This window comes from Daktulosphaira vitifoliae, unplaced genomic scaffold (assembly GCF_025091365.1).
Source record: "Daktulosphaira vitifoliae isolate Bord-2020 unplaced genomic scaffold, ASM2509136v1 Scaffold_4, whole genome shotgun sequence".
Lineage (NCBI taxonomy): Eukaryota > Metazoa > Arthropoda > Insecta > Hemiptera > Phylloxeridae > Daktulosphaira > Daktulosphaira vitifoliae.
Window position 1 is genome coordinate 1,073,823 of NW_026099575.1, and position 62,237 is coordinate 1,136,059.

The 62,237-nt window shown below is 27.5% G+C and overlaps 3 protein-coding genes and 1 long non-coding RNA gene across 6 annotated transcripts in view; 2 read left to right on the plus strand and 2 right to left on the minus strand.

The window, feature by feature from the left end:
• Window positions 1-2,943: 2,943 nt before the first annotated feature.
• On the plus strand, window positions 2,944-37,568 carry LOC126904021 (putative leucine-rich repeat-containing protein DDB_G0290503). 3 transcript variants are annotated; one of them, XM_050682651.1, is made up of 19 exons: window positions 2,944-3,106; window positions 3,526-3,665; window positions 8,148-8,238; window positions 8,775-8,912; window positions 8,982-9,086; window positions 11,002-11,104; window positions 11,161-11,252; window positions 11,412-11,500; window positions 13,245-13,445; window positions 13,576-13,815; window positions 14,061-14,312; window positions 14,367-14,638; window positions 21,022-21,194; window positions 23,002-23,081; window positions 24,277-24,480; window positions 24,552-24,780; window positions 25,046-25,236; window positions 25,506-25,685; window positions 37,137-37,568. In XM_050682651.1, the coding sequence occupies exons 2-19, from the start codon at window positions 3,528-3,530 to the stop codon at window positions 37,440-37,442; spliced, it is 3,084 nt and encodes a 1,027-aa protein (XP_050538608.1). In that variant the 5' UTR covers window positions 2,944-3,106; window positions 3,526-3,527; the 3' UTR covers window positions 37,443-37,568. The 3 variants fall into 3 exon arrangements, with proteins under 3 accessions (XP_050538608.1, XP_050538609.1, XP_050538610.1); XM_050682652.1 differs by lacking the exon at window positions 2,944-3,106 and adding an exon at window positions 3,162-3,292; XM_050682653.1 differs by lacking the exons at window positions 2,944-3,106; window positions 3,526-3,665; window positions 8,148-8,238; window positions 8,775-8,912 and having other exon boundaries at window positions 8,982-9,061.
• LOC126904028 (tigger transposable element-derived protein 4-like) lies at window positions 3,850-6,324 on the minus strand. Its single transcript, XM_050682662.1, has one exon. The coding sequence runs from the start codon at window positions 5,404-5,406 to the stop codon at window positions 3,913-3,915; it is 1,494 nt and encodes a 497-aa protein (XP_050538619.1). The 5' UTR covers window positions 5,407-6,324; the 3' UTR covers window positions 3,850-3,912.
• A 5,413-nt stretch (window positions 37,569-42,981) lies between the features above and the next one.
• Window positions 42,982-62,237, plus strand: part of LOC126904038 (uncharacterized) — a 50,266-nt gene continuing 31,010 nt past the window's right edge. Inside the window, exons 1-3 of the mRNA XM_050682676.1 lie at window positions 42,982-43,096; window positions 56,467-56,606; window positions 58,384-58,471. Coding sequence (XP_050538633.1) covers window positions 56,469-56,606; window positions 58,384-58,471 — 226 coding nt within the window. The 5' untranslated portion in view covers window positions 42,982-43,096; window positions 56,467-56,468. The remainder of the gene's footprint in view (window positions 43,097-56,466; window positions 56,607-58,383; window positions 58,472-62,237) is intronic.
• Window positions 43,884-46,119, minus strand: LOC126904040 (uncharacterized). The gene is made up of 2 exons (XR_007703651.1): window positions 45,073-46,119; window positions 43,884-45,035 (listed from the first exon to the last, which is right to left on the minus strand). It is a non-coding gene; the product is annotated as an uncharacterized LOC126904040 (long non-coding RNA).

Sequence of the window (62,237 nt, forward strand, 5' to 3'; positions counted from 1 at the left end):
TTGGAATTCAACATATGAGATGTTTCAGCGTATTCTAGATCTTAAAGTTCCTCTATCATCAGTATTAGTTGATTGCCATTAGGATGTTTACNTTCCTCTATCATCAGTATTAGTTGATTGCCATTAGGATGTTTACTTGTCCAATAATGACTGGCTAATTATTTCAAAAACATGTGAGATATTAAAATATTTTAAGGAAATAACAGTAGAAATAAGTAGTGAGAAATGTGTTTCTATTTCAAAATCTATTGTATTTAGTCGAGCACTACTTAAGTATTGTACTCATTTGGAAAATCAGTCATATGATTCACCGCAATTAACAAATATGGTTTCCAAATTAAATCAACAAGTACAACAAAGATTTGGATCACTTGAAAAAATACAAATTTTGGCAGAAGCCATGATTCTTGATCCAAGATTTAAAAAATTTGGATTTTTTAGTGAAAGAGCATTTTTAGAAGGAAAAAAAAACATTAATTGATAAAGCTACATCAATACGGATTGAAAATAATATACCAATTGTGACAAAAAATCAACCTTCTGTTACTGGAGGAGATTCTATTTGGAACGATTTTGATGAAGAAGTAAGTAGTCAACTGATATCTACAAATCCAACTTCTGCAGCTATCATTGAAATTGATAAATACCTTCAAGAAGGGTTAATTCCAAGAAATAAAAACATTTTAAAATGGTGAAAAGACAACCAAAATGTATATCCACGTTTGTTTGAACTGATGAAAAAACACCACTGCGTATTAGCTACATCAGTGCCCTGCGAACGAATATTTTCTAAAGCAGGGCAAATTATAACTGAAAAAAGAAGTAGGTTAATAAGTAAAAACTTTGAAAAAATGATATTTCTTAATTTTAATTCTACATAATGTTTTTTTTAAATATTTAATTAAATGACTGTAGTTCTAAATATTTTGAATACCTATTTTAAAACTTTTATGATATCTTTATTTTTTCTGAATTAATTTTATTTCCTAGGTTTGGAAACATTGTTTTTGTATATAGAAACTTTATTGTAGGTTTACTTACTTCAAGTTATTGAGTATTTTTTTTATGTTTGTTGTTGATATAACAGGTTCTAGAACATGAGTAAATTAATATTATTTATGATTATATAAATACATTTTTCATTATTAGTAAATATAAAAATTTTAAATTAATATATAATATTAATATGAAGCACATTTGGTAATATTATCACCTATATATAATAATTATTACCATAATGTTCGTTTCAATATCAATTAAGAATTCCAATTTAGAATACAAACATTAGTCGGTATAGATATTTTCAAAATATTTTTATTTATGGAAATAATTTATTTTTCTTGTTACTTAACAACTGTAATTTCATTTCAGGTAATACTTTTTTGAATATTGTAGAATTATAATTTAAAATGATAATTTAAAAAATCAATCATTAATCTCAATTTAAATGTTATAACTTTTAAGTAATAATAACACTCACCCTTGATGAGTTGACATAGACTTAAAATGTTGAAATTAAATTTAAATTGAATTATATTTAAGTTACAATTTGCACAAATTCACATAACACTAATGGTAATAAGTAATATCAGTAATCGCTGGATCATGAAGAGTTATTATTAACCTTGATAAAGAATCACAATTCACATGATTCAGAATTAATTGGAAAGACGTTCTAAACTAAATTCAATTCTTAGTAGTTCACAGTGAGTCATTGAGTCACAGTACTATGGCACACTGATTCAACTCACTCAGTTCACCTAAAAGAGTCAACTCTTTCATTTGACTCACTCACGAACTACCCATCTCTAATAAAAAGGGAAAATTAAATCAAGTTGTGAGTCGGCTTAGACGTGTTTTTGTGTGCATTTTTATTCATATGTGTGTGTTTTGTTTCATATATGTTATTTTTGTTTGTTAATATTTATCAGGGCTTCTGTGTGTAAATAAATATATATGTATTAAATAATAGTATTGCGTCTTTGCTCTGCTCCTGTGGTTGCTTGTTGTAATTCCCATGTATATACACATAAGAATATGTTTTAAAAATCTGAGATTTTGACATAATTCATAATGTTTATGCATCTATTTGTTGTAATAGCATAACATTTAGTCATAGAACCAGAAATTTAACAATTTTTGCTAAAGTAACCGTAGTTACCCCAGTCTCCTCAAAGATTTGAATGTTAATTATAAATATTTTCAGAGAAAATATTTGTAACTTTCAAATTCAATCTTAAAAGTTTATTAAAATGTCCTTTTCAAAAATAATATTCTAGCTATCAATGGTTTAAGATAAAGTACAATAATTGAAATTATTTCAATTTGCATAGAAGCATTTTTATGATAACGATTTTAATAATTGTCAGATATTATCTATACTTGTGACAACTATATTCTCTGTGCTATAATTTTTTTAATTTGAAAATAATTTCAAACAACTGTTTGTTAAAAGTTTTTTATCCATAGATCGTTCATCCGTTATAGAATTTAATACATAGAGACCTGGCGTGCAGGATCGCTCGTATATTAGTGCAAGCTATAGATTTAAAGATCATTACTTATTCAAATTTATGTTAATACTTTCATGATATTTATTGCAAAATCTTTAAATAAATTAATTGGTGATTTTTTTTTTCAAAAAGCTTCCTTATATTGCTATTAAAATTACTTTTTCTTGGTATCTATGTCTGATTTTAACTGAATATTTAAAGTTTTTCAGGACATAAATTATAAATGTTTCAAATATAAATCTGGATTGACTCATAATTATTTATATAATAATAATAAAATACATTATTAATTATGTTGCGGATCTACCTTGGCTCTTATCATGAAGTAATATATTATCTTATCAGTTGTGATCTTATTTAATTTCATCTTTTCCCGCTATTTATTATATTTATAATGATAAGAATTGTAATCGTTGCTATCGTAATTATAAGTTCAACGTCTTTTATTTAAGATTAATAATTTCTGTTGGTAATTTTATTAATTTGTAACTCTCCTGTGTACTTTTTATAACGAATAATATTTTTAATAATAATAACAGTTCTAATCAAATTTAATAATTTTAGTGTATGTTATGAAGTAATCACAAATTAAGGTATCTTTAGTCGTTTACACAATATAACAAATTTGAAATATNGTAATCATAAATTAAGGTATCTTTAATCGTTTACACAATATAACAAATTTGAAATATAATTGAGTTTGAAGAATGAATTTACATGTTTATAATCCTATTTTAAAATATAAGTTATTAAGGTTTATTACCGTTATATATAAAAAGGTTTGGACAAAATGGTTTATTCTATTCCCTACTTGAGTACAATTGAACTACCATATTAATCTGATAATTATTGTTGTTAGAATTTTATTGACTATACTCTAAATAAAAATTAGACAAAGTAAATGTAAATTAGTATAAAATCAATTAAGTAAAAGATTCTTTAATGTCTAGTAGAACATTTTTCCTATATAGTCTTATAGCTATATTTTTTTATCTTATTATATATTATATAGAAATGGCTATCAATACCTTTGGGCATGACAATCCTGGACAAAGCCTATTTCAAGGGACTGATCTGACCAGCATTCAAGTTAATAATGATTTTCAAGATGATGAAGAAGATCATTTAGAAAAGCAGAGACTTCAAGAAGAGGTATTAATAATGTTAGATAGATTTTTTAGTTTTAGTTGTTAAAGGTTTCCCAATAAATACAGTGAAATTCGCTTATAGCGATCTTCTAGGGACCTAGGGAATCTGATCGTTATAACCGAACTTCGTTATATCCGGATCATAAAAAAAAAATAATTTTTTTGAAAAATTGATTTATTAAACACATTTTAACATTCAAGGTACTAAATTTTAATAAATGTACAGATTATAATACATATATAGTATACGTTTACGATTTGTTTGAAAAATAATCTTTAATAGTAGTTTGTTTATAATTTGAATAAGATTTTTTAACAAAATTAGAAATATTATTTAATGCCATTGATACTTCTGGCGTATTTATGTCACTGTTTACCGAAACAAAAGTACGCACCTGATCAATATAAAAATACATTTCCGAAATAGATGGTAATTTGAATACGATTTCTTCGCTCTCTTCGTCAGCTTGTTCACTTTCATCATTATTTGCATTCAAAATAGACTTGACAATTTCTTCTTCATTGGGTTCTTCATTGGTCAAAAGAGCATCGTCAACCTCCGCAAAACTTTGTATGTTTTCTTCAGAAAAACACTCTGTGTCCAAATGATTTTCACTTACTACTTCTGTTTCGTCGTTTACCAAAGCCTTGAATCCAGCGTGGTGGAAACAGTTTCTTATTGTTGTGGTAGAAACATCATTCCATGCATCGGAGATCATTAAAATTGCATCTAATACTGAAATTTTAATATCTTTTCCCTGTTCCTCTTGGTTAATAATTTTGAGTACTAGTTTTTCCCGAAATTTCACTTTTAATGCTTTTATAATACCTTGATCCATAGGTTGTAACACAGAGGTCGTGTTTGGAGGGAGAAAAACCAACTTTATAAAATCAGTTTGAACAGGAGGATGAGCCGGACAATTATCTACAGTCAATAAGATATGTCGTTTTTCCTTTGCTAGTTGTTTATCCCATTCTTTTAACCAGTCGGAAAATATTTCACCGGTCATCCATGCTTTTTTATTGCTTTTGTAGTCAACTGTCAAGTTTTTGACATTTTTAAAACATCTCGGAGTCTGAGATTTTCCAATTACTAACAATTTTTTTTTGTAAGAACCAGTCATATTAGAGGCTACAAGAAGCGTGAGTCGCTCTTTAGATAATTTACCACCACTGCATGTTTCCCCTTTAAAACGTAATGTTTGAGACGGTGTTAGACGGTAAAACAATCCAGTTTCATCAGCGTTATAAATGTCACAATCTGCATAATTTTTACGCAAATTAGGCCAAACGTGTTCCAGCCAATTTTCCGAAACACCAACAGGAACGCTTGACGATTCTCCGCTTATTTTTCCAAAAACAATATTGTGTCTTTGACGAAAACGGGTAATCCAAGAGGAAGAACATTGAAAATCGATTTTATTAAAACACTTCCCGAATTCGGTCGCTTTTTCTCGAAGTATCGGACCACTTATTGGAATATTTTTAGATCGTTGTATTTTGAACCATTCCAAAAGAGCCTGTTCGACGTCTTGATGTTGGCTACATTTTAATCTTTTGTTAGATGTCACGTCTTTTTGAAAAACGCTTTTTATTTGGTCTTTTGATTTCCATATGGTAGATAGTGTTGATTGACTAATTCCTAGCTCTTGGCAAAGATCTTTATTAGAAACACCACATTCTAAGCGTTCAATTATTTTCACTTTTTCAGCAATAGTGAAACAGCGTCTTCTTTTATTTGACATTTTTATCTACGGAGTTCGGAACGTGTCTAAACGGATAGCAATCAAAACGGCGACTAAACGAGTAAGAAACGTATGCTGTATACAGTACGGGCGTACAAGACACATTATCTGTTACAGATAAGATTAAGAATTATCGATTTGGACGAAATCAAATTTACTACTACAATACTGTATTATTAATCGCTATAGGTGATCAATAAAAACCAATTTTCGTTTTAAAATAACATCGCTATATCCGGATTATCGTTATAACCGATATCGTTATATACGAATAAAAATACTACACATAACATATAAAACCAACCAAATACATCGCTTGGAATCGTTTTACCCGGATTATCGTTGTATACGGCATCGTTATAAGCGAATTTCACTGTATATTGATGTAATAGAGAATACGTATAATGGGACTTTTACCAGGATAAAACATATAGACGGAGTAAAAAAAAAATTTATGGTAAGAGTAGGAATGCACCAAAGTTTTGCTTTAAGCCCTTTTTTATTTTCTATAGTGATGGTTAAAATTACTAGAGAAATAAGGAGAGGGACCATGGTGCATGTTGTTTGTTGACAATGTAGTGTTAATAAGAGAAAATAGGGAAGAAATAAATGAAAGGCTAGAGGTGTAGAGATTGGGTTTAACAATTAGTAGAAATATGGTGAGAAATGATGGCAATAAAATGAGGAGAGTAATGATAATAAATGAGGATGTGATAGATGAAGTAGAAAATTCTAAATATTAAAAATCATTTGTAATAGTAGCCAGAATTTGCTAATATTTAAGTAAAGAAACTTTTGATATTTTTAAAGAAGATATCAAACATCTAAAACCCAAAAAGATAATTTGCCAGACATGAATCTTTGAACATATAGATAGCTTAGTAAGACGTTTGACTTATGTGTATATATATATATATATACATAGGTGTCAGGTAATTAATAATGGCAACANTATATATATATACACATAGGTGTCAGGTAATTAATAATGGCAACAATATTTTGGTGAAAACACTAACTTAAAGAATCATAATTAATATAATTTGGTAGGAAGTGTGCACAATGGACCTAAAAGTCTGAGTTCATGGTTAGTTGTTGCTTACCTCTCTAACAAATAAAACTAGGAACATTTGTACAAAAAAACAGTGTTGTTGACGAGATTTTGAGACTTAGAATTAAGTGTGAATGGATCAAGAGAAGTGTGTTGTTTTGTGCAATAAGAAAATCCAAATCTCTAAAGAAAGTTCTATACGACTGTAGCGAGATACAAGTTTCATTTACAGTTCCTGTACCACACAACTCCCTATGGGTGATTCCCTGCTCCCAGGTGTTGATCATTCCCTAGATGTACATTCCACATTTCCTATCAGGTCAATAGAGGGGCTTCCTTTAGTTCTGACTGTTAATGAAAATGACGATTTTCCGAGTATCTTATCTTTACGTGAGTCACATCCTCTTTTCCCTTTCAAGTAGGGAATTTAGTGAGTCGGTTAATTTCTTATTTGTGCTTTGCCACCTTTTCCTAATGTCACAAAAGATTCTTCAGCCTTCCTCTTCTCAGATTTCTGGGAAACTAATTTCTTCCCTTCCTTCTGGGTTGTCAGTGGCTTAGTAACATAGTTTGTGAAACAAACTCTTCCTATTCTAAAATATAGACTGCATTTGAGTTCCTCCAGTGTGATCATGTTCTTCTTATCCACACTTAGGAATAGAGTTTGTTCTTTAGGGCCAACCTCTGTCTCATAGTAGATTATTTTGATGGTTATGTTCAGTCCCGGGTTCTGTTTTTCCAAGATTTTCTTACAATCCTTGAGCAGTCCCGGTATGTGACTGACCATCTTTTTGTATCTGGTCGTGCTGTAAGCCTCCATTTGAAGCTTAGCACCAAGGTTTTATTTTATTGACATTTTCAGTGAGACATCTCTTAAGCTGCACTGACCACAAGTGCTTCTACAATGAGCCTAGTGTTTTCAAACCTTGGTACATTGTTTCCATCAGTACCCGATAGTATCGAGTCTCCAATACAAATTTCAATGAGTTGCTTTTGTTCAGTAGTTACTAGTGGGATAGCCCGTGGGATCATTGCTACTTTTTTTTGTTGGTTACCACATACTTACAAATTGGTACTCAACGGGTTTTCTTTACTGGAAGTTTAGGTCCCTTAGTTTCTAATACAAGATTTTTGGTAACCTCCGACTTTACCAAGTCATCAGTTTCCTTATATTTTTTCTTCAGTTGGTTCTTTTGTCCTTTTGTGTTTTCGTGGTTCTCTGCAGCTTGAGCTTTTAAATGCTATTAAATATCTTAGATTTAAGTTTAAGACCTTCAATCCTTTCAGCAACTTCACCCAGTTTGTTTTGTGACTTCTGGTTTGCCTCTACTGGCATCATCTCTGTGCTAGTAGACGGTTCACTTAATGTCTTGTTGTTCTCATTGAGATTTTCAATTATAACAATTCTTCTACAAAGATCTATTAGTTCTTGTTTTGATAAGTTGTCTGTAAGATCCCAAGTTCGTTGTTTTGTGTTTTTTTTTATGTTTTTATCCATATAGTTTCCACGAATAGTAGAGATATGATGATCCATCACAGCAGAGCTCAATACTATGATAAGGCTTGAGTTGTTAAATCTGTGATCCTTACAGATCTCCCTATAGATAACAATTACTGTTACTAATTGTTGTGTTACTAAAATAATTGAAAACTAAAATTTTATAATAAAGAATTAATTAATTTTTTTCAGCTTAATAAAGAAATGGCAGAATTATTTAATGAAAGTGAGGCCAATATGAGTGTTATAAGTTCTAGTCATTGTAGTGACAATTCTGATGATGGTAAATTTGTTTAATTGAAATTTTTTAACTTTATATTTTATACTTGTATGGATTAAATTAAATTATTTTCCTTATTAAGAGGAAGTAAAAATAATATATTAATACCATCCACTCGAAATATATTTTTCCATCCAATATATTTTTAGAAAAATTGGTTTATATTTTGATTTTATATTTATATTTAATGTCCTCTTTGTAAAACTGCTTCTGGTAAAGAGAATGGAAAAACCCTAATAGCTCAACACAATGAAATTGAATCTCAGTACATAAAAACTGAGTCTGAATGTGTTCCTCCAACTGAACTATGTACTTTATTTTTTTTTAATTTTCAATTTTATATTTAATAAATTATTTAATTATGTATTTAATTATTTTAATATGTTCAGCTAAAGTACCTTATTCTTATCTGTATTATGTATTTTATTAAGTTTTTACATGTGAAACATTGTTGTTAATATTTATAACTATATTTAAAAAATTTTATTTACTTAACATTATTGATTTCCAATATAGAATTCTGTTTATTTTTTTTCCAGATTTAGAAAGTAACACGAGTCATAAAAAATCTATTCCTAAAGTAAAAAAAAAAAAAGACTGCATTATATCTAACAAAGTTTTTGAACATTTTCATCATAATGTTAACCAAAATTTTCATCCGGATTTTCATAAAGATGGTATAAAATATTTTTTAACGACTTTTGTAAAGCTTCTAAGTAATATAATTAATCATTTTTTTTATTTAGGATCATTTCCTTCCCCAATTCCTCAATACAATTCTCCAAATCAAGAAAAACCAACTAATTTAACTGAAGTTGCTCATAATGTAAGCAAGAATTATGTATATGAAGGTATAATTATGAAATAATTAATTTAAAATTTTTATATTACAGAATATAAATGCACTTATGATGCTTATGTATATTTGGTAATTTTCGAAGAAATAGTAACCCAAAGACATATTATATAAACAATTTTTCTTAATTTTTATATATGTCTTGTAAAACCTTTAATATAATATATTAAGCCAAAGATATACAAGGAAATTGACTAATTATAATACCTTTCACAAATGCTTATAAGTATAAAATATTATATATATATATATACAGGTTCATCAGTTTATCATAAACCACTCGATTACTCTCAAAATAAATACAATATTGAAAAAAAATTTTGCCTTTTTACATTTATTTCTTAATGTATATGCTAATAATTACTATTTAGGATCATTCTTTATTACTCAAATAGATTTCAAATTTATTTTTTTTATGCAATATACATATTGAACTAGTTTATCAAATAGAAAATAATCTAATTAAGAAAATGACTGGTCAATAGCAACTTTTGAGCTAGTATTTCAGAAGTTCTTAACAATATAAGTAATGATTGGAGGTGAGAAATAGGTACTGCTATTTTCCTGGGTTTACTTTTCTTCTCGCCTATGTATAAAAATGGTAATAACTTCCAAAGTACTGGTTCAAAAGTTGTTATCAGCCAGTAATTTTCTTAATTAGATTAATAAGTTTTATACTTTTAAACATTTGTGTGAAGTATAATTAATCAATTACCTTATTTATCATTGACTTAATATATTTTATTTATTTATTGATTTTCAAAATAATCTTTGGTCCTTTTTTTTTTTTTTCCACATTCCGGCATGTTGTGGACCGCCCTGGAACTACCGCGAGGTATTGCTTCAGGGCCACGCCGCCTAAAATTCACACCACCACGTTATGAATCAGCCCGAAATTAATCAAGAGCTGATTCACAACGTGGTGTGGCCTCCCCCGTCAACCGCATCCCAATAGTCGGGATCCGTTGCCCGGGTTGCACTTTGGTCCTATACCCCTCTAACCTTCAAAATAGTATCAATTTTTTTTATAAAAACATCTTTTTCTAGCTTAAAATAAGAAAATTACAGATGTTAATAACTTTTTAACTAGTATTTTAAAAGACATTAAAGACATTATTCTAGGGCTGTAGAAGTAGTGTGGTTCATAGATGCATTCAGATTAAAAAACACTTCATTTTCAGTCATTATAGTAAAATGTTAATAACTAAAAAAAATGTTGGTTTAAAATTTGTTAACGTCCAATCATTTTCTTGTTTTTAATGTACTTAAACATATATGTTTCCATTTAAACATAAATAGATAATATTTTAAAGGAAAGATAATTTTCTTCTTTTCAGAAGTTTATAGTGTCCTATTTTGTGTTCTATAATTTTCAAAAAAAAAAAAAATTCCTTCCGTTTTATAATTTTAAAAATATTGCGCGAGGCATAGTTAATCAATTTTCCTGTATTACATCTGTAATATGTACAAAAGCCATACAAATGGGTTTTTGAGATTTTTAAAAATTTGTTTAAAAAATTATGTTTTGTTATATGTGTTAAAAAATTACTATTAAATTTTAATAGGAATGTTTATAAATTTTAAATATATTTTTATATTCCTGTAAGTGACTAAAATTTACTTTAGTTTTTAAAAATAGCTACAGATTGGTATTTTTGGTGAAATACTGAAGTGGTTATTGAATTAGGCTATTATTCTATGCATTAGTCCTTATAAATGAATTCCCTGAAAGGATGAACCAAAAAAATATTTAATTGTTTATAAATCAAGAAATTAATAATACTAAACAAAATAAAAATAAACTTTTTTTCAAAATTATTATCACTTTAGAAGAAATGTTATGATGAAAGATTAATCAATCTTCCAATAACATTATTTTCTTTTAAAATTAATTTATTTTTATTTTTAAGAAATGCAAGGCGATACAAACCAAGAAATAACAAAAACCATTAATGAAATAAGACGTAGAGAAATATCAAGATTAGAAACTGAATTGGCAGAATATAAAATGAANTAAGACGTAAAGAAATATCAAGATTAGAAATTGAGTTGACAGAAAATAAAATGATAGCAAATATAGAAATTGAAAGTTTAAAAAAAAAATTATTATTAACAGAATCTGAAAATCAACGAGTTATAGTACAATATCAACATCAATGTGGTAAATATTTTATATTTATAAAATATAATATTTCAATATTTTAGTATTTAATTTATTAAATAATAGTTTAAAATATTTGAATTAAAAAAAAGTAAAATATAGTTAAATAATTAATATATATTTAAATAATTAAGTAAAAAAATATATGTATATTTTTAGAGAATTTAAAAAAACAAGCTCAACAGTTAGAGGAAGAAAATGAATGTTTGAAACATAAAGTCGAATTATCTGAAAAATCAAATGTCAAAGTGAGTTAATTTTAGTTTTTAAATAGTCTAATATATATTTTAGCTTCTATGTGTAGCTAAGAAGCTATTGGTTTTACTTTTCCATGTTTTTTTGTAGATAAGTTTAATCCACTTCTTTGTACCTATTATGCTCAATAATATGTCAGAAAATTACTAAATGTATCTAAATAAAACTATTATGTGTACTACGAATTATTACAAAATTTTTATTGATAATACTTTAGACAAAAATCCTGCAGACTATACTTTTTTTTAAAATCCAATCATTTAATATACTGTTGGGACTTAAAAATCATATCAACATTTTTTTCTTTATAATTTTTGATAATTTTCTAAAAACCTTACCATTTTTAATTTTACAACAAGTTAAAAATAATAAAATGTATATTGTGATAAAAAAAATAAAGTATCCAAAATATAAATTTCTAGAAGTTATATTAGGTATTAAAGTTGTATGAACGCAGCGCCCGGTGGTATTCACGCGGGTTCTTCAACGTTGGTGGTTTTGTTTTGTCTTACGTTTTAGCTATGTCGAGGATAAAGAATAAGATGAGTGGACTGTATGTTTGAATGTTGAATGAATTTCACAAGATATAATTATAAAAATTAAATGTATTATATAATAAATATAAAATCTTATATACACCAATGTGGATAGGGGGGACACTTAATACTAATGCCACAAAGGCAATGATATAAACAAATAATAAATTATACAAGTGAGTCTTAGAAAGATAAATGAACAAGCATTATACTTATCTGCTAAATGAAAACGGCTGATGATAATGCTGAATATTGAAAGGATCAAGTGTCGAATGCAAGTTGCTGACCAAAGTGTACAATATGCTGTCAAAAGTATTGTGATGTGTCTCAGAAAATATATAGACCCAACGGCGATAAAACTGAGCGCACAGGGTACGAAAAGGTGATATTTTCTTTTTACAGTAAAACGAATACAAAACTACTAGCTCGCAAAAACGCCATAGAGCTTATAACAGAAGAAGCGTTAAGATGGCTGCAACAACGGTGACATAGAGAGAAAAACCGACAACAACTCTATGTAACACAACGATAACATGAATAATCAAAAAACACATTTTCTTGACAGCATATTCGATCGATGTGTATCCAACAAAAGTCAAAGAAAAATCACACCATTTCCAGTAAAAATAGCTGATTTTAACATGTATATAGCAACATCTACATAGTTAAATAAAAATTATAAATTTAATGTACCATACAATTAAAAAAAATATATGTTTCGATGTCTTGTCTTCTCTGAGTTATTGGCCTCAAATCATGCCAATCATGTAATTTAAAAATCTAAATACAATGCCATTATTTAATATAAAAAAGAAAAGCTTAATATCATTGAATTATCACACAACTAATACAAAAACCATATAATTTTTGGTTAAAATAGTTGATTTTAAAAAAGGTTTTGTGTAACAATGGAACATCCACATCATTCAAAACTAATCAAGTTATAGTTTATTTAATGCATTTTATGATTATAAAAAGAAAGATGTTCCAGTGTCTTGTTTTCTATTAGTAATCGACTTTTAAAATTGTAAATCATGTAATTTTTGGTGGATATGTTAAGCTTTTCAAAAATACATTGAAGCATTTAGGACAGTGATTTTAATTATTGTTAGATATCAATTAATACTAACCTAAAAAAATGTCTTAACTCCAACCTTTTCTGGATCCCTACTGTACTTTATTTTTGATTGTTTGTTAATAGTTAACTAAAGATATGGATAAAATGCGTTTAAATATGGTCAATCTTGAAGAACAACTCACTATTTTAAATCGAAATAATGGAACAAAGCATTATGATACAAATTTTGATGTTATTATTAATGACTTAAAGAAAAATCATGCTCAGGAAGTTGCTTATTTACAAGATCAGTATAAAAATCTAATGGATCAAATGAAAGCAAAAGTATATTATTTTGTTTAAAAAAATATTTAGTCTATTATTTTATTGCTATTTAAAAATAATATCTAATTTAACAACTCAAATTTTTTATTAAGTTATTTATATAATCAAATGTTTTATTTTTATTTTTTAGGATAATCATTGTTTGATATTATCAAATGAATTTAAACAATTGCAACAAGCTCACTACAAAACTATTTCAGAAAACAGTCATCTAATAAATGATTTATCTAAAGAATTGAATAAAACACATAAAATGAATCATACATTTCAGCCATCTAATAGTTTCGAAAATATTATTCAACTAAATAATCAACTTACCCAGTGTGCAAAACAAAATCAACAATTAAATAATACAATAGAAAAATTAACAGCAAGTTTTTTTTTACTTAAATAAATCATTTAATTTTTCTTTCATGTTTAATAACCTCTCTATAAGTTATGTTTGTGCCATAGAGATTAGGAAAACCTACATAGCCCAGTGCGACAGAATCAATCCTGGTATTTACATACTGAGACACGACATTTTACTGACTGAGCTATGAAGGCCACTAAATTTAAATAAATATGTAAATATATGACATATATTGTGTAGTAAATGTGTAACATTTTACATAGGTTGAAAATGAAAAATTACGATCAGATTTAAATACAAAAGTTGTCAACCTTAGTCTCATCAAAGTTGATAAACCTACAGAAGATTCTGATATGAATAAATTAAAAGATAATTATCAAGAAACTTTACAACAACTTCAAAAACAAAGAGACGATGTTAGTAAGCTCACAGAAATATTAAAAATTAAAGACAAAAGTATTGCAGAAAAGGAAAAAAAAGAAATAGCATATCATGATTGCCTAAATAAAATACAGGTATTTTAAATTTTTAGTATTTGCATTTTATTTTAAAAGTATCTTGTGTTTCAGTTTGAGTTGAATAAACACATCCAAGAAAAAAATCAATCAAGTGTGCACTCAAATCATGATTGTGAAACTTTAAGAAACACTTTAGAAATGCAATTAGAAGATACTTTTTGTAAATTGATTCGGGTTGAAGAAGATGGTGTTGCTATAATGAAACAAATAAAAAATGATGAAAAACTATTGAGTGCTAATATTGTTGATGAGTATATGTACTATCATCAAGTTTCTATGGAGAAATTTACAAAAGAAAAAGATGAAGAGATGAAACAATTACAGTATGTAACAATCCATCTACTAAATATACTTGTGTATATTTATTTATTATGTTTATTCTATTCATATTGTTTTGTATTAAAATTCTTGTAACTTAAAAAGTACTTATATAAAAATTGTTATTGCTACACTAACATTTTTTGTAAGAAAAGCACTAAACTATTTTTTAATTTTGAAAAATATTTTTAATTATAGACCAATAGTTAAAGGAGTTATCAGTATATTTGAGAGACAATATAGGGTGCTTCTATTATCATAATCCTCTTAATTAATCTTCTTCTTCTTCTTGGGTTTATTGGGCCTTTAAGACCATCTCGTCTCACAACCAAGCTTCCAGCCTTCTCTGTCCACTGCCAAATCCCTCCAATTGGACACACCTCCAATCTCAAGGATGCTCAACATCCTTTTTTACAACATCTTCCCAGCGCATTCTTGGTCTTCCGAAAGGTCTTTTACCTACAGGATTTTGTTCAATCACTGCATGTAGAAGTGGATTTTGGTTCCTCCAAGCATGGCCGGTCCATCGTAGTCTTCTTCCTCTGATAATCTTCAATATATTCGGACCACTATATAGTGTTTCTAGTTCTATATTCTTTCTTCGTCTCCACTCCCCAGTTATTTCGTCCTTGACTGGGCCATATATTTTCCGTAATACTTTTCTTTCAAAGGTAATAAATCTCTGTTCGTCCATTTTTCTAAGTGGCCATGTTTCTGATCCATATAATATAACCGGTCGTATCAGGGACGTATATAATTGTTAATTAATTCTTCGCGATATTACTCTTGAATGTAGTATCTTAGTGAGTCCAAAGTAACATTTATTCCCAGCTTGAATTCTCGCTGCTACCTCGTTTGCTATATTATTTTTTTCAGTCAAAATAGTACCGAGGTATTTGAACTATTGTACTCTTTTAAATTCGTAATGATCTATTTTTATGGACTGACAAAAGGGTAGCTCTCGTCTACTCAAGATCATATACTCCGTTTTTTGTTCGTTTACGTATAGTCCTACTTTTGATGCTGCTTTATACAATCTACTAAATAATATCTTCAATCTATCTTCAGATTCTTCCATCAACACTATATCATCCGCATAAGCAAGTATACCTATCGCCGTGTCTTGTAGTCTAATACCTTCATGAGGTTCAATTTTCATTTCCCTAATTACCCTCTCTAAAACCACGTTGAACAGAATCGGCGATAACGAATCACCTTGTCTTAGTCCTGAATTCACTCTAACCGGGCCAGTTATTGAATTTCCCACTTGAACCCTTACCAAGGTCTCCATTACACTGATCGATATTAGATTGACCAGTTTTTGTGGGAAATAAAATTCTTTCATAATATTCAGTAGACTGTCTCTATAAATACTATCATATGCTTTTTTAAAGTCCACGAAAAGTGTATGTATTTCTTTATCAAACTCCCATTTTTTTTTTGAAACAATTGCCTAATTATGAACTTCTGGTCCGTCGTAGATCTACCAGCTCTAAACTCTCCTTGATAGTTTCCTATTATTTGTTCTGCTTTTTCTTTAATTCTGTCTAAGACACAATTCGAGAATATTTTATATGCTACATTAAGCAAGGATATTCCCCGATAATTGTTGCAATCCTGTCTATCACCTTTTTTGTGAATTGGCACACCACCGCCACCTTCCAATCCTCTGCAAGTTTTTCTGTTGTCCACACCCTGCTAATGACTTGCCAGATCCATCGTATTGCATCTTTTCCTCCATATTTTAAGAGTTCCGCTTGAACACAATCCTCTCCTGGGGATTTGTGACTTTTTAATCTTTGTACTTGTACTTCAATTTCCTCAAGTGAGGGGTGTGGGCATTCTTGTGTATTTATGTTCCTAATATTAAAGAGACATTTTTCGGTTGGTTCCTCACAGTTTAGTAGATGGTCAAAATACTTTCTCCATTTTTCAGCTATTTCTTTCTCTGTAGTTATTAACATTCCATCATCATCCTTAAGAAACCGTTCCTTCTTTTTAAAATCTTCTTTTAAATCTTTCACTCTCTTACACATATCGCGGGTCCTATTTAACCTAAAGTCCTGTTCTGCATCTTGCATAATATTTTGAATATACTTTCTTTTTTCAAATCTTATTGTATTGTGAGCCTCTTTCCTCCGTCTGCTAAATTCTGTAGCACTTTCTTTATTATTAGTATCTTTCAACCATTCTTCCCGGGCTATCTTTCTCCTTTGTACTGCATCTTCACAAATTTTGTTGAACCATGGTTTCTTTCTCTTTTTTCTTATCCCTAAGGTTATTTTTGCGGTTTGTTGTACAACACCTCTAATTTTGCCCCAAACATCATTCACATCGTCTGTGTTTATTATTTGTTGTTCTTTAAGATTTTCGCTGATTTTTTTGTTGTAATTTTTATATATGTCACCGTCTTCTAACTTCTCAATATCATACCTCTCTATTGTATTTAATTTGTGCATGCTTTGCTTCTTGAATTTTACTCTTATCCAAATACCTAACAGAAGATGGTTGGAGTTTGCGTCGGCGCCTCGTAATGTTCTCACATTGATTATACCATTTTTAAACCTTTTGTTAACCAGTACATGGTCAATCTGGTTCTTGTGTCTCCCATCCGGTGACACCCAAGTATATTTGTATATATCTTTGCGTGGGAACATAGTGCTTTTAATTATTAAACCTTTTCCTAATGCAAAATTTGCTAGTCTTGAACCATTATCATTCGAGTGTATTGGAGGCTGTGTATTCCTGCCACTTCATAGTATATCCTTTCCTTTCCTATTTTAGCATTTAGGTCACCTAGTATAATTTTTATATTTCCCAACGTTGTATCAAATATCTCCTCAAGTGTATCGTAAAACTCTTCCTTTTCTTCCTCATCTTTATCCTTCGTTGGCGCATGTACATTGATTAACACTATATGAAGGTCTTTATCCTTTAGGGTTAATGTCGAGATTCTCGGATTTACATATTTGAACTCTTTAATCATATGTAGAATCGATTCATGTACAGCAAAACCAGTCCCTAGTTTGTACCCTCGTTCGCTTCTTCCATTTATGATTGTTGTTTGTGACATTTTTGTTGTTCCCGCATCCTCCAATCTCATCTCTTGTAACCCCACACTCTTCATTTTGTATCTCTTCACTTCACCTACTAATTCCGCTGCTACTCCAGGTTTGTATAGTGTTTGTATATTCCAAGTACTACATTTTAAATCCGATATCCAATTTCCAGTCGTTTTTCCCAATCTAGTCCGAAGCTTGTTGTTGTTCGAATCCTGAACATGAAGTTTTTACAGTACAGTTTGTCGGCCTGTAGCTAACCTATCTAAAGATAGGTGTCAGAGTTATCTTTCGATAACCCTAACAAATAGGGTACGCGGGGTCGTCACACCTGTAGACTTAATAAAGTCTCCCTTGCGGGACCTCTTAATTAATAGAAAAATAAAATTAATATTGAGAATTTTTTTTTTTCATTTAATTACATCTCCTCCTCCTTTTTCTTTCTCTTTCTTTCTTAATTCCTACTACTTGGGATTGGCCACCCTTATCCTAAACTTCCACTTGACACGATCTCCCATATCATCTATCACATCAGCTGTCCACAAATCGCATTCAATAGCATCCCTCCATCTCTATAACTGTTCTTGCAGCTTCCGATTCTTCTCTCCGCATAACATGACCAAACCATCTAAGTCTATTTTCTCTCATCTTATCCATGATTGACGCTACACCTATAATCCCTCTTATGTGCTCGTTCATTATCCTATCTTTTCTAATCACTCCACTCATCCATCTAAGCATTCTTATCTCTGCTACACTCATTCTCTGCTCTATTTTCTTATCAACCGCCCAACACTCTGAACCATTCATCATAGCTGGCCTTATTACAGTTTTGTAGAATTTACCTTTCAGCATCATTGGAATTCTTTTATTGCATAAGACACCAGACGCTTCTTTCCACTTCAACCACCCGCACTTAATTCTGTGTCTTACATCCTCGTCAATACCGCCACTCTTTGGCACAACTGACCCTAAATACTTAAAATTCTCCACCTCTCCAATTACGTCCTTGCCTATTGTCACTGACCTCATTTCATCTACCTCGTGTTCTCCTTTGTCAAACTCGTACTCTATATACTCTGTCTTACTACTACTTATTCTTAAACCCTTTTCTTCAAGAGCTGTTCTCCACACCTCTAGCCTTTGATTAATTTCCTTCTTATTTTCTCCTATTAACACTACATCTTCAGCAAACAACATGCACCACGGCGCCTCTCCTTGTATTTCTCTAGTAATTTCATCTATCACTATAAAGAATAAGTAAGGGATTAAAGCAGAACCTTGGTGCACACCTACTCTTACCCGAAAACCTTCTGATACTCCTCCTACGCTTTTTACCCTAATACAAGTTCTATGATACATATCCTCTATTATATTAATGTACCATTCCGGAACTCCTTTTCTCATTAATGCCTACTTTAAAACCTCACTCGGTTCTCTATCATATGCTTTATCCAAATCTATAAATACCATACAAAGCTTTTTATTTTTTACTCTAAACTTTTCTATTAGTTGCCTCACACAAAATAATGGCTCCATTATTGACTTACCAGGCATAAATCCAAACTGGTTTTTAGATACCGATATCTCATTTCTTATTCTCTTATCTATTACCTTTCCCAAAATTTTCATACTCATAAGCTTTATGCCTCAATAATTTCCACACTCCTGTATGTCACCTTTACCTTTAAATATCGGCACCACAATACTATTCCTCCATTCATTTAGAATTTTCCCTTTTAATAAGATTTTATTTAAAAGTTCCTTCAACCACCTTATGCCAACACCGTCTAATATTTTCCATACTTATACTGGAACTTCATCTGGTCCCATTGCTTTATTCTTTTTCATTGATGTCACAGCCTCCCACACTTCTTTTTCACTAAATAAGTCTACCAGTCCCTCATTCCACAAGATATCCTCTAATGTCTTTTTGGGTACTCCTCATTCAATAATTTTTCAAAATACTTTTTCTATCTTTTTCTTGACATCATCATCACTCGAGAGTACCTTATTATCAATACTTTATACACCTTATATAATGACAATCTTTAGACCTTTTCTCTCTTCTCTTTGCAAGTCTATAGATTTTTTTCTCGCCTTCCTTTGTTCCTAGCCTATCATACAACTCATCATACCTCTTAAACTTCGCCTTACTTACTGCACACTTTTCATTTAATTACATATTTTTCTCAATTTATCAACCATATGGTATTTTTTATATTCATCCATTATTTCTATAAGAGTAGTAACTTATTTTTTTAAAGTAGTACTATATATAATTAACTAGTTTATTTATTATATATTGATTTAATTTAGAAAATGACTGTCAATCAACTTTTGGACATAAATATTTTGGAAGAATTTAACAATTTTATATATAGGCAGGATTGTGGCTGAAATATTTCTAGCATTAAAGAATAAAAGCTCATACGCATTACCTCTAGTTATTTTTTTATTATTTTAAATCAACTATAACTTGGTAGTAATAACAATTAAAAAGAGTTTATTGTTTGTAATAATTTGCCTATTTATTTATATTTTGAATATCTTATATATTTATATATATTACAAATATAATTTAAAAAAAATAACTTTTAAGCTTATAAAGTTTCATAAATTAAGTAATATTAATTTCTATTGGAGAGTATTAAAAAAATATGGTAGTACTTTAATTAGTATAAACTGAAAATTACAAATACTATTTTTAGATTTACTTAAATATTTTTTTAATTTGGTTAGATAAAATTGTTTGAATATTTTTATGTACATTACATGAGTATATCAACAGTAATTTTTTTATTTAGATATAACTGTGTCTTCAGTTTTATCCTGATATCTCGACTTTATTGCGTAATTCACTTTGAATAGTTAGCTATTTTGGGTTATACTATATTTTTTTTATTGTTGAAGTTATGATCTATATTCTTCTTCTCCATACATAATTCGACCCTTAGGATTATACTGACAAGTTCCCCTATTTGATGAATTCCTAATCTCTAGTATATAACTCTTACTAAAGCTTCAACATCTTTTTTATTTGGTCCTCTCATCTTAGACAGTCTTCCCATTAGTCTTTTTTATTTCTAATTTGTCATTTATATATTTTTGACAAAAATATTTAACTCACTATAGATCTATTAACTTTTTTATAAATATGTATATAACTCCAAAGGTTTTCTTTGAACATTTTCTAAATGAAAAATAAATATAAGATGAGAAGAAGTATTGATTGTGGTGATTTAGAATTTTTTTTTTTTTGTTAATATTTATAATTTGTGGATCTTACAAAATTGAATTAATTATGTTAAACTATTTTTATTTTGTAGAAATAGAATTGAAGAATATATAAAAGAAATTGATGAATTAAAACAAATGTATGTGAAATTGTGTTCAGAAAAAGAAAATAGCTTAAATGAAAAAGAGAAAATGAAAAAGAATTTTGATGTTTTAAATTCTCAGTTTCAAACATTAGATAAACAGTATGCATTAGTTATAAAAGGTATTCTCATTTTTTAATTTATCTTATAAAATAACATTTATATTAAATTGAGTAAAAGAAGTCATTGTAAATGGATTTTTTTTTAATCAATACACAAGTTTTTATTTCAAATTTACATTTAATATGATCGCAAAACATCAGAATCAGAAATTTTCTGATTCTATTTTATTTAAATTTTCTAAATTTTCTAACTAAGAATAGTTAGAAAATTAGAATAGCAAAAAAAAGAATTTTCTTAAAGAATTCAGAAAATACATTTTTAATTTATAATAAAATCTGTGGAATATTCTAAGAGAAAAGATAAATTTACAATTACTCCATTCCACCTTACATCCTTTAACAATTTTAGGATGTACATTATTTATATATTAATGTATTTTTTTTTTTCAAATTTTAAAATTAGGAGTATTTTCCTATGAGATTTAAAATAATATCTACAAAATTTGTATATGACATGATTAACATGACACATTTTAGGCTCAAAGCTTAGATAAAATCTAAAAATTTGTAGTTTTTTGGATATTTCTATAGAAGTTTTGATTTTTTAAAAATGTTATTAGGAAAATTTTTGTAGAATTTGTAATTTATGTACAAGTGTTCTTATAAATTTTTAGCTTCGATGCGAAGCTGAGAAGGTATTAATTTTACCATGATGTGATTTTGCCACAAAAGATGTCTTGCCACTTTTTCTCAGCTCTCACTGGACCGATTTCTTTCAACAATACGTCAAAAGATCACAAATTGTATCTAGTTGAAGACATTACCCTTAAAAATTGAAAAATTTCCTCTAGTTCCACGCAAATGGGGGAAATATCCAAAAAAATTACAAATTTAAAATTCGGTAAATTTTGTCATTTTTTTCACCTTTTTTTTTTTAAAACTTCCATAACTTTTTCAAATATTAACAAATCAAAATAATATTTTTTTATATTGAAACCTTAGGTAATTTCCTTTTGTTTGATATAATTTTTTTTTGAAAATCTAACACTATTCTGCTCACAAGCTTATTTTATGTATCGGGTCAATCCATGCCAAATCATCCAGAAGTGGTTGCACGACCACCTCATATTTTTCTGAAAATTTCAGGGTTTATACATAATGTATATTTAGATTAAAACGATTTTTTTTTTATGATCTTCCCATTGTTATGGCTATTTCAGTGTAAAAAAAGTTAAAAATAGCTAGATTGTTAAAAAACACACAGATTATTTAATTTCAACTCAATCGAATTAAAATTTTAGATTTGACCCTATTATTACTTAAAGTTTACAAAAAAAAAAAAATTAATGTGAAATTCTAAACTTTAATGACTTTCAAAAAATGGTGCTTTTTTTGTGAAAATTGGCGTTATTGAGCTCACTTAAAACCATTAAGAAGTTATTATTTTATTGTGATTTTTACATGTGGTATTGTATAGTGTATAATCTATGTTTCAACTAAATTTCCAATTAATTGGAAATTAAGTTCCCCAACAGAGATATTGCACTTAGAATACACGTATTTTTATAAAATTTCTAACTTTGTAGGCCTCTAAATCCCAAGATAATTGTTTTAAATATTTGAATTTACATAATCATAAGCTAGTTTAATATGTATGTTGCCATTTAAAAAAAATAAGTTGACACTCCTACTACATCAAGGATAAATATAAAATATAGTCCTTAAATAAAAATATATATATATATATTACATTGTAACCAACAAAAGTAAAAATAAATTTCACTAAAAATTATTATTTAAAAAAAATTGAGTGGCTAGTGGTAAAAAAATCACTCTGTATAAATCACAAATTAATTATTTATTTTAGAAAAAGAAGAATTGGCTATTGAATTAATTAGTGTCAAAAAAGAGTTAAATTTTTTGCAAGATTCATCTCATAAACAAATGGTATTATTTTAATTTATTAATATTTTATTTTATTCTTAATTTATTGTGACTGAATAATTTTTTTTATGTATAAAAAGATTGTTTTTTCTTCTATATGATTTTTCATTCAATCATTTTAATAATTTGTAGCACAAATTCAAATATTTCGCCCACAATTAAAAATTAACATTAATAAATAAATCTAACTTTTTTAATGGTAGTTTCAATATTTATAATCTATTATATAGTATCAATTATTTTGTTTTTTTCATTCTCTCTATTCAATCCCATCTCTTAACTAAAATTCTTCAAACTGAAACTCAAATATATTATCATTTTAAATAAAATAATTTTTATGTAAAATGTATAATCAAAAGTGACTTTTGTGTTAAATATCTATAAAAATAAACAAATATCTAGTAATTTTGGACAATACAATTATGAGGCTTATAGAGAATGTGCCATGATAGAAATGTAAAAATTATGTTTTGTATCACAATTTAAACAGGGTGCAATGTATTGAAAGAAAATATTAAAATGATATTATAATAATTAAATATTTTTTGAATCTGTAATTAGTTTAATATTTATATAAAATCTACTTTTGGCAAAAAAAAAAAAAAAAATATTTTCAAGAAATTTATTTATATTTAAGTAAGTAACTTATATTATAGAAAATCTAAAAAATTCTAAAATATTATTACATTTAATACATTATTTACAAAAATATAACTACATTGTTCTGTCCAATAACAAATAAGATTCAAAATCTATGAGATTGTTCAGGTGAAGTATTAATAATTTAGTTTATTCAAAACTGTCATAGACTGTTGTCTAAGATTAATAAAAATATATAAATTTTTCATATTATTCCTCATATTTATCAAAANTTATATTAAAAAAAAGGGCATCATTATATAATTTAATGTACAATAGGAATATGGTGTTAATATAATGAAAATATTAAAATCATCTGATTTTAATGATTTAACTTTATTTTTTGGGATACTTTCATAAAAAAAATTCAAGGTGATTTTTTTTTTAAATTTTGGAAGCATCATCTAAAGTTAAATATAATTCCAGCTGTTTTGACGTATTATTTTATAAAAAGATACAATAGGAGACATTGTTAAATAAATATCTTTTCCAAATTGCAATGAAGCTTATATTTTAGATAGGTTATACTAAATTTATTTTTAAAAATAATTTATGTTAGTTGGAAAAAAAAATTGAAGACCTAAAAAATGAACTAAAAATTCAATCACGCCAAAAAGAAATGATAGACCAGTTTAAAATTGATTTAGCTCAATCTAAAGAACGAGTATTAGCAACAGAGCAACGATTATTGGCAGAATATAATTTAAAAGTAGAAACTTATAAAGAACAATTAGAAAAGTTAAAAAAGTTATACAATGACAAAGTTTGTTAATTTATTTTAAATTAAATTTACTTAATTTTGTCCAAATTTTAATATATAATTATAAAATCTAGGTTGAAGAGTTAAGACAATCCAAAGAAACCATTTCTAAGTTAACCAAATCTGATATACTAACTTCAGAAAAATGCAGTGATAGTGAAAATATAATTAAATCAAAATTAACTGATTATGAAAATTCATTTGTAAATATGGAAAGAAAATATAAACTTACTATTAATGAAATAACTTATAAGTATAAAAACGAAATACATGAATTAGAATTACATTACAATAAAATTATTAGTAAGTAACAGTTAAAATTATATTACCCATTTGAAAATGTTAGTTTTGTCTGTTGAAATATTAAAACATAAAATTTATGTTTTAATGGTAAGATATTTAAAATTATACTATTACGATAAAATAAAGAAGATTAAGATAAAATCTAGTTAAAAAAATATATTAAATACATTTCTAGTAAAAATCGTTCAATGGTTTTAGTTTTGTTATAATATTTTTTGCTTCAATTGTACCAAACAATATTTCTTAGTTAAATAAATTTGAATAGGTGCTGAAAAAATTTTGTGGACAAAGAAAATTGAAGAATTGAAAAATGACCACAAGTCTGAAATAGATTCATTAAGATCTATGATAAAAACAAATCCTATTGATGATAACGAAGATTTAAACAATATTAATAATCAACACCAAAAACAATTAGAAAAAGCTAAAGAAATGTTATCGTTTAAAACTAATGAAGTAAGTTTTATATAGGTATAATCACTAAGTATCATGTAAATATTTCATATAATTTACTGTAAATTATAATTTATAAAATCAGATAAAAATCTTTTATTTGACTATACAAACTGCATAATAAAGTAATGCAAAATAAAATATTCTAAAAATTTTTACTGGTTACTTCCTCTTTATCTAGTAGCTCATACAAAACTTATTTAAAGACTATAACTATTTTACTATGTTTTAGTATTATTAATATTCAGTTATGTTTGGCTATATGTTTTTAGATAAATGAATTAAAAATTAAATTAGAAGAAGCTAAATCAAATATCACAAAAAAAACAATTGATATTGAAAATTATAATGGAATTCTTCTTTCTAATTCTAAAGATCTTGACTGTATGAGAAAGCAAATTGAAGAAGAAAGATCAAAATTTGCACAAATTATGACTAATTGGGCACACGAAGTAATCAAAGAAATAATTATTATCATTAGACAACTATTTATCTCCAAAAACGTACTATATAAAAAAAGCATCAAACATTTTTTAAATATGAGGTGTGTTCAGAAAATAATGGGAATTTTTAAATTTAGGAGATTTGGAAAGTTTCATTATCAAATTTCTTTTCTTAATTTTGGTACACATGTCCCTAAAGTATGATAAAATTTTCAGTTAGATTCAATTTTCATGTTGTCAGGGACAGCCGCAAAAGTTGGACGTGTTTTTATGACATCGGCGATTTTTGTTAGTTAAAAAAAACTAGATCAAATGATTTGTATAAAATTTTGCGTAAAAAAAAATAAAATGTAACAAAATGTGAGAATTGTTAACAAGGGTTATGGTGAGTTTACTATGAGTAAAACAAGGGTTTACGAGTGGTACGAGCGTTTCCAAGACGGCCGTGAAGACGTTGAAGATGACAAACGCCCCAGCCCATCAACAACCGATGTAAAAAGTGAAAGAAATGGTTGTTATCAATCGCCGAATTTCGAGTTTTGAACAAAAACGGCGGTGAATGGAAGTTGCTTAGGAATCACTTAATGAAGTCAACGACGATTCAGAATTACTGAAATTTGATGAAACATAGGTTTATGGATATAACGTCGAAACTAAGGCTCAATCAAAAGTTTTTCTGGAATTGTCAAAACCGAAAGTGCGATCAAACATGAAGGTTATGCTTACTGTATTCTTTGATTTTAATGTCATAGTGCATCATGAATTCTTGTTACGAGATCAATCGGTCAATAAGGAGTACTTCCTACAAGTCAACACCTTTTGCGTGAAGCAATCCGAAAAAAACGCCTGGATTTGTGGCAAAACAATTCATGGCTTTTGCACAACGATAATGTACCTGCTCACACTTCATTGCTTGTTCGTGAATTTTGGCCAAAAACAATACTGTAACAATGTCCCAACCCCCATAGCCAGACATAGCATAGCCCTGTGTGACTTTTCTATTTCCAAAAACAGAAATAATTTTAAAGGGAAACTTTAAACATACAAATGACATTAAAAGCGCATTGCTGAATGAGCTGAAGGCTACCCCAAAGAGCGAGTTTGTTTCAATTATTGGAAGAAGCATTGGCACAAGTGCATTATATCTAATGGGGACTTTTTTGAGTGCAAAAATATTAATGTAGACGAAAAAAATAAATATTTTTTTCAAGAGACGAAAACTACCGTTATTTTATGAACACACCTCGTATTTGTTCCTATTTGAAAAAACAAAATTAACATCTTTACAAGGCATAAGGAATAAACTAAAAAAGTATTACATAGCTTAAAGAACAAGATGTAATAGAAAAGAATTCAAAATGTATTTACTCTGCAAATATTGAGTGGGTTTTGTTAAATAATTATAGTTTAAAAAAACTGAAAAATACGCTTTTAAAGCATACCGAACTAAAAAGTTAAAATAATTTTAAAAATAAGCTTAAAACAATAATGAACGAAAAATACTAGTATTATTGCGAAAAAAAGCGTGAGGGCTTTGTGCCATATTTTTCGTATATTGAGCGCCCGACGTTTTATTTCAANAAAATATGGCACAAAGCCCTCACGCTTTTTTTCGCAATAATACTAGTATTTTTCGTTCATTATTGTTTTAAGCTTATTTTTAAAATTATTTTAACTTTTTAGTTCGGTATGCTTTAAAAGCGTATTTTTCAGTTTTTTTAAACTATAATTATTTTATACTTTTAAGTTTTTTATGACATCGTTGTCACAGTCACGAAGTGTTTATTGTAAATTATGACTATCAATAGATATAATTTCTGTATTGCCAGTTAGTGTGTTTAAAAACTCACAACAATGTGTCTTATGACCATTGATAATAAAGGCTATATACATAAAAATCTAATAAATTATAATAATAAAATTAGCTACCTGTATTTGTAATCCCTTGTGTATTATACCTATATATTAACCTATATATTTATATCTAATAAACAAATTAAGTTTTATTAAAAATTTAAATGCCATTTACTATTAAATTAAAAACTCAAACATTTTATTAAATTAAATATGTGTTACCATTTAAAAAAACAAAGTTGACACCCTTACCAGGCATAAGGGATGAACTTAAAAAGTATTACATAGTTAATAATTCAAGAATAATGTAAAACTAAAGATAATAATAAAAAAATTTTTTTAATTATTATTATTCTGTAAGTAATTGAGTGGGTTATGATAAAAAAATCACCCTGTATATATTGATAATACGCACTCATGTACGGATACGAAAACCAAAAATAAAATTATACAGTAATAGTGTTATCGTCGTGGGGTGAGCAGGGTGGGGTGAATGCGTAACGACAGTCTTGTCTTAAGGCCATAGACGACGAGATACGCGCAAATAATAACACGTGCCGCATGGAGAGTTACAAACATATATGAATACAGGTGAAACTAATATAAGCGTGTTTTTTTTAATAGCTTTATTAAAATATTATTTAGCTCAACAATTATAAGCGAACGTAAAAAGTATAACAGTCATAGTACTATGTTACAACGGTACAACAATTGCGGCGATATTTGTTAGTATAGTATTAGTACATTCTTTAAAATTATTGTTAACAGAGACTTTTATGACAAACTGAAAATTATTAAGTTAAAACTTTTAATTGAAAAAAAGGAAGAGAGAAAAAAAACAGATAAATAAATAACTACAATATAGTAATAATAATAATAAAATAATTAGAGATTAAATGACAAAGCCGGAACTCCTCAAGAAGAATATGATGGAAATAATTATAATGGAAGTATGAGAATTAAGAGTATTAGCTACGGAAAGGGGATTAATATTGTGGGAGGCTAAGAGGCTAAATAATTTATCTGCTGTTAATTAAGACAGGACAATTAAAGAGAAGATGAGGAAAGTGAGAAAAATGAGAAATAATGAAGAGGGATGAGAGCCCCAGGATGTACCAGTAAAAAAGTGTAAGAAATTTGCCCAGCGAGCAGCGGACGAAAGAATGAAACAGAAATGAGAAAGCCATCTCAGCTTAGGATCCAGTTTGAAGCCTAAATAAGTGACGCAATCTGAGGGGGAGTGGTTATCTCATCAAGAATAATTATGGGGTAAACGGACGGTAAGCGTTTTCTAGTGAAAATAATTAACTGGCTTTTCAATGGAGCAGCCTCAAAATAATGAATTTGAAGTGCGTTGGAGAGGATGGCAAGTGAATTATTAAGGGAGTTGAGGGTATTATGAATAAGAAAAGAGATAAAATACATTAATATACCCACCTCAGAAGTACAACAAAACATCTAATATGGGATTTAAATTGTGTAAAAGTATTCCCGGGAATAGGGAAAATCACAGATTTTTATCAATTAATAACAATACCATAAGAAGTCTTAAGATATCATTAACTGACTTTTATGAAGACACAATATTCTAACTACTAGAAAAACCATGATTATTTATTAAAATATTTTACAATATTATCATAATAATTTAATTTATTTATTTTTTATTTTCCAACTAAAATAATGAATTGAATATTTATAAAGTGTCTAATAATTATATTGAATTATAATACATTACATTTACAATGATATACAAAAGAAATTACAAATATGTGGTTTGAAAACAACAAAAAACTATCATTAAATTATTTGATTTTCTAATGCTAAATTTTACATGTTACACATTTTTCTAAAACTTCAAATTTTTATGGTGTATAAAACATATATATATCTACAAAACTAAAAAAAAAATTTTGGAAATTAGGTTCCCCAACAGAGATATTGCACTTAGAATACACGTATTTTTATAAAATTTCTAACTTTGTAGGCCTCTAAATCCCAAGATAATTGTTTTAAATATTTGAAATTTAGTTGAAACATAGATTATACACTATACAATACCACATGTAAAAATCACAATAAAATAATAACTTCTTAATGGTTTTAAGTGAGCTCAATAACGCCAATTTTCACAAAAAAAAGCACCATTTGTTGAAAGTCATTAAAGTTTAGAATTTCTCATTAATTTTTTTTTTGTAAACTTTAAGTAATAATAGGGTCAAATCTAAAATTTTAATTCGATTGAGTTGAAATTGAATAATCTGTGTTTTTTAACGATCTAGCTATTTTTAACTTTTTTTACATTAAAATAACCATAAAAATGGGAAGATCATAAAAAAAAAAAATTGAATTGAACAAGAATTGAATTCTTGTTTTTGTATTTCGAGGTCAATTTATTAAGCTTGGCTACAATATCTTTTTTTACTTCTATTGGAAGTCGTTTATCAAACACAGAAAAAGATATGCATTCGTCACTTAAACACCACAAAGATTTAAAAATTTTGAGAAGCATGCATTTGCAATTTAATTATCGTCATTCCTGTATGATACAAAGTACGTATTAAGTTTATGTCATTTGGGGGAGCTTCACTTGTATTTTTAGATATAAACCAAGATTTTATATATACTTTTATTATAATTGTACACATTTTTTCGAGAGCTTGCTCTTCTGTTTTTGTCAATTTCAATTCTAATCGAAATAAAAATATCTTTATGCAATAATTCCTTTGGCCATCCATCTAGCTTGATGGTAAGCACCAGGTTGACTTATATTTAATCCATCAGGTAGAGTTCCATCAAGCATAATGATCACTATCTCAATCAACTCTTTATAGTCTTCTCTTGGCTGTGTTATTGTAACCGTTTTTAAACAAAATAATAATAATTCTTCACGAACTGGAGATAAAATTTGTTTCATGTAACTACTTGAATTCCACAAACTTATATTATTTTTGTTTATTCCTTTCCATGTATTTTTAAATCATTTAAAAATTGCAATGTCTGGTCCTGATAAAACGTGTAGTTTGGCTCCATTGATTGCAGACTGGAGTATCAATTCAAAAATATGATGGCGGCATGTAAAGTACAATATTTCTCTGCTTAATTTCTGTTTCAATAAAGTACAAGCTTCATGAAATCTTCCAGTATTAGATGCCGTTGTATCAGATACAAATCCTTGTACTTTATTAGTAAGCTCCCACTTGTTTAGAGTATCAAATATTGCCGATGAAATTTCTACTCCTGTACCAGCTGGAATTTTTGGCATACCAAGTAATTGCTCAACATTAGAAGCTGAAACAATTATAGGAAGGCGATCAACTTTTCCTTGGCCAGTCAATTCAGGGAGTAATTTTCCGTCCCAATGCACATTAACAAAATCTACATGTAAATCTAAAAAATCTGACTGCACTTTTTTTGCACATTTCTAACGAAAACTTTGTCGTGTTCGTCTTATTGACATTCGATTTATAATATAATTAGCTGGATTCAATCCAATACTTTCAACGAATGCTATAAGTAAATGCACCGCGTCCCGATCACTGACCTTAAACAAATGTATAACAAACAAATTATACTATCTAATAATATTATCTACATCGTATGTCAAATGATCATATCATCAAAATATATATTTTTAACAATAATCGTGCACTGGTTCAGTGGTTTATTGTTGTATACAATTGCGACTTATCGTGATTAAATAAAACAGTTGAAACGTAGCTGCTAAGACATTAGTGTGTTACATTATTTAGTTTAGTTCTCATATTCATTACAGTTTACAGATTATATTGTTCCGTTAGGGTCATTCCATGTGAAATCACCTAATGTGTGTGCTGGTATAGTTCAGAAATTTATGAAATTTATATCATAGATTTCTTAAAGATCATTGACAACAAAAATAATATATTTTTTTTTTTATTATTGTTTTTTTTACCAGATAGTGCATTTTTTATAATTAAAAACATGAAAAAACAGCCTATGTTCTAGAGCCTATAACTTCACATCCAAATAAGCTATCACTGTGGAACTAGCACTGTTTTACTCATATTAAATAGTACTTCAATTTCATTCTTAAGTTTATAAATTTTGAATTTTTTTGAACATCAAAATTTTGATTTAAATTTTTTAAATTTTGCAGTATTTTAATAGAAAAATTTGAAGGTCAAAAAATTTTTTAATTAAATTTTTTTTTTCTTTTCAGGAACTTTTAGTAATGTTCTTTTATGTTATCTTTTATCTTTTATCATGTTTGAATCGATTTATAATTTTTTTTGTATCATTTTACGGTCTTGAACACATACAAGGTTTGCTGAAAATAGCCAACTTTATCATCTCATTACACAAAAGTGACTGGACGAATTTTTTTCAAATTTACATAGTACTTTCCTTTAGGCAATTAAAACGTCTGGTGAAAATTTTATGATGGAGAAATAATTTTAACGCTACTTATAGGATTTACAAAATTTACAATTTGCGTATTATGGAAAATCCATAAACAACATAATTTTCAACACTCAATTTTAATTTCTTGTATTTATTCTGCGTTCTGTAGTATATTAAGTTATTGGGACTCATAAAAAAATAAAAAATGAAATAGGTGATTTCACATCGAATGACCCGTAAATAAAATAAGTTTAAGCTTACTTTACACTTATACAATGCAGCACAAAGTCGAGGTGACATAACAGAGTTCAATGGTTTTTTTTCAAGTATCTTTTTAACTATTGATGGACCTGGTTGAGAACTTTTTATTACATCAGTGTTCTAATTTTCTGATTCTTCTGAACTCAAATATTCTAAACTATTAGTTAAAATATATTTTACATTAAGGTATGTTGAAATAATAATATAAATACGCACTATATGTATAAAAATTAAGTTATCTATTTGGATCTATTTCTTTAGAAGCAGTATTAAACTTAAGCCTTTTTGTTTCTTCCCATTCAATTCTGTCGGCTTTTCTTTTTTCTGTATCTGATAAATTTTTATCAATTCCCAGCATACATCCAGGACAACCTGGCTGTCGTTGTAAAATCAAAAACTTTTTGTCTTTTTCAATTTTTATAATGTCTAGAACGTTTATGTGTCAAATAGATTATCTAATTCTTTTTGAAATTATTTCAATTTATTTGTTGTTTTTCATTAACTCTACTTTTTGATTTTTCAATATCATCTCGCCATGTTTCATAATATTTTTTTAACTTTTTTACACAATCAGCTATATGTTTTGTTGGAACTATATTATTTTTTCCAGTATATAAGACACTCGTCTATCACCAAGTTCGAACTCTTCGACAAAATAAATTGTTTGGCATGGCATTTTTAATGAAAATTTAAAACAAAGTTATTTAATATATACTAATAAACTTACAAAAATAAATCACTATAAAAATATTTTAAGTGCCATAACTGTAATAAAATTCAATAAAATGTTATGAAATTTATTAAAATTGAAATGATTTGTTAACGGTGATAACGTTTCTTACCTTGTTTCATTTCTGCAAAATTAGCTTCTTTGTTACATAAATTGATATAAAAAATGCAAGTAAATAATTTATAATCACGAATTTTCTATAATTTTAATTTAATTTGTTTTTTAATATATTTTTTTAAATTAATGGTTCTAATAATATAAATATAAAAAAATTCAATTTTATTTGTATTTCTTGTAATTACTGCCAATTTATGAAACGAAATTCGCAATAAAAAAAAAAGACGAATCAATTCAAAATTTTAAAAAGATATCTTTTTATTTAAAATTTTATTGTAAATATATATTTTTTTGACACTTTTTGTAGTAAAATCGATAATACGTAAGATACGAAAAAAACAATTTAAAAAAATCGATTTTGTTGAATAATTAAATTATTCTATATTTTTAAATTTTACACTAAATAACGAACTTACGAGGAAATATGTGAATACGTACTTTATAAAACAAGTTTAGATATACAAATTAATATCTGAAAATTTTTTTGTGTATTTTCTTGTTTTTGAAATACAAGCAAAAAATGACAAAAACAACCCATTTGTCCAATTTTAACCCTTTTGCGGTACGGGAAGGGGTTAATTAATTGCGACCAAACTTTATCAAAAATGTTTGCTCATAGTAATAACAAAATTTAAAGGGTCTTGTATACAAAATTTTTAACTTCAAATTTGAGGACCTGCCTAATAGACAGTTTTTAAATTTTTTGGCAATAACCCAGGTATTGTACATGCTAGATGAAGGGTTCAGTGAGGAATAGAAGGAGCACCAGGACATAATTTTTGCTTGTTTAAGTGTTACTTGAACAGAGGCGCGTACCCTTTGGTACTCAAAAAAGTCGTAAAATATACCCGAGAATCTATATTTTCTAAAAGCTTTAGTACGCTCATTGATTGAGTAGGTGTAAGAGAAAGACCACCATATTGGAGAGGAGGAAAAAGACTTTTTGGTTTTTTTAATTAAAGGAACAGATAAATTAACGGCTCGAGTAATTGTAAACACCAACCAGTTGTGAAATTAGAAGTGAAAATGGTCATGTAATTTCGAAAAGATGGATAAAAGAATAATTAAATCTGTTAACAGCGGTGTGCGTGGAGGGTGGAAAGGGAGTGGAAAAATTTGTGTGGGAAATAATAATGGGAAAATGATCAACGACAACGAGAAAGAGGGAGAGGGAGATGAAGTGGTTAGGTCAACCGCGGAATCCATTTAGGAAAGGCCTGTAAGGAGGGTAGGGAGACCTGTATTGAGAATACAAAGATTGTAGGCAGAAATAGCAGACGAAATAATGTTACCACGATGATTGGAGATTAGTGCACCCCAGGAGGGATTTTGACCATTAAGGTCGCCGCTTATAATATAATTACAAGAAACTAAAGAAAAAATATTATCAATTAGTATAGAAAGAGGGTTGGAAGAGGGGAGAATGTAAATAGACCAAATGGCAATGGGATTGAGTAAATTGGTAAACGCCTCGATACCGACAAAGATTTATGGAATGATTAAGAAGCGAGCAAAAGAACATTTATTGTTAGAGAAAAGAAAAGAAAGATCGTGCATTCTAGGGGATAAACTTCTTACGTTCCGTTGAAGAATGTTGAAAAAAGGATAGTTAGGATTACTATTAAAACGTGTCATCATTGTCAGATAAAGGATAGTGGATGTTAATTAATGAAGATTCGATAGTTAATTGAAGTATTGAAGAAGAGGAAATTAATTTAGGATCGCTCGCAAGTAGCTGAGCGATATGTTGTGAAAAGCAGGAAATCCAGTTGCGGTCATCAGCATTTATATTGCGATTTTGGGACATATATTTAAAAAATCTGCCATTGGGCGAAATTGGCCTAGAACAGTCATTTGGTAATGGAGGAAAGTGGGGGGAAGGGACTCGAGATTTATAACTTTTTTCTTATTATGTTTTTTTGTATTTGTATTGGTAAAATGGCTAAAGGAAGGAAAGGAAGGAAAAGCTACGACTTTGACACTAGATATATTTGTATTTTTTGCAACATCAGAAAAGCTTTATTAACTAAACTGGAACATTTGATCGAGGAGGCTTCAGAATACGAGATATTGTTTGTGCCCATTATTTTTTAATGTCCTTTTGCATAGACCATTCGCTGCAAGATCTATCCGTCGCAGGGTGGTTATGTTTACAAAAAATACACGAAGGAGTTGTAGTTAACTAGTTGTAGTTACAATTAGCTTCAATGTGGTCAAAGAGACTGCAGTGACTACAGTGCTCCTTACTGCGACAGAACTTGAGGATGTGACCAAAACGTAAACACTTGCGGCATTGGAAAGGAGAATGAATACTCGGAGAAACATCGAAAATAACTTTGTATATTGATAATTTTTGAAGAAGAGTTGCGTGTTAAAAAAACATTCCAATGATGTGTTTCTATGAGTTATCAGCTTCTAAAGTCTATTATCATGTAATTTTTGTTAGACATGACAGTTTTTTAGCTTCGATTCAAGGCTGAGGAGGTATTAATTTTACTATGATGTGTATTTTTTTTGGGTCTGTTACCACTTTTTCTCACCGAACCAATCATGTGGCGAGTGGAGAGTAAAAAAATTTATGGTGGATAGTATATAAATTTAAATTCCCTCAAATTTATCATTCTATTTGCTCATAAACATATTGATACAATTATGTTTTAAGACGTTAACTTTTTATGTAAAAGTCGCTATTTTAAATTACCCCTGTGGACAGGTAAAGGGTCAAATTTTCAAAATATATGTGTCAAATAAATGGGAAATTCATAAGGTATTTCTTTCAAAAAAAAAAATGTTTTGGTTCGTTAATTTTTCAAAAAGTTTTGTCAGTTTAAGAAAAAAAGACTAAATATTTCAAAATTTACCAATTAAAAAATTATTATCATTTGGTTGATTTCCATTATTTACGGGGAATGAAGGAAAATTTTTTAATTTTTTTAGAGTAATGTCTGTAACTAGAGACGATTTGTGATCATTTGATGTATTGTTGAAAAAATTGGTCCAATGAGAGAATGTAGTAACACACATAAAAAAAAATTCATAGTAATATTAACTCTCCCAGCTTTGTATAAAAGCTAGAATTTATTTAACTACTTTGGTTAATGAATTTTCAGAAAAAGCATGTCTACAGCAAGAAAAATATTTGAAGTATTTTCAATAAATATTTTCTAATAATCCATAAATAAGTTTTTTTTAAAAATAAACTTTTTTATAGTTTTTAAGGAGTTATTTCAATACAAAGTAATAACTAAAAATATCAACACTGACTGTTTTATGACAATATTAATTTTTTGGGACATTGCTCTTTATTGCCAAGACTGAGATGAATTTTTTAAAATTATGCCTCTGATAGCTTCATTTTGACATATTATGTTACACATTGTTGATCAAATTTAATTCAGTAGTTTCGGAAGTATTGACGTGTATTGGTTAAAAAAAATGGAAAAACTTGCAATGTAAAACTACTAACTTTTCAGCTACAAATCGAAGTTAAAACAATTTTTTCTTTAAATTTTGTACATAGAATTTTTTTTTAACTTTTAGTAAATTACCTAAGCTATAATTTAATTAAAGCAATATGTTTTTAATATTTTAATGTTTAATGGTTGCAAGATTTTCACAAAATAGTTGAAAAAGATCTATTTTTGTTGGTGTGTTTCAAGGTTTAAACTCCCTTCATAAGGAGAAATAGTCAAATTATCAAAAAAAGTTTTGTCGAACAAAAGGAGCAATCCTTAGTAGCTTACAAAAAAAAATTGTATTGATCCATTCTTTTTTCAAGAAATTGAAGCAATGTAGTTGAACATTTAAAATTAGGAAGCCCTGCGACCATGTAAATTTTTTTTAAGGAAGTTATGACATTATTAATATACTTTATTTATTTATTAGGAGTTATTGGTAGAATATTTGTTTTATAAAATAAAATAATAACATTTTTCGTATACTTCTTTATAGGAACGCCAAGTTAGTTTACCGAGATATTACTATAGTAGTGTATTTAAATTATTCTTATTACTTCAAATAGTTAACTTTTTTTAATTATATAAATTAATGAATAAAAATTGTTTTTAAAAAATTAAGAAATTTATGATGATCTTTAATTGATACAAATTTTTTAGATGCATGAAATGAAAGAAAAGTTGGCGACTACTGTATCAGAATCTGAGAAATGGCGTCAAAAGTATTCAAAAGTAAAGCATATTGCATTGAAATATAAGCATGCTAATTTAAAGCAACAACATATTTACAATGAATTGTTAGAAGATATCCGTCAATTTGTAGATCAATTAAAAATTAAAACTGACGAACTCTTAATGCATAGAGAAAACGAAATTAAAATATCACTTAAAGACTTTGAAAATGAGTGTAAACAAAAACGTTTAGCTTTTAATAATACTAATTCTCCTGATTTAAACACAAAATGATATTTTGATTATTAAGATATTATTTTTAAGGTTTTAATATTTTTACTTAAAATAATATTTGTATGCATTTATCTATTATTATATATTTTTTAAATGATTAAATAAAACTAAATTGTAAATATTTTATTATTCCTAAAATATTTATTTATTTTATACCTAATTCCTTAAAAAAACAAAGTATGTAAATTTTTTGAACTTCTTAATCTATAAATTCTTAATTTAGGTAACCTCGAAAAATTTTAATTTAAATTTTACAGTTAATGTATTTAAATACACAGTTATGAAGTTTTAATTTTCATAAATATATTTCTAAGATTTTGAATTAATAAAAAAAATTACTACTTTCTTAGCTTAATGGATTAAATTTAAAATTTAAAATTCTATGTATTCTGTTTATTTTATTCTTCTTTATTAATGTTTATATGTTTTAAATAATTTATTTTCGCTGTGTATTTAAATAATCTGGAAAAGATATGATTTGCTTACCTTCTTATTCATTACGTAGTAGTAATTTACAATAGCTTCATCTTGATAATATAAATAAATTCAAATAATATTGTCATTGCAAATTCGTAAATATTAAAACGAATCAAAATATGTCTATTTCTCGGTTCTATACTTTAGTTAAAATTACTTATAGTTATATAAAATCAAATGAAAACACATAACATAAGCATAATAAATATTATTTTTTAAACCCTGCGATATACAATATCGTTAAGATATAATTTAAGTACAATCATAAAGCTACAAATTATTAATAATATCTACAGTTATAAAATTTGGTAAAATCGACTATAATTTATTTGAAAACTATTTTAATAAAGATATATTAATTATATTAATACTAAGAACAATATGATTATTTATTTAAAAAAACAAAGATTCTTTTATGCATACAGATTATTATCAATGAATAATGTTTTCTTTAAATAAGAAAACATATTTCCTGATAGAGATAAATAAGTTTACTACTGGATAGCTATTTAAATATATCTAAATAAGAATATCTAACTATTACAACTACTATAACACTGCGTGATATAATTACATTCTCATTATAGCAACGCTTCATAAAGGTTATTAACAATAATGATAGTAATACAATTAAAAACTTAAATATGGGGAATGATTGGCCCCTCAAAATTTTATAAAAATTATACTTATATGTGTAGAAAACAAAATCTTAATGGCTGTGAGGTCTATTAATTTATATATAGGTGTTCAGTAAGTAAGGAAACAAATTTCTATTGTTCTCATTTTTTGTAATAATTGACTTGTTTCTTTACTTTTAGGGACTATCATAATTAACTTTTAATGGTTTAGCATAGTATATGTTAAAACAGATTAAGTTCATATAATAAATTTATTGTTTTGAAATTTTTATATACAGAGGTTTCTGACCCAACTGATAATGCTTATAACTTTAGAAATAAATATCATTTTAAATTATTTTTTAAAAATAATTTCTACAGTCTTACAGTATGTCTAAAGATTATTTTTTTATTATTTATCAATAATAAGAAAAAATTAAAATTTTATTTTTTTCAAAATTTCAAAATAGAATTGTTTAGCATTTTTTTACAACAAATTTTGATTTATTTTAATACATCTAGTGGTTGTATAGTGTAAGTGGGTGCAGCACGTACTGATTTACATGTACTCCGCGTCGTCCCACAACCACTTTGTATATTAAAATGCTTGTAAATCAATGGGTCTTGTCCCAAAATTGTTATCGATATCAAAATATTTTCTAAAAGAGTGCAAAAAAACGGTTTTTTTTTGTTTTAAAGATTAAAAAAATTCTATTTTTTATTTATTTTTAATATATTAGTAATAAAGAATACAACATATGCTTTGATCGTAGTCTAAAAATGTAAAAAATATGAATGAAATGATAATTGTATCAAAAGTTACAAACATTGTCAATTTAGTTAGAAACTCTCTTTTTAGAAACTTAGAAAATTTATGAAAATTACATAAATTCAAATAGTTTTGATTATATTAACTCACGCAATCGTTTTAATACATAAATAATTTTAATATATAAATTATAACTTATAATTAATCTAATAAGACCATAAAAAATATATATGCATAGAAAATTACAATTTATGTTTGATCAATTAACACATCAATAATGATTACCCTTTTTGCTCTAAAGTTAGCTTGTAACACATTTTCACACATTTTTCTAACATAAAACGTATTTTATAATAAATTTATCTATTTTTTACAATGTCAATAGTTAAAAAAAGTATTTTGACTTTAAATTTACTAAAGAAATCTACTTGAACTGTTATATTTGAGAAAATTGTTACGTTGAAGGTTTTGACAATTTACTCACAGTGAAATATTTTATTGATAATTATAATATTCCTGCAGCTGGAATATAAATTTTTTTTGGTACATCGATTTTTCAAGAATTATAAGTAAAAACGCTTTTTTTGTTCTCTAAAAATGTTTGTCTCATTCAATCTCTTGCAAAATTTGCAATTTTGTATTTCGTTTTATAATAAAATCATTTTGAAATAAATTTTTACAATGACTTTAAAATAAAATATCATTTGATTGTCTATAATATTATTTTTATAAAGGAATTTTAACTAATTATAACATTAATTTTACTTTTATATGACTTTTATAATACATAAATTAAACGATTGCTTATTTTTTTTTTTTTCATAAAAATCATTATTGTGTAATATATTTATTGTATATGAATATAATTACTAAAATAAATAATTTTTATTTTATAAAAGGGTTTATGTCTGTAATTTAGTTAAAAATTCTTGTATAATATTTTTAAAATATTCTTCCTGGGATGAACGATGAATATGTAACATAATGTCTAATCAAATTTATCAAATAATTTTGTTAGCCCCTAAATTAGTTTTAGGTTACTATTGGTGTTTATTCATTTTTTAAGTGAAATAAAACTATCATACAAAATTATTAAAGATATGAAATATCATAACTTATTTCAATTAAATAAATTGTTCAACTGAAATAGAAAAAATAATTTAAAGTTAAGGATTATCGATTAATTTAAATAAGTTTTTTTATTATTTGAATAATTTAATAGTGAAAGTGGCAACATTTTATATCAAAGTGTATTTAGAAATTCAAATTTGCTGTGATTATATTAGGTTTTTTTTGATATCTTTTATTAACAATCATCTTTTATTTTAAAAGAAAATTTCTAAACATTTAAAAATGTCGTATTAAACAATTCGTTTTGCTTGTGCATTAATAATGTCTGATGCTGTTATATAATTTTTTAAAAATATATATTGTTACAAAAACTTATAAAATGTTAATAAATGAAATATTGAATATTTATGATCTTATTATTTATAATATACATATTAATTTTTGTCATACGGAACAATGTTTAATCATAGAAAGGTTAGCCGGAGCAAAATTTTGTATTTCATAGAGGTTATATGGAGGTACATCTCAAGAGAGAAAAACGAGACGAAATCCAATCAATCCAATCAATGAATGCTGTCCAGGAAAGTAGTACAATAGTAATTACCACAAAAAAGAAAATCAAATAAGAAAAAAACAATCAAATAGTAGCAATAATAACTTTAATATCATTATTTAAATTTGTTAAAGTAATATTGAATATGCTTCACTTACTAACACAATTCATTATTGTTCAATAAAATTACTTATATGATGTTATTTTATAATCAACAAAAATTATAGGAATAAAATATTGTATTACCAAATTCTATCATATTTGTTATAAACAAGAATATATATAACGCATTTAAGATTGCAATCTTTAATTTACAATATGTCAACAATTATATAATTATATCAATGTAAACCTTGTATAATTTTGATTTACTTAATCTTATTGCTATTATTATTAATAATTATATTTCATAGGGTAAATTTTTTGTGAAAAAGTTGTCATTTTAAATCCCCCCCTGTGGTCAGAAAAAAGGTCAAATTTACAAAAAAATATACCAAATGATAGGTAAAGACATCAAGCATCTATATAAAAAAAAATTATATTCACACGTTCATTTTTGAAAAAGTTACGGCAGTTTTTAGTAAGAAAAATTGAAAAAATTTCGAAAATTAGCGATTTTTAAATTTGCAATTTTTTTGGAGGTTTCTCCCATTNATCATGATTAGTAGTTCTTTGATTTTAAAATATAATATTTGAATATATACTAATTATAATTATTAAATTTAGTATGAAATTGATATTTAATATTGTAATTTAAACGGAGAAATTATAAAAATAATAAAGAAGTTATATTTTGCTTTACTTTAACGTGTATAAAAATTTAAAGGGCTTGATACTATAATTTTCAATAAAAACTGTTTGTTACTATAAATAAATGCACTGGACTACAAGGAACTTTCATCAGAAGCAAAAATATACTTTCTAAATCAACTTTTCGCGTTGTTTTCAAATCTGCAATTAGACTTTTTCGATCACTTCTAATTTTTTATATTATTACTAATTATATATAATAATAAGTAAAAGAAAAAAAAAATTTGTTTTCAAATTATTACTGATTTGATTTTTAATATGTTAAAAATAATCAGTCCAAATTTTCAATTTTAACCTATTTTTTTGGTTCTTTAAAGTTGATGAAACATTTTTGATAAAGATTTATGAAAGTTTAAAGTAAAAAAAATTGAATATATTTGTTATGTATATTAATAATACTTATTTTAAATAAGAACAAGTTATGTTTAACAGCAAATACTATATTTTATAAAATCATAAGAGTGTGCTCTTTTTACATTATTTTAACATCTTAAAGAAAGGGATTACTATCTAGAAGCTGCTTAACAGTGCAGCCACTAATATATAACAATATTACTATAACTTTTAACTCAATTACAAGTTTAAAATTGACATCTAGGCCAGTCAACAAAGGAAAAATTGCGAAAAAATTCCCAACCAAATTTTGTTTTTTTAAAAGTTGAATTAAAATATGTATAATGACATACTAATAGTCCTCATTGATTGGAATTGAGCTTTTTTTTTACAGCTTCGCAAAAGTTCAAAACTATGAGCTTTTTTTATTTTCTCAGAAAATATTTAACTTACAAAAAACAGTTTCGTACAAAAGTTGTTTAAAAGACAATTATAAACAAAAAAATTATCGTATATTTTTTCATTTAAACGAATATTTTTCGAGTTACATTTCATTTCATATGAGTACTAAAATTTATATTCCATTTTTTTTCATTTTACGGTTACTTTTTATCAATACACTTTACACTTACTGTATGGTACAGAACGCCTTTAGAAGGATCTAGTTGACCAGTTGTTATAAAGATCATTGATTATATTATTTGGTGGGACAGCTGATCACCAGCATCTTGCTTTACTCGCCTCCTTGCCCACCCATAACAGCATATCGATGACCTCCGTGTCGTTTTTCATCCATGGGCAGTACATTGTCATAAGTCAGTTAGTCGATTGTTTTACGTGTCACCTTTTTTTTTCTGTTGCAAGCGCCTTCGCTTGAATAGTAAATTATTCGGCCATTGTACGGCATAGTTTTTTATTTCTTGTTTATTGCACCATTGTGCTCAAAGTTTACGTGCCCTTGCACGACACCATTACCACAAGATCTCATACACTCATCATCATCATCAACAGCGTCATCTATACAGTTGAGTTTTATATTATTTTTAATGTTAATTATTGTTTGTTCTAATTGAGATTAACTATATGTTTTATGCCGCTTCGACGGCTACTAGTATTTAAGGGCCCCCCCGTTACCCTTTAAATTTAAGATACTCTCTGAGTAATTTCTAATATATGTGATTATTTGTTATTTAATTATTGTCTACTCTCGTTTACTTATTGGATTTATAGTTAGCCGTCATCTCCTAGGTGACCCACTCCCGCATCAATATTAACGTTTTATTAAACAGACTTAAGGTAAAACGGCATTCTAGTGCGGTGCACAACTAGCCGTCCTACGGTCTAGCTGCCTCGTACGCAACACTTACATTAGACACAATGTTATAAATGCATATGTGTGTTGTAACGTCACAAATTCGAAGGTGGACCGTTTATGATTTTTTGTTTTGTCTACTTATTTATTTTATCGCGCGAAAGAACCTTTTTCTGACACAGCGGTGTCAACCACTCATTATTTTGCCTCTGACCGCTAGATAAGGCGATAAAAGAGAAATATAATTAAAATCGAATTGTTTATCAGTATTGATCCCTTCCAAAAAGACTGGCCGTTATCGATTTGAAATTGCCGTTAGATCGGTGTTGACTCTTCTCTATTCTTTCTTCTGTCATTGATCGTGCTAGGGTGCACACGTTTATTTTTTGATTGACACTTTTTGTACAATGATGGAGTAGAGCCGCCAACGGCGAACGGCCAGGTCTTTTCGACGAAGCATTCAGACCATCGGATGGGTCTCTTCGGAGACCGGGTATCGTTTTCTTTTTTATATTATATTTATGTAATGAGCTATATTTTATTAATTATTTTATTTCATTTTATTTTATTGTAAATTAACTTAATTTTGTTTATGTGTGGAGAGCACGTGTTTCCCTTTTCTTCTAGCCAACGCTAAGGAGCGAGTGTCCAGACCGCTCCTGGTGTTCTTCATTAATTTCCTGTTAACATTAACGGATGTGTTCCAATACCGTCCGTGATGTTTGTAATATTATTTGTTTAAATATTTTATTTTATTTGTATTGCCTTTATTTGTAGACATGGTTTTTGATGCATTCGCATTTTTGTCCATGTTTAACTTAATTTTCTTTTTTTAACAATTAAATTAAATTTCCTTATTAATTTCAACTGTAATATTTATTTTATTGCGCGAGTAACTTAATTACTCGCGTGTATTTATCCCTATTCCTTAATCTAGACACGGGCTACGGTATGTTTTACATATCAACCACATACAACTTTGATTGTCATAATTGTGTTCTATAAACCACGAGGCATTATAGTAATTTATACATATAACGACATATTAACTTAGATTATACTTTTAATTAACTTAAAATTAAATTCCACCTATGGTCCGGTAATCATATCTGATAGGTGTGACACCTCACCTAGGTGGTGGCGCCCTTGCTACTCTAGCTAGTCGTTATGCAAGTAGCAAACCACGTTGTTGTTACAGGCCGAATTACTATTAATAAAAGCCCGCTTGCAGAATGGCGACCCTGGCCAGGATAAGACATAAATGTCTTTACTTACTTTTTCTCACAATAAACCTTTTCATTTAACGTAAAAATAGTTTAATCAGTACGTTATTTGACTTATGGTTTGGGGGGTATAAACATGACGCCAGGACATTGGTCACATGCCTTGGGAAATGTTTTATTCTCTTATCGTAGTTACAATACTTATACTAATTTTATTTATTATATTCAATTTTTATTTTTACGTCGTTATATTATAAATATATATTGTCTCATTAAATTTTCATTACGAGCTCATAACATAAGTGTACTATTTTGGTCCTTAGGACATGTTATTTGCCTCACCTTTGTTTTTAGATTGAAGTTTGTAGCCGTACGGTCCTTTTTGTGTATTTGTATGTATTATTTTTTGTGGTGGTTGTTCGAGTGACCTTGTAGCTGTCGNTTTGTGGTGGTGGTTCGAGTGACCTTGTAGCTGTCAGCGAGTTTTTTCCGAGTCACATGGTTATGCGTTACGCCGCTGGATTTAATCATTACTACAATACATGGAAGACGCCTGTATTATGTGTCCACATCGAAGACCTCATTGAAGTCTTAGATTTTAAGAATTAGATTAAGATATTTATTTAAGATATATATATATTTAAATCTATATTATTCTCTCATAGGGCATGTTCCTTTTGCAGGATTTTTTTTATATTTTCCCCAAAATCTCTCCTAGGTCAGTCACATTTTACTATGATAAGTCATATGAATTATTTTCATATGCAAATTTTTAAAAAAAAAAAACAAAGTTGTGCTTTTCTTAACTTCACTTGAACTCTTACTTTATTTCATGTTATTATACGGTTTAGTACGAAGTCCATTCCAGCTTGCTGTTATAATTTAACTTAACTTGATTATTTTGTTTTACTTTTTGTTAGTGTGCGGTTTAGTGCGATGTCTATTCCGGCTTACCGTTATCACTTAACCTATATTTTAGTTATGACTGCTTGGTATAGTGCGACGTCTATTCCGGCTTACCACAGTTTTTTTAACTTAAATCAATAGTTATCGATTTATTATATATTGTAATATTAATTGTTAACTTAATCTGTACAGCAAATATGAGTTTGTTTTATATTTCACTGTTCGGACAGTTTAACTTATATTTTATTTAAGTACATTAGCATTTAAATTTTAAGCACAATCTTTATTCTTGACCAACAAATTAAAGTCATCTATGTAAAATTACGCTGAGTAATTATCCGACTGTCTGTCGACTTATTTCAGTTTAATTTTGTTTTTTTTTTTAATCGTCATTTGATTTGACATGACTAGTCTTGATTTAATTTCTTAGTCACTTTTGAACAAGTAATGAACTGACCTATTTTTAATTTTATTATTTTATTTTGCTCATTTAACTTAATGTTAAATTTTATAAAATCAATATTCTTGCATTATGTATAAGCTCATACATAAACTGATTTTAATATTATAACGATACCCCTATGCTTCAGTCGTTGGACTGGCCAAGCTAATATAATTTTGTTGTTTTAAATTATATACTTTTTTGTATTTTTCTTTGGTGAAAAAATTGAACATTTGAATTTTATCACGGGTTCAGCTCACATTTTTTAAAAAAAAAAAAAATATTTACAAGCTTAAATTTCCAGCTTGAAAGCTGATGAACATTTTGCCTGATAAATCCGAAGACTTTATTTAATCACATTGTTGTGATCACATTATTATTACCGACAGTATTATTTTGCCAGTACTCATACTGACATTTTATTTTATGTTATACTCATAGTGCGGTATATGAGGTAAAATTAACTTAAATTTCAAGTTCAATCAGATTATCTGATATTAATTAACTTACCAATATTAACGTCGGGATTTCACTTTATATTAATTTTATTTTTAAGTTTATTGAAAATAGTAATCATATTGAAGCTTACATAATTTTATTATTCAGCTGAATTTTATTGTTTTTGTTATTGACATAATATGTTTTATTAATATTTAAACCGTCCGTAGTATTTTTCTATTTGCTACTAGTGCGATTAGTAGTTTAACTTACCTTAATTATTTTATTGTTTAACAGTACAATTAATTATTTTAATATCTAATCCGTTTGTGCGACAAACATTAACATACACGTCTGCCGAAAACCGGATTTCATTTTTATTGTTGTCTTGTTATTATAATTGATATTTGACAAAATTTCACGTCTTAGTGTTAAATTTTGTTATAAATTTCATTTTTTTACTTAAGCAGTCAAGCTATTGTGTTTGATTTTTTTTGTAATTCTGTTTAGAGTGTTTATACTCAAATTCTGTTTGTTTTTCGGTCCCATAGTGAGGATTAATCAAATTATTCATAACTTGAACCAACTAAACGCATCTGTTGTTTGTTTTTATTTTTTTCTTTAGAAAATTTTCTTATTTTATTTTTGACGGTACGTTAAGTCTTACTGTTGATAATCGCTTATCTGTCATTCTACATTTTTCTTTTAATCTATGGCTGAAGGCGCTGGAAAAAGAAAAACCAAGTCACCTGTTCGTTTTGGATTTGAAAGATCTAGTATTAATATCGAGAAAATTTTATCTACAACAGGATTTTTCATCAAGTTGTATCATGGCTGAAACAAAAGTACCATCTAATTCTGAACTTTATACATTCATTTTAGACATACGAAAAGATATTAATAATCTTAATAATTCTCAAAGTAAAACTGTCAGAGCAAATAGATATTTTATTGAAAGGCATTAGTGAACTAAAATCCAAATGTGAAGAGAATAACTGTCTTATAAGTCTTACTGTTTTACTAAGATGTGTTTTTTTTTTTTTGTGTGTGTGTCTGTTACTACTTTTTCTCAGCTCTCACCGAACCGATTGCTTTCAATGATACGTCAAAAGATCACAAATTGTATCTAGTCGAAGACATTACCCTCAAAAATTGAAAAAAATGCCCTCATTCCCCGTAAATGAGGGAAACCTCCAAAAAAATTACAAATTTAAAAATCGCTAATTTTTGAAATTTTTTCAATTTTTTTTACTAAAAACTGCCGCAACTTTTTCAAAAATGAACATATCAATATAATTTTTTTTTATATTGATGCATAATATCATTATCAATAATATTACAAGGGGGGATTTAAAATGACCAATTTTTCACAAAAAATTAAATTTTTTAACTTAAATTTTGAAAGTGTTCCGGAAAGTCTGACACTTTTATATATATCTTAAATTAAAGCTAATGTAATTTACTTTATTATGCGAAAAAAAAATTTCGGACTTTATTTTATCTTCACGGTGAAAATGGCTACTGAATGCTATTTTTGTGTGAAAATTTTCGATTTTGTATTTTACATTTTTAACTTTATTATGCTATAACTTTTTGAAAAATGTATGGATCAGTACGATTTTTTCATGAGGAGTAGTATTCATATACATCTTTCATTTGACATACTGTTTTTTTAAATGCGACCATTTCCCTATATATGGGGGGGCTTAAAATATACAAACGGGGTTCAAATCTAAAAAATGCATGTAGAAAGTAGAACTTTTTCAACTTAACTTTTGAAAGTGTTCCGGAAAGTCTGACACTTTTATATATATCTTAAATTAAAGCTAGTGTAATATACTTTCTTATGCAGAAAAAAAATTTCTGACTTTATTTTATCTTCATGGTAAAAACAGACATCAAAGTTTATAAAAAAAAATACGATTTTTGTAAAAAAATTCTTTTTATATTTTTAACTTTATAATGCTATAACTTTTTGAAAGATGTATGGATCAATATAATTTTTTTTTATAGATGCATGATGTCTTTACCTATCATTTGGTATAAATTTTTTTTATATCTGACCTTTTACCTGGCGCAGGAAGGAATTTAAAATGACAACTTTTTCACACAAAATTTACTTTTTTAACTTAAATTTTGTAAGTGTTCTGGAAAGTCTGACTCTTTTATATATATCTTAAATTAAAGCTAATGTGATGTACTTTATTATGGAAAAAAGAAATTTCGGACTTAATTTTATCTTCATGGTGAAAATGGCTACCGAATGCTATTATTGTGTGAAAATTCTCAATTTTATTTTTTTCATTTTTAACTTTATAAGTATTATATATAGTGTTATAGTATATAACATATTGAAAAGTGTATGGATCAACATAATTTTTTGTTTGAGAAATAATATTTATATCCCTATTTTATTCGACATACTTTATCTTAATCAGGATATTAATAAGGAACTAGCAGATCATGTAGCTTTTGGAATAATCCACCAATTTTTTTAAAATTAAACAGTATCTAAAGATTTTCATCGAAGCGTTTTTTAGGATAGTGACTTTAATCACTGTCAGATATCATTATACTTGATCCATCTATACACGTCACCACTGTGCCGCGACCCCCCTGTACTGGGTTTTTTTTTATTTTAATCAATTATCAGCGAGCTATGATTCATTAAAGTTTAGGGGACGTAAGTATTACTCACGTTGATTTAAAAAAGATGCGTAAATTTCAAGTCACTGTACAATGCATCGATAGTTCTTATCTGAACATTAAATATTAATGTTACTGTATTTACCCCACTACGGTTTTATTTGTTAAATCCACTAAACTTTAAATAGTGATATCTCATTTAAAATGTACTAAAATTGATTTTTTTTTTTTTTAAATTTATCAACTTTATCAACTATTCACATGAATGGTTTTCTTGCCGCTACTCATCGGTAATTTCATTGATTACATAGCAGGTTCGACCACCAAATCGTTCTTAATGAGCATATGACATGCCATTGGCATGCATTTTGTTTGATTAGTTATAAAGCCCATATTTCGACTGGATGCAATTAATTTTTCCATAGTGTGTACACGTTTTCTAGGAACTATTTCCTAATATGAAAACGTCTTCCGCATACGCCAACATCGTCATATTTTCATTAAGCTCCATTACTCAGTCTTCCTCTACATCTCTAAAGACTTTTTCAAGAGTGAGATGAAATAATATGGGAGAGTGGGCGTCTTCCTGCTTTAACTCCGATTTTACTTCGAAATTACGAGATGCTCCCTCTGTCATCGGACTTTGCAGAGTGTGTTGGAGTGCATATCTTAATCATTCTTATTAATTTATTCGGAATAACTAGATTCGCCAAAGAAATCCATAATTGATCATTATTTATGCTATCGTAAGCTTGATAGAAATCAACGAAAATCATGTGGAGCTCATTATTGCATTCATAGTATTTTCCCATAATTTGTCGAATAGTAAATATATGGTTTGCAGTTAATTGTCCTCTTATAAATCCGCTTTGGTATTCTCCGATAATATCAGTTGCATATTTCTCTAGTCTACTGAGGATAGTCAAAGACAAAACCTTGTGCTTGCGACCAAGAGGGAGATTCTTCGGTAGTTTTCGACTTTCGTCGGGTCTTCCTTCTTGATTATCGGAGAGACCATTACCATACTCCAGTCCACCGGCATTTTTTCTTTAGTCCATACGTTATTAATTAGTTTATGTATTTCAGTTGTTAATTGTTATGTATTGTTATTGTAATTTAATTGTTGTAAAATGGTATTTGTTTACATTATTATTTTTGAAGACAACTTTTAGTTTGAACTATATTTCAGAGATTATTTTAAAATAATGCTTCTGTGTGTAAATAAATATATATGTATTAAATAATAGTATTGCGTCTTTGCTCTGCTCCTGTGGTTGCTTGTTGTAATTCCCATGTATATACACATAAGAATATGTTTTAAAAATCTGAGATTTTGACATAATTCATAATGTTTATGCATCTATTTGTTGTAATAGCATAACATTTAGTCATAGAACCAGAAATTTAACAATTTTTGCTAAAGTAACCGTAGTTACCCCAGTCTCCTCAAAGATTTGAATGTTAATTATAAATATTTTCAGAAAAAATATTTGTAACTTTCAAATTCAATCTAAAAAGTTTATTAAAATGTCCTTTTCAAAAATAATATTCTAGCTATCAATGGTTTAAGATAAAGTACAATAATTGAAATTATTTCAATTTGCATAGAAGCATTTTTATGATAACGATTTTAATAATTGTCAGATATTATCTATACTTGTAAAAACTATGTTCTCTGTGCTATAATTTTTTTTATTTGAAAATAATTTCAAACAACTGTTTGTTAAAAGTTTTTTATCTACAGATCGTTCATCCGTTATAGAATTTAATACATAGAGACCTAGCGTGCAGGATCGCTCATATATTAGTGCAAGCTATAGATTTAAAGATCATTACTTATTCAAATTTATGTTAATACTTTCATGATATTTATTGCAAAATCTTTAAATAAATTAATTGGAGATTTTTTTTTTCAAAAAGCTTCCTTATGTTGCTATTAAAATTACTTTTTCTTGGTATCTATGTCTGATTTTAACTGAATATTAAAAGTTTTTCAGGACATAAATTATAAATGTTTCAAATATAAATCTGGATTGACTCATAATTATTTATATAATAATAATAAAATACATTATTAATTATGTTGCGGATCTACCTTGGCTCTTATCATGAAGTAATATATTATCTTATCAGTTGTGATCTTATTTAATTTCATCTTTTCCCGCTATTTATTATATTTATAATGATAAGAATTGTAATCGTTGCTATCATAATTATAAGTTCAACCATAGATTAAATACATATGTGTATTTAATCGGGAAAGCACCTTTGCCACGAACTGATAATGCTCCGACATTTACATACTTCGACATTTGACAAAGTAGTAATTGTTACGAACATCTGGTACTCCGACCATCTGATACTATAGGTTACCAAAATTACGACGGATTTTACTCCGACATTATATTAAAAAAATGAAACAGTAAAAACTCCGACATTATCGATAGTTTGATTATGCATCGAAAGTTATATTACATTTCGATTGTATTATTAGTAATAGGGCGCATCGATCGTATATGTTGCAATGTCAGGGTCACGTGGCTACAGAAACACTATATTATTAAATTAATTATATTATTATTAATAATATTGTAAAATTTAAATTAAAATGTTCTATTCAATTAGCAATTATTTGCTACTATAGTTATTACACAATAATATACATTTTGCTTATTATTTTCTGGTACAATTTCTCACATATGACAAATGTTATTAATACTCGAATGATAATAGTCATTCATTAAGTAACATAAAATTAATAGTGTTTAATACAAATGTACATTTTTGAAAAAGTTTTCTCTATTGTTAGAATATATATTTATCTTTGAGAATTTTATTTTTTAATTATCCAATAATTACAAAATATTTTCATCAAATCAAAAAACTGCTAGTTAACTGTTTTTTCAGTTGATCCACAAAATTTTATCTAACCGTAACTTATTTTTTAACATCTAAGAGATCCATTTGAAAACTAATTTTTCTATAACAAATATGTGCTGTATAAATTGTCATGTGCAATTTTACTAATGATTAATTCCTAAGTGTGCAATATTAAAAAATAATGACTAATATAAACATAAAATTGTTAATATTTATACAATATAAAATTGGGTGTTCTATGTCCAATTTGATAATATGGATAAGTGTCTTCGGGAAGAGTTAAAATAATATCTTATTATCCAATCATTTTGGATATAGTGCAATAGGACCTCAAGATTAAAAAAGAAATGTCTCCCATGTGTTCCACATCATTCTTGAGGATGACTGGATTTTTTCCTGTACTGCATTAGGATATCTAAGTATAAAATAACACAGTATATCCAACTTCAATGCAGTAACTGTTTAACACATTTTTTTTAGTCTTATTACTTTCTGGAAGTTTCTTCCAATAGGTTTGTGTTGACTCAGTGGATTATGATTAATTTTTCTTTCAGCAATTTTAATTGAAAATTAATTACTAAAATTATTTTTAACTTATATTAAAAAAAATTAAAATAATATTAAACTGTGTAAGTTTTGCTACAAGGTCTAATATGAGTTATGCTAAGAATTAGTAAGTTTTGGTTATTTATAAGTAGAATTAATTTTTTCTTATTTAAAAAATCTGTGTGTCATCTAAAAGTAAAAATATATTATNATCTAAAATTAAAAATATATTAACTCATCGTTAAACAATTTTAATTTTGTGACATGAGTTTTATAATCAATGTTAAATTATAAGTAAAACCATTATAATCTCCAGTGGTGCTCAAAGAGAAGTTAAAAATATTAAGGAGTAAAAAATTATTTATTTAAAGTTCTTTTTCTTTAAAATCTAATATACATTTATTGAAATCAGTTTGATATTTCCTTGCAAAAAATATCTGAATAGCCTTTTCTTTTAGCTTCGATGCGAAGCTGAGAAGGTATTGGTTTTACTAAGATGTATTTATTTTTTTTTTAGCTTCGACTCGAAGCTGAGAAGGTATTAATTTTACTATGATGTCTTCTTTTTTATATTTTTTTATTTTTTGTGTTTGTGAACGCTCAATCTCAGCTCTCGCTGGACCGATTTTGATGAACAATATGTCAAAAGATCACAAATCGTATCTAGTCGAAGACATTACCCTCAAAAATTGAAAAAAATTCCCTCGTTTCCCGCAAGTGGGGGAAATCCCCCCAAAAGTTACAAATTAAAAATCGCTAATTTTCGATATTTTTTCAATTTTTTNAAAAAATTACAAATTTAAAAATCGCTAATTTTCGATATTTTTTCAATTTTTTTTACTTAAAAGTGCCATAACTTTTTTAAAAATGATCGAATCAATATAATTTTTTTTTTTATAAATATCTTAGATATTTACCTATTATTTTATATATTTTTGTGAACATTTGACCCTTTAACAGCCCACAGGAAGGGTTTCAAAANAATAATTACCTATCATTTTATATATTTTTGTGAACATTTTGACCCTTTAACAGCCCACAGGAAGGGTTTCAAAATGGTAACTTTTTTACAAAAAATTAACTTTTTCAACTTAACTTTTTAAAGTGTTCCGGAAAGCATGACACTTTTATATATATATCTTAAATTAAAGCTAATGTAATATACTTTAATTTGAAAAAAAAAAAATTGATCTCTGGACTTGTCTTCATGGTGAAAATGACTACCGTATGCAAAAATATGCTATTTTTGTGAAAAAATTCTTGATATTATATTTTACATTTTTTAACATTATGTTGCTATAACTTTTTAAAAAATGCATGAATCAACTTTATTCTTTAATGATAAATACTTTATATATACTTCTTTCATTCGACATACTTTTTTTTAAAATCGGACCATTTCCCTTTATACAGGGGGGGTGCAAACCTTTTAAAATGCGTATAGAAAGTAGAACTTTTTCAACTTAACTTTTGAAAATGTTCCGGAAAGACTGACACTTTTATATATATCTTAAATTAAAGCTTATGTAATATACTTTAATTTGAAAAAAAAAAATTTGACCTCTGGACTTGTCTTCATGGTAAAAATGACTACCGTATGCAAAAATATGCTATTTTTTTGAAAAAATTCTTGATATTATATTTTACATTTTTTAACATTAGGATGCTATAACTTTTTAAAAAATGCATGAATCAATTCTATTCTTTAACAATAAATACTTTATATATACCTCTTTCATTCGATATACTTTTTTTTAAAATCGGACCTTTTCCCTTTATACAGGGGGGGTGCAAACCTTTTAAAATGTTAATAGAAAGTAGAACTTTTTCAACTTAACTTTTGAAAATGTTCCGGAAAGACTGACACTTTTATATATATCTTAAATTAAAGCTTATGTAATATACTTTAATTTGAAAAAAAAAAATTTGACCTCTGGACTTGTCTTCGTGGTGAAAACGGACATCAAAGTTAAAGAAAAACGTACGATTTCCGTGAAAAAAATCTCGATTTTATATGTTATATTATTTAATTTATATTTTATATAACTTTTGGAAAAATGTATGGATCAATATTATTATTTTTTTATAATAAATATTTATATACCCCTTTCATCTGGCACGCTTTTTTTGTAAATCGGATCATACCCCTTTAACAAGGCGGGTCAAAACTTTAAAATGCGTATTGTTACTAAGATATTTTTAATTTAATTTTTGAAAGTATTCCGGAAATACTGACATTTTTATATATATCTTAAATTAAAGCTTATGTAATATACGAATATGTAATACTTATGTGTAATACTTATGTAATACTCTACTACTTCTGAGTGGAGAATGCTGAGAATAATTAATTTAAATAGTTCCATTACAAATATTAAGGATGTAGATGAGTTTTGGATACATTTATATAATTTAGAGTGTGATGGCGAGTTTAAATTTAGAAATGTAGCCAATTTTGTTTTAAAGATTTTAAGTTTACCTCATTCATCAGTTGATTGTGAACGAATTTTTTCTAAAGTTAACTTGATAAAAACTAAAATTAGGAACAGATTACAAGTGGAATCTTTAAATGGATTATTATTATCAAGTGAACACATCAAAAGTGTAAGTTGTGAAAATTTTACCCCAACCAAGTCTATGTTAAACTTAATGAATAGTAAACTGTATAGTTATGAAGAAGCCAAAGAAACAGTTGAATTAGAAAATCCATATACTAATGTTGTAGAATTTGGGAATTTACAGCTTAATTTTATAATGTTATCATTTGATAAGCATGTATAATGTATATGCTAACATTTCTTATACATTCATATATATATGTTTAAATGATTTAATAATTAGTTCCAAAAGTAAAGGTTACTTTGTAATTTTGTTATATAAGTTATGCAAAAGTTTTTTTATTTATTACTTTTAAAAAAATGATCTTACCTCATTATATTAATGAATTTTTAAGTGATTAGGTTAAAGTACATGAAATCAAAGAGGATAGTAGGTATCATTTAAGCTTAAATGATAATTATTATATTTGATCAAATATGATCATCTATATTTACCTATTTCAAGATATGGGGTTTGGTTTTTCTGCTATTAAAGAAAAAGTATATATAATTTCATAAAAATTATTCTATCAATAAAATCAGGTCAAAAGAATACAACAAATACATGTATAACATTAATGAATTATATAATTTAAATTCAAAGAATATTGATCTAAAAATAACTACTTTTAACATACGTTCTTATGGGAAAACAAAAATAAGTAGGCCTCTAGCACAGTGTCGCGATCTAGCGTTAAAACGTATGCCCGTCATATAATCTGACCGAAATCGTAACATGTGAAATATACGTCGATGCTTAACCTGTTTATCTACAATATGTAGTAATGTGAAATTTTTTGTCCATAAGGTCCTATACGGTAATTTAAAGAAAATAGTGCGGTCCGCGCAGTATTAAATGTTGGCAACGCTGTCTATGGTTCAACGTCTTTTATTGAAGATTAATAATTTCTGTTGGTAATTTAATTAATTTGTAACTCTCCTGTGTACTTTTTATAACTAATAATATTTTTAATAATAATAATAACAGTTCGAATCAAATTTAATAATTTTAGGTATGTTATGAACTAATCATAAATTAAGGTATCTTTAATCGTTTACACAATATAACAAATTTGAAATATAATTGAGTTTGAAGAATGAATTTACATGTTTATAATCCTATTTTAAAATATAAGTTATTAAGGTTTATTACCGTTATATATAAAAAGGTTTGGACAAAATGGTTTATTCTATTCCCTACTTGAGTACAATTGAACTACCATATTAATCTGATAATTATTGTTGTTAGAATTTTATTGACTATACTCTAAATAAAAATTAGACAAAGTAAATGTAAATTAGTATAAAATCAATTAAGTAAAAGATTCTTTAATGTCTAGTAGAACATTTTTCCTATATAGTCTTTTATAGCTATATTTTTTTATCTTATTATATATTATATAGAAATGGCTAGGAATACTTCTGGGCATGACAATCCTGGACAAAGCCTATTTCAAGGGACTGATCTGACCAGCATTCAAGTTAATAATGATTTCCAAGATGATGAAGAAGAACATTTAGAAATGCAGAGACTTCAAGAAGAGGTATTAATAATGTTAGTTAGATTTTTTAGTTTTAGTTGTTAAAGGTTTCCCAAAACATATATTGATGTAATAGAGAATTTGTATAATGGGACTTTTACCAGGATAAAACATATAGACGGAGTAAAAAAAAATTTTAGGGTAAGAGTAGGAATGCACCAAAGTTTTGCTTTAAGCCCTTTCTTATTTTCTATAGTGATGGTTAAAATTACTAGAGAAATAAGGAGAGGGACCATGGTGCATGTTGTTTGTTGACAATGTTGTGTTAATAAGAGAAAATAGGGAAGAAATAAATGAAAGGCTAGAGGTGTAGAGATTGGGTTTAACAATTAGTAGAAATATGATGAGAGTAATGACAATAAATGAGGATGTGATAGATGAAGTAGAAAGTTCTAAATAGTAGCCAGAATTTGCTAATATTTAAGTAAAGAAACTTTTGATATTTTTAAAGAAGATATCAAACATCTAAAACCCAAAGAGAATTTGGCAGACATGAATCTTTGAACATATAGATAGCTTAGTAAGTTGTTTGACTTATGTGTATATATATATACACATAGGTGTCAGGTAATTAATAATGGCAACAATATTTTGGTGAAAACACTAACTTAAAGAATCATAATTAATATAATTTGGTAGGAAGTGTGCACAATGGACCTAAAAGTCTGAGTTCATGGTTAGTTGTTGCCTACCTCTCTAACAAATAAAACTAGGAACATTTGTACAAAAAAACAGTGTTGTTGACGAGATTTTGAGACTTAGAATTAAGTGTGAATGGATCAAGAGAAGTGTGTTGTTTTGTGCAATAAGAAAATCCAAATCTCTAAAGAAAGTTCTATACGACTGTAGCGAGATACAAGTTTCATTTACAGTTCCTGTACCACACAACCCCCTATGGGTGATTCCCCGCTCCCAGGTGTTGATCATTCCCTAGATGTACATTCCACATTTCCTATCAGGTCAATAGAGGGGCTTCCTTTAGTTCTGACTGTTAATGAAAATGACGATTTTCCGAGTATCTTACCTTTACGTGAGTCACATCCTCTTTTCCCTTTCAAGTAGGGAATTTAGTGAGTCTGTTAATTTCTTATCTGTGCTTTGCCACATTTTCCTAATGTCACAAAAGATTCTTCAGCCTTCCTCTTCTCAGATTTCTGGGAAACTAATTTCTTCCCTTCCTTCTGGGTTGTCAGTGGCTTAGTAACATAGTTTGTGAAACAAACTCTTCCTATTCTAAAATATAGACTGCATTTGAGTTCCTCCAGTGTGATCATGTTCTTCTTATCCACACTTAGGAATAGAGTTTGTTCTTTAGGGCCAACCTCTGTCTCATAGTGGATTATTTTCCCTTCAGTTGGTTCTTTTGTCCTTTTGTGTTTTCGTGGTTCTCTTCAGCTTGAGCTTTTAAATGCTATTAAATATCTTAGATTTAAGTTTAAGACCTTCAATCCTTTCAGCAACTTCACCCAGTTAGTTTTGTGACTTCTGGTTTGCCTCTACTGGCATCATCTCTGTGCTAGTAGACGGTTCACTTAATGTCTTGTTGTTCTCATTGTTGTTTTGTGTTTTTTTTAATGTTTTTATCCATATAGTTTCCTCGAATAGTAGAGTTATGAAGATCCATCACAGCAGAGCTCAATACTGTGATAAGGCTTGAGTTGTTAAATCTGTGATCCTTACAGATCTCCCTATAGATGACAATTACTGTTACTAATTGTTGTGTTACTAAAATAATTGAAAACTAAAATTTTATAATAAAGAATTAATTAATTTTTTTCAGCTTGTTAAAGAAATCGAAGAATTTAATGAAAGTGAGGCCAATATGAGTGTTATAAATTCTAGTCATTGTAGTGACAATTCTGATGATGGTAAATTTGTTTAATTAAAATATTTTAACTTTATATTTTATACTTGTATGGATTAAATTAAATGATTTTCCTTATTAAGAGGAAGTAAAAATAATGTATTAATACCATCCTCTCGAAATATATTTTTCCATCCAATATATTTTTAGAAAAATTGGTTTATATTTTGATTTTATATTTATATTTTGTCCTCTTTGTAAAACTGCTTCTGGTAAAGAGAATGGAAAAACCCCAATAGATCAACACAATGAAATTGAATCTCAGTACATAAAAAATGAGTCTGAATGTGTTCCCCCAACTGAACTATGTACTTTATTTTTTTTTAATTTTAGCTTGCGAAGCTGAGAAGGAATTAAATTTACTATGATGTGTTTTTTTTTTTTTTTTTTTATGTCTGTTGCCACTTTTACTACGCTCTCACTGGACCGATTTCTTTCAAAAGTATGTCAAAAGATCACAAAACGTATCTAATTGGAGACATTACCCTTAAAAATTGAAAAAAAANTTTTAGTTGTTAAAGGTTTCCCAAAACATATATTGATGTAATAGAGAATTTGTATAATGGGACTTTTACCAGGATAAAACATATAGACGGAGTAAAAAAAAATTTTAGGGTAAGAGTAGGAATGCACCAAAGTTTTGCTTTAAGCCCTTTCTTATTTTCTATAGTGATGGTTAAAATTACTAGAGAAATAAGGAGAGGGACCATGGTGCATGTTGTTTGTTGACAATGTTGTGTTAATAAGAGAAAATAGGGAAGAAATAAATGAAAGGCTAGAGGTGTAGAGATTGGGTTTAACAATTAGTAGAAATATGATGAGAGTAATGACAATAAATGAGGATGTGATAGATGAAGTAGAAAGTTCTAAATAGTAGCCAGAATTTGCTAATATTTAAGTAAAGAAACTTTTGATATTTTTAAAGAAGATATCAAACATCTAAAACCCAAAGAGAATTTGGCAGACATGAATCTTTGAACATATAGATAGCTTAGTAAGTTGTTTGACTTATGTGTATATATATATACACATAGGTGTCAGGTAATTAATAATGGCAACAATATTTTGGTGAAAACACTAACTTAAAGAATCATAATTAATATAATTTGGTAGGAAGTGTGCACAATGGACCTAAAAGTCTGAGTTCATGGTTAGTTGTTGCCTACCTCTCTAACAAATAAAACTAGGAACATTTGTACAAAAAAACAGTGTTGTTGACGAGATTTTGAGACTTAGAATTAAGTGTGAATGGATCAAGAGAAGTGTGTTGTTTTGTGCAATAAGAAAATCCAAATCTCTAAAGAAAGTTCTATACGACTGTAGCGAGATACAAGTTTCATTTACAGTTCCTGTACCACACAACCCCCTATGGGTGATTCCCCGCTCCCAGGTGTTGATCATTCCCTAGATGTACATTCCACATTTCCTATCAGGTCAATAGAGGGGCTTCCTTTAGTTCTGACTGTTAATGAAAATGACGATTTTCCGAGTATCTTACCTTTACGTGAGTCACATCCTCTTTTCCCTTTCAAGTAGGGAATTTAGTGAGTCTGTTAATTTCTTATCTGTGCTTTGCCACATTTTCCTAATGTCACAAAAGATTCTTCAGCCTTCCTCTTCTCAGATTTCTGGGAAACTAATTTCTTCCCTTCCTTCTGGGTTGTCAGTGGCTTAGTAACATAGTTTGTGAAACAAACTCTTCCTATTCTAAAATATAGACTGCATTTGAGTTCCTCCAGTGTGATCATGTTCTTCTTATCCACACTTAGGAATAGAGTTTGTTCTTTAGGGCCAACCTCTGTCTCATAGTGGATTATTTTCCCTTCAGTTGGTTCTTTTGTCCTTTTGTGTTTTCGTGGTTCTCTTCAGCTTGAGCTTTTAAATGCTATTAAATATCTTAGATTTAAGTTTAAGACCTTCAATCCTTTCAGCAACTTCACCCAGTTAGTTTTGTGACTTCTGGTTTGCCTCTACTGGCATCATCTCTGTGCTAGTAGACGGTTCACTTAATGTCTTGTTGTTCTCATTGTTGTTTTGTGTTTTTTTTAATGTTTTTATCCATATAGTTTCCTCGAATAGTAGAGTTATGAAGATCCATCACAGCAGAGCTCAATACTGTGATAAGGCTTGAGTTGTTAAATCTGTGATCCTTACAGATCTCCCTATAGATGACAATTACTGTTACTAATTGTTGTGTTACTAAAATAATTGAAAACTAAAATTTTATAATAAAGAATTAATTAATTTTTTTCAGTTTGATAAAGAAATAGAAGAATATAAAAGAATTTTAGAAGAACATTTAGAAAAGGTATTAATCAAGAAGAGGTATTAATAATGTTAGTTAGATTTTTTAGTTTTAGTTGTTAAAGGTTTCCCAAAACATATATTGATGTAATAGAGAATTTGTATAATGGGACTTTTACCAGGATAAAACATATAGACGGAGTAAAAAAAAATTTTAGGGTAAGAGTAGGAATGCACCAAAGTTTTGCTTTAAGCCCTTTCTTATTTTCTATAGTGATGGTTAAAATTACTAGAGAAATNTTACCACTTTTTCTCAGCTCTCACCGAACCGATTTCTTTCAATGATACGTCAAAAGATCACAAATCGTATCTAGTCAAAGACATTACCCTCAAAAATTGAAAAAAATTCTCTCGTTCCCCGTAAATGGGGGAAACCTCCGAAAAAATTACAAATTTAAAAAAGGCTAATTTTCAAAAAAATTTCAATTTTTTTTACTAAAAACTAATTTTTTAAAAATAAACGTATCAATATAATTCTTTTTCTGTAGATGCATGATGTCATTACCTATCATCTGATATATTTTTTTTGTAAATTTGACCCTGTATCTTCCCACAGGGGGGATTTTAAAAGACAACTTTTTCTCAAAAAATTAACTTTTTCAACTGAACTTTTGAAAATGTTCCGGAAGGTCTGACACTTTTATATATATCTTAAATTAAAGCTTATGTAATCTACTTTATTATGCAAAAAAAAAATTTCGGACTTTATTTTATCTTCACGGTGAAAATGGCTACCAAATGCTATTATTGTGTGAAAATTCTCAATTTTATTTTTTACATTTTTAACTTTATAATGCTATAACTTATTGAAAAGTGTATTGATCAATATAATTTTTTTATTAGAAATACTATTTTTTAATAATCCCTTTTTCATTCGACATACTTTATGTTAATCAGGATATTAATAAAGAACTAGCAGTTTTTGAAGCTTTTGGAATAATCCACCAATTTTTTAAAATTAAACACTATCTAAAGATTTGCATCGAAGCGTTTTTTTTTGATAGTGATTTTAATCACTGTCAGATATCATTATACTTGATCCAACTATGCCACGTCACCACTGTGCCGCGACCCCCCTGTGCTGGGTTTTATTAAGTTTAATGTCTGTTTTCACCATGAAGATAAAATAAAGTCCGAAATTTTTTTTTATCATTATAAAGTATATTATATTAGCTTTAATTTAAGATATATATAAAAGTGTCAGACCTTCCGGAACACTTTCAAAAGTTAAGTTGAAAAAGTTCTATTTTCTATATGCATTTTTATGTTTTGAATCCCCCCTGTAAGGGAAATGGTCTGATTTAAAAAAACAAGATGTCAAATGAAAGGTGTATATAAATACTACTCTTCATGAAAAAATTGTACTGATCCATACATTTTTCAAAAAGTTATAGCATAATAAAGTTAAAAATGGAAAATACAAAATCGAAAATTTTCACACAAAAATAGCATTCGGTAGCCATTTT

Coding starts and splice junctions, on each gene's coding strand:
- LOC126904028 (XM_050682662.1), bottom strand. CDS start 5,406: ATGTCAAATAAAAGAAGACGCTGTTTCACTATTGCTGAAAAAGTGAAA.
- LOC126904021 (XM_050682651.1), top strand. CDS start 3,528: ATGGCTATCAATACCTTTGGGCATGACAATCCTGGACAAAGCCTATTT. Junction 9,087..11,001: donor CAAGAATTATGTATATGAAG/GTATAATTATGA, acceptor TTTATTTTTAAG/AAATGCAAGGCGATACAAAC. Junction 14,639..21,021: donor GAAGAGATGAAACAATTACA/GTATGTAACAAT, acceptor TTTATTTTGTAG/AAATAGAATTGAAGAATATA.